This window comes from Phyllobates terribilis, unplaced genomic scaffold (assembly GCF_046119375.1).
Source record: "Phyllobates terribilis strain yellow unplaced genomic scaffold, ASM4611937v1 Scaffold_2__4_contigs__length_985480577, whole genome shotgun sequence".
Lineage (NCBI taxonomy): Eukaryota > Metazoa > Chordata > Amphibia > Anura > Dendrobatidae > Phyllobates > Phyllobates terribilis.
Window position 1 is genome coordinate 517,799,775 of NW_027362762.1, and position 72,089 is coordinate 517,871,863.

The 72,089-nt window shown below is 42.4% G+C and overlaps 1 protein-coding gene across 3 annotated transcripts; it reads left to right on the forward strand.

Moving 5' to 3' along the window:
- Window positions 1–2,398: 2,398 nt before the first annotated feature.
- Window positions 2,399–16,388, forward strand: CUNH1orf216 (chromosome unknown C1orf216 homolog). 3 transcript variants are annotated; one of them, XM_073670607.1, is made up of 4 exons: window positions 2,399–2,645; window positions 3,770–3,892; window positions 4,073–4,187; window positions 15,285–16,388. In XM_073670607.1, exons 3-4 carry the CDS (start codon window positions 4,101–4,103, stop codon window positions 16,155–16,157), a joined length of 960 nt encoding a protein of 319 aa, XP_073526708.1. In that variant the 5' UTR covers window positions 2,399–2,645; window positions 3,770–3,892; window positions 4,073–4,100; the 3' UTR covers window positions 16,158–16,388. The 3 variants fall into 3 exon arrangements, with proteins under 3 accessions (XP_073526708.1, XP_073526710.1, XP_073526709.1); XM_073670609.1 differs by lacking the exon at window positions 4,073–4,187 and having other exon boundaries at window positions 2,408–2,645; window positions 15,285–16,387; XM_073670608.1 differs by lacking the exons at window positions 3,770–3,892; window positions 4,073–4,187 and having other exon boundaries at window positions 2,415–2,645; window positions 15,285–16,387.
- The last annotated feature ends 55,701 nt before the right edge of the window (window positions 16,389–72,089 follow it).

The following is a 72,089-nucleotide window of genomic DNA, read 5'->3' on the forward strand; positions in this document are numbered from 1 at the left end:
TGTATGAGGTCCGACCCGAGGGGGACGATGAGGCACCAGGAAGAGTGCTACACCACAATACGCTTCGTCCCTGTATGTCTGATGGGGAGAGAGTAACGGAGTCTCCACAGGAACAAAGGAACCCCCCACCACCAGTACCCACGAATGATGAAAGAGAGGGGTGGGTAGTACCTGCTGTGCCAAGAGAGGCGACACTACTACCCCAATTGATCGGGGGGGCAGATCACGGGCTGAACCCGCGAGAGGAGTAACAGAAGGCCCAAATGTTTCAGAGACTAAGGGGGGCCTCGCAGAACTGAGCGTGCCAACGCTGGTGTCCCACCCACTAGGTGAGCATCAGCCAAAACTGTATAACGAAGCACATGATTCCTGAGGGGAAGAGATTGGAAGACACACCAGGTCAGAATAGAGATACTTGTATGTATTTATTGTAAATTCTTAGTGCCTTGTATGATAGAGTCTAATTGTATTGCAAAACATATTATTGCTCTCTAATAATCTGCTAACCTTGTTCAATTTTATATCCGAATAATTCAAATTGCTGTGTTAGAGTAATAAATAGTCTTTGGTTAAGTTACCGCTGTGTCCTTATCTTCAGCGCTGCATCCCAAGCACACATGGGAAAGACCTGTGTATCACCTTGAAAGGAATGGGGTTACGCCATCATTAACACAGTAGACACTTAGGAAAATCCAGAACAATGGGAATTTATCAAAGAGACACATAGGTCAATGTGAGAAACCCCAGAATTTTTTTTTTTTTAAGGTGTATATACTGTGTGGACACAATAAATGGCAGACCATTCGGATAAGAACACAGGAAGAAAGGAGAACCACCGAATGTCCAGTCCAATATTCATGAGACATAAACTATACATATATATAAAAGACCTTTATTGAAAAAATTGGTCATAGTGGTGCTACAAACACAGGAGAAACCGCAAAACACCAAAAATGTACATGCAACATCAATGAATAATATACCATGCAACATCAATGTAACAAATGTGACAAATAAATAATATACCGTCCAATTTAATTACAATAAATATTAAACAGTTGCAATGGACATACTCAATTTCGAACCCCACAATAAATTGATGTACCCAATTGGTAATAGGTGTGTCTTCATATGACAAATCATGTCTATTCCTATGGTCCGGATCTTCAACCTATGTTTTCTTTGAATTGCTGGAGCATTTCAGAGAAAAATATACCTGGTTACAATCGTGCAGCCAGGCTCTGATTCATGCTGCCCGTGATTGGGCAGCATGAATAGAGTGACAAGTTCCCTTTAAAGAAAGTTTTTCTATCCCTTGATTTAGAAAAGCATTGAAATGCAACATGGCAATAAAAACCTTTAACTCCACTACATCAAGAGAATTTTATTCCAGTTAAATGTGAATCGTCCACCCTGGTCTATCTCTAGATGTGTTGGCATTTGTAAATGAGATTCAGTTTTTTAGACTTTATCAACATGCAAAATATGCAGTCGTGGTGCAGATCATATACAGTACAAAGTGTACTATAGGCACTCCTGTTTGCCATCTCTTTCGATTGGAGGAAGTTACAAATACAACAGAATTAAAGACAACAGAGCCACAGAACTCCCAGCCACATAACAGAAAGGTGACATAAGAGATAGATACAATAGATACATGTTAAGTTAAAAAGGTATTCTCATCTATTTCGGGAATATCGATAGCTTATGCAATAAATGTCTAGTAGATGTCATCTATTTCAAGACTGATGCCCTGACGTGCCGCTGTGAATGAAGAAGTGTTCAGATTGTCCAATCATTTGTATGGGATTTCTGACCACTTTTCCTCTAAAAGCAGCTCACAATGAGGCACCGATCTCAGGATAGATGCTGGTCTCATTGGTGGGGTGTGCATCAAACATACATGTATGGCAGAACCCATGGAGATGCCATAAATATTCAAAATGGGAATACCCCTTTTAGTGTAGACACTGTAATAGATTATGGTTGCTCTTAGGTCTTGAAGCCTAAAAGGATCCTCTGCCCCATAGTACTAGAAATGGTATATAGTTGGGGAAGTCCTGTCACAGAATTTGCATTGGGTTCATGAGAGCCCCTTTGGTCTTTGAGAAAGCCTGCATCATGAAATACATGGATTATAATAGGCAGACTGTTCCTATCACTGTTGTATAATAACATTTCACACCTAATATGTATATATCTATGATCCTTCTACAATGTCTAAAATTAATATTGAGGTTATTACCAAAATGCCAGATTTGACCCCTGCTGTGCTGGTGGACTGAGGACAGAAGTATTGCTGGCCACTGGTCTCCTTGCACTTAGCACATTTGGGTGTTCCCCACTGCTTGGGGCTCCTCATTCCTCTGCATGTATATAGATTTAGTAGCAGCTCTTCTGTCCTCTCTATATAACCCACAGCAGTGCAGAGCACACAATAATGGGAGTATTATTAGGAAATGACGACTGCTGCTTGCAGAGGGGAAGTATTGGAGGCTGCAGAGGATGTTGTGTGCTGATTGTCTGGGCTCAGTGCTCATAGGAAGTGTGTAACCACTGACGTGTTCCTGCCCAGGAAAGCTCTGCCATCTCTGCTGCAGAGGAGGAGCAGCCCAGACCCAGAGCTGGGAGCACAGCCGCACACTGTAAGTAGTCTGCCCCTGCCAGCTGCTGCCACACATGGGGTGAGGGCACAGGGTGACAAGCTCCTGGAATACATTGCAGCCTTGCAGGGTGGGGGATGGGCAGTGGATCACTTATATAACAGCTGTAATCCGGTGGCTTTCCTATTTAGTAGCTTCATAGTTACAGCATGCACTTACTATATGCAATGACATCAGTGGGAAGAGAACACTATTCTAGTCTCCTGTGGACTTCCTGAGAAGTGTCCTCCTGTCCATCCCTGCGTGCTCATGAGATGGCTGCGATACCCTAGGATACTGCAGCTGGCGCTGTCCCTTCAGCACCATGCAATCAGTGCAGGAAGGAAGCAGTGCCAGCAGCCAGCACCAAGGCCTGTCACTGATCAGCTACAGACATGTCATAGACCAAGGCCACCAAAGTCAGGATCAGATGTGCAGTGGTGGAAAAAGGATGCAAAATAAGAATGTTTTCAAAAATAGAAGTGCACATTGTAATTATTGATAAACTGAGTGAATGAACAAAACAGAAATGTAAATGAAATCAATATTAGGCCTTCAAAACATCCTCAATTCTTCTAGGCACACTTGGACACAGTTTTTGAAGGAACACGTCAGGGAGGTTGTTTCAAACATCTTGGAGAACTAAACTCATATGTGTAGATGTAGGTGTGTGCAAATCCTTCTGCCTCTTCATGTAATCCCAAACACATCAGATGATCAAGGCTTTGTGGAAGCCATATCATCACTTCCAGGACTCCATGTTCTTTTCTATGCTGACGATAGTTCTTAATGACATTGTATGTTTGGGGTCGTTGTCCTGTTGCAGACAAAATTAATTTTGAAGCAACTAAACATCTCTCTGATGGTATTTCATAATGGATAAGTATCGGCCAATATTCCTCAGCATGGAGAACACCCAATAATGACCAAATTCCCAATTTAATTTGCTGAAAAGCAACCCAAAACTTGCAAAACCCAAACCTGTGAACAAACAATATTGTAGCGCTGCCCAGTCCTTCAGCGAACAAACTGCCTTCTGTAACAGCCAAATATTTCAAGTTTTGACTCATCAGTCTAGAGCATCTCTATAATTTTCTGATCCTCATTTCTTATGTTTTTGTGCATAGTTGAGTCGCTCTGCATTGCTTTCATGTCTGACCTCTCCGAACAGTAGATGTGTGTAGCTGGTTCACAACGGATGCTGCCAGTTCTTAGCTGATGGCACGGCGGGAAATCTTCTGATTTCGCAGGTAAATGCATGATGTGTTTTTCATCTGCTGCACTAACTTTCCTAGTCTGACCACTGCGTCTACAATCCTCAACATTTCCCATTTCTTGGTGTTCTCAATGCTGAGGAATACAGGCAGATACGTCTCCATCATTCAATAACATCAGAGAGACATCTGATTAACTCCAAATTCATTCTGCAGCAGGTCACCGACCCCAAACATACAGCCAATGTCATTAAGAAGTATCTTCAGCTTTAAAAAGGAGGCTGGAAGTGATGATGGAACAACCTCACTGCCGAGTTCCTTCAAAAACTGTGTAAGTGTACCTAGAAGAATTGATGCTGTTCTGAAGGAAAATTAGAGTCACAACAAATATTGGTTTTATTTAGATTTCTCTTTGAAAAAGTAAACTACTAACAACACTTCTATTTGTGAAAGCATTCTTGCTTTGCAGCATTATTTCAACGCCTACCTAACACTTTTGCACAGTACTGTATGTATGGGTTGTATGTACAAACATACAGTACTGTGTAAACGTTTTAGGCAGGTGTGGAGGAAAAAATGGCACAAAGTAACCCTTCTCATCAAAAGATGCTCTTTGGTTGGCCTGTACGTCTATGTGAGATTAGTGCAGTTCCATCTTTATTAAATTTTTGGATCACTTTTGTTACAGTATTCTGACTAATGAGTGAAGCTTTGCTGATCTTCTTGTAGCCTTCAACTTTCTTGAGTAAAGAAATGATTTCCTTTCTTAGGTCTTGTGACATTTCTTTTCCATGTGGTGCCATTGCTGACAACATGAAATGGGAAAGTGTTTTCTTTGTTAAAGGGAACCTGTCCTGTGAAAAACACTATTAACCTGTAGATATGGGGTTAATCTGCAGGTTAACAGTGTTATGAACCTGCCCGGTGCCAGCACTTAGAGACCTGCTGCCGAGAAGAAATGAAATTTATTTCTCCTGATAGCGTTTGGGTTTCAGTCACGGGGGCACAGGTTCAGTCACTCTGTGTATATAGTGGCGGCTGTAACCGCGCCCACTGACAGCAGATCAGCATTAGAGCTGGCTGTCAGTCAGTGCTGGGAGAGTGGTTACAGCTGCTGCTTTCTATACACAGAGCGGTGACTGAACCCGCTCCAGTGCCACCTCTGTGACTGAAACCCTAATGCTGCCAGGGGCAATAAAGTTAATTTCCTCCCGACAGGTATGTCTAAGTGCGGCCACCGGGCAGGTTCAGAAGGCTATTAACCTTCATATTAGCCCCATATCTGCAAGTTAATAGCGCTTTCTCACGTGACCGGTTCCCTTTAAGTAATGCCCTTTTATAGTCAACTGTCCGCTGGACATCTGTTTAATTAATATTTAGACTTACCTGTGGTTTGATTCTTGTTAATTAGAATTTTGTAGTCTAAACTTTAGCTTTGACCCTGAAACTTTCATAGGCGTGAGCTCATTTTTGTAACATGGTCTTGAATGAATTAGGAAAATTACTTTTTTGAGTGTGCAAAAATAGATTGGAAGCAGTACTCCAGTGCAAATAAGAGAAAAAAGTGGACTTTAATTACACAGATACATACAAGCATGAGAAAGGCTTCGAATGAGAAGCTGAAACATTGCATGTACAGTGGCTTGTGAAAGTATTCACCCCCCTTGGCATTTTTTGTGCTTTGCTACCTCAGAACCTGAATAAAGTCCACTTTTTTCACTGATTTCCATTGGAGTGCTGCTTCCAATCTATTTTTTTTCTATATTTGAAAGCTTCTTGTCTGGTTGCTTGCATAAGTATTGCACTCACAACATTCACATTAGGCCTGTGCTGTTATTTTTCCTTGTTATTATATATGCATATAAAGTATATGTACGCATATGTACACATATATATGTGTCCATGTATACATCTATTGTAGGGCTTTGTACTCACTGAGTCGCGTTAGAGGTAGGCACAGGTTTACACAGTGATGCAGTCCACAGGTTCAAACTTACTGGGGGTTTATTTAGTGTCCATAAACCCGTCAGGAAACAAAATATAACAGCCTCCTCTCGGCACAGAAAGGTATAACAAAACAAAACTCAAAATAACCAGCTCATACGGCACGGCTTCAGTCTTTTAAATGAAAAGTTCTTTGCTCTGCCTTCAGCAAGGTCTGAGCAGCACATGCAAGGTCTGCTCACCTTGCACAACACACAGACAGACTGAGACAGGCGAAGCTGTCTTAAATCAGGCGTTCCAAGACCTGGACTGGAGGTAAGTGTTCAGCTACTCGTAAAACCCGGCCCTTTAATCTGGGCCCATTAACTACCTCTCAGCACTATGTGTGCTGGAGCCTGCTTCTCTGTGTCCTACATCACCGAAGCTTGGCACCTCGGGGACACATACCTCCCGTCCACGACCTGTCCAGCTGCAACCTTACACTATATATATATTTATATTAGGGATTCTCTCAGGTAAGCATTAGGCAGCTATCACACAGGTATGGAGTTTCTTTGTCCAAGCTAGCAGATTTATCAAAGTGCATAAACTTCCAGCAGAACGGAAAACAAACAGCCTTTCTCTGGCATAAAGGAACAAAATAAATAGTCCATATACAGGCATATGCGGACTCACTCATTCACATAAATGTCCAGCTGTCTCTCAAGTTCTGTCCGAGAGATCAGCACCACATAGACCACGGGCTCTCACCCGTGCCGCAATCCTGGCACTTAACCTGGCTCACTTTAGTCTGCAGCAAACGGTACTCTGCAGCTCCCAGCAGAATCCACACCCTGCTCAGTTCTCCAGCACTTCGCACCAAGTGAACCTACTGCCTGCTTCTAGTAAAAAGCTATGCAGGTGCCTCTAATCAAACCCTACAGAGTTGGGATTTATCCCTGTCCTTTCTGGCTACAATACATATACAAACACACAGGTGGTGCAGAAGTAGGTATACCTTTTAGATAATAGTTGAAGTATAACCATGTTATCAAGCAACTGTGCATGGGTTTTTTAAATATAGTTAATCTTTCATAAACGCTCAAAAGAAAAACTCCATCTGGGTAAGGTCTGGTGACCATTGTGGCCATTCTAACGGCATTGTCTACCTATCTACTTATAATAGTAAAACAATAATATTAAGAGACGCTGTATGCCTACATTTACACCCCCTGTATATAAATACATACACATACAAACACTGTGTAACAGATAACATCAACACAAAGTCTATGTACGGGATCCACAGAACTGCAGCATATTATACCAGATATTCCTACTCTTTAGGGTTAAAGGATCATAAAGCAAAACATGGGAAATTGGCGTACTGTGCAAACAGTGTTAGACATTTTTCATTATAATTCATTGCCAGTTAGAAAACATTCATCAGTATTTCAAACTATACCCTTCAGGGCAAAATATTTGCTATATTTACCCACAAATCAATATGTCTGTGAAAACTATCACAATATAATTCTGTGTGATCTATAGCCCTGTGCTATAATATCTTGTGGCTGGGTCACTGGCAAAATTGGCCATGTGATGAGGACCAAATAATGTACAATGAAACCTCTTTGAGATGACACACAAAATTGTAATAAAATGCTCTTTTAGAGGAGTGATTTACTAACATAATATATTATAGAGTCATTGATTAATCTGATGTGAAAAATATGATCCATGTTATGGGTGGTCGACCGAAGGAGAGGTTTCACTGTGCTACATAGTCACATCAATGGAAAAGCAAGTGTGGTGCCCAACCAATTTAGTGATAAATAGCAGAGGGATAAAATTAATAAACTTTATTCAAAAAATGTTTAAAATCAGACCCAAAAAGTGCAGAGTGCACCACATGTATAAAAAATACCATGTAGTACTAAAATGGTATAATTGAATACCCAATAGGGCAAATTGTACCCAAACTAATGGGGCAACCACTAAACCCTATATAGGTGTGATCCTATATTAAAAATCAGGGGAGGTGCCTACCTCAAAAAGGTGAAGCAGTAGAGTCTTAACATAGATAAACTCCACCACCAGATCACACCAAAACTAGCATGATTCCAACCAAATAGTAGAACACAAGCAAAGTAAAATTCAATATGCAAGGTCTACTCTCTAAGTATGGCCATATGGAACCAACCAGCTTAGTACATTTTGGATCAGCCACACAAATGTAAATGTTTAAGGCAATCAATATTAGTTGTGGTTAGACTAAACACATAACCACACATAGATCATTCCAGCATATATTTGTAGTATAGAGGAGCACCATCAATATATAATCTACTTATCTGATCCTCTATTACTGGTGGTATAAAGAAGGCGGGCTCCCGACGCGTTTCCCTTTAGTTATCAGGGGAGTTTATTTGCCCAAACTTATGCCCCCATCCTCCTGGATGTGTTAGAGAGCTGATATGTTCATAGAAATGACCACAGAACAATTTATACATGTGCTGCACGCTAAAGCCGGTAGTGCGCTTCCGGGTATGACGCAATATCCTATGCGCGGCCCACACTGTCGCCAGACATGACACAAGATCCGGTCGGTGGACCTCAAGTGGAGCGCACAGCTTCTGCGCAGACGGTATTCAATAGGTTTCCTTCTTCATACCTTGCGCTAGCAGGGGGCGTGTTAACTAATACAGGCCTTCCACATTGACGCTCCGGACGCAGAGCTCCTTCCGATATATCTGCATCAATCTTAATGTGATCCAGCGAACTCAAATCACAATATGCATGAGGTCATATGGGATCACATACCACGGAGTAAAGTGCAGTACCTAGTCACAGTAATTAAATGGCTACACAGAAAAAACGCAAAGATCACTGAAGTCCAGAAAATGGAGATGACCTATGTATAATCTCACATCACAAGAAAATATGAAATACAATAGGGGCCCCTGAGCACGCATGAACCCGACCGAGGTAAAATATGGGCGGAAGGACAAGGTGAGAATGAAGGAATGGGAATAGATGAGGAACTAATGTGGCCCTAGAAAATGGCTGAACTAGGTACTAGCCCTGCCTAACGCGGAGGTTGGCACCCTATGGGGTAAACGAGATTGGCGCCCCCACCCAACGGCGGCTGACCCTCAACTAGCTAGTCCCTATTAAGCCCTCTTACTACAAAAAAGGAATGAAAGATAGTTGTTCATTAAGACCATGTGGTTGCAGTGTTTTTAACCAGAAGATCCATTTGCATTCACTCTGTAGGATCTTTTGGTCCCAGTTACCTCCTCTTGCAGAAGGTATAATCCTGTCAATGCCCATAAACTGAATGTATCTGGTATCTCCACTGTGTGCTCCATTAACGTGATTAGCAATTGGAGTATCACGCTTATTGATAATATCACGTATATGCTCTCTAATTCTTCTTCGGAACTCACATTTTGTCTTACCCACATATTCAATGCCACAAAGGCATGTGGCCTTATATATCACTCCAGTGGTGCGACAGTTAATGAAATGTCGTATGGTGTATTCCTTCCTAGTCACATTACCACAAAACGTCCTACCCTTTGTCAAAAATTCACAAGCACTACAGTTGCCACATCTATAGCAGCCCTTGGCTTGGTTCCCCAGCCATGATGGATCAGGGGTATCCTTAAAATGGCTGTGGACCAACCTATCTTTAAGTGACCTGCCCCTGCAATAGGTGATCTGAGGAAATGGACCTACCGCCTCTCTGATGTCTGCATCCATAAGTAAAATGGGCCAATGACGTTTTAAGATCTCCCTGACCCCAATAGCACCACTGGAGAAAGTAGTGATGAACCTGGAAACACCTGACTCTTCCTTAGTAGTTTTAGGGGTCAATAGAGCTTTACGATCTTTTGACAGAGAGTTCTTATAGGCTTCCGTAAGAATGTTTTTGGGATATCCTCGTTCAACAAACCATTCACGTAAATCACTGGCCTGTTTTTTAAAAACATTAAGGTCTGAACAGTTTCTACGTATCCTCAAATATTGCCCCCTCGGGATTCCCCTTTTAAATGGGCCTGGATGGCCGCTCTCCCACCTCAAAAGGGAATTAGTGGCGGTGGGTTTTCTATGGTTACTGGTACTCAATTCCCCATTATCCTTTTTCTGGATGCAGACATCGAGAAACGGCAGTGCACTGCGGTTACACTCGTACGTGAAGCGCAGACCAATATCATTCATGTTAAGTTGTGCAACAAAGTCACCAAAAAGAGACTCAGATCCTCTCCAAATGACAAATTTGTCGTCAATGTACCGAAGCCAAATGACGACTCCGTCACAAAGGGGGATAGCAGGTTCACAGAAGACCTTTGTTTCCTCCCACCAGCCCAGGAGCAAATTAGCATAAGAGGGAGCACAAGGGCTCCCCATTGCTGTGCCCCTGAGCTGGTGGAAGTACTTATTGTCAAAGAGAAAAAAAAAATTGTGAGACAAAATTCAAGGGAGCATAGAACAAAGGTATTATGTCTACTAAATTGACAGCTTCTCATACCTAGGTAGTGGTCCACCGCTTTAAGACCCATAGCATGTGGAATAGATGTGTATAATGCTTCCACATCAGTGCTACACAGTATCATATCGGGTTCCAGGCAGACACCATCCAATTTACTTAACAAATCTGTAGTGTCGCGAACATACGAGCTCAGGGACCCCACAAAAGGTTTAAGGATACTATCAAGATAAATACCCAAATTTTGTGTGAGACTATTTGTACCCGCCACAATGGGCCTACCCTTCAGGGGATTACACCCTTTGTGTATTTTGGGAAGACAATAATCGGATACTGCGGACACAGAAAATCTCTTTCTTTATTATCTATGACTCCAGTGGCAACTCCCTCATCAACTAATTGCCTCAACTCCTTCAGCAAACCTACTGTGGGATTAGTGGCAACAACTTCATAACTCATACGATCCTTAAGCAACATCATACACATTTCTTTATAGTCAACGGTATTCATGACTACTATGTTCCCACCCTTATCTGATTGTTTAATTGTGATCTTAGGATCGCTCTCGAGACCACAAAGACTTTGCATTTCTAGTTTGGTAAGATTCTTTCTAGAAGCAGAACTTATAGAGGGTAGGTCCATAATGTCTTTGGTGACCAGAACGAGGAATACATCAATGGATCCAGGATCCCCAGATTGTGGAGGCATACTCCTGCTTTTGTTTTTAAGGGTTGTAAAGGGGCCATTCCCATCAAGATTACAGTCACTATCACCCAGATGATAAAGGAATCTAACGTCTTGGAGCAAGTGCTCTGCGATACCCAATTCAGAGCAAGTTTTTCTATTTTCCCGATTAAAATGTTTCTTCCACCTTAACTTCCGAATAAAAAGATTAAGGTCCTTAATGGTTTCAAAGTGATTCAGGTCAGTTGTCGGGACAAAAGACAGTCCTTTACTTAGAACGCACATCTCTGTATAGTTAATGGGTCTAGAGGATAGGTTAATCACCTGAGACTCCTGCCGTGTGGAAGTAGCGCCGTAAGGTTGTAGAATGGGGTTTGGGAAGAGGATTATTACTAAGTGAGGAAGCTCCAATCTCTAAGGGCCGCTGTTGAGTTTCAAGCGGTTGTGCAATGGGTAGTTGTACTCTAAAAAAGCGTCTCTTTGAGGAGACCTCCTACAACCTCCTCTATTACTTTGGTTACCCCCTCTTCCTCTCCCTTTACCCTTGAGATATCTGGGCCGGACCTCTGAATCAGAGACCTCTGTCTCGGATGAAGAAATGTCGGTCTCAGGTCCTCTCAAATTATGTCCTATGGAAATAGAGTATGCTTTATTATCCCTGAATTCCTGAAGGTCTCTATTAAACAGTCTATGTTTACTTTCTTTCAGATGAAACTGAAATTTCTCTAGACCATTTTGGAGACCTGTCTCTTTATTCTGGAATTCAGGTTCCGATGAAAATTTTTTGGTAATATCAATTTGTTCTTTAAGAGATTCGTTCAGGTTATGTAAATTAACCCTTTCCTCCTCTAACAGAAGCTTCATAAGCCTCAAAGAGCTTTCTGTAGCCTCTTTTTCCCACTTGATCAGTAAATTTGGATTTTTATACCGATAACCTGGTGAAAGGGCAATCCTGAGATGGCGTGCTGCAATGCCGGACCTAATGTAATTATCCAGGCTCTGCTCCTCCCACCAGGATGTAATTTGATCTCTATAGGTTTTGGTGAGGTCTTTAAAGGCTGTGTTGAATGAGGGAGTATACCTTTTCTGGACAAAGGTACGGTCTGAAAAGACCTCCTTAGCTTCAGTGATCCTAACGTTAGTATCAATACTTGTTAACAGGAAACCTGCAATACTCAATTACGTAAATAGAAAAGCAAGTGTGGTGCCCAACCAATTTAGTGATAAATAGCAGAGGGATGACCTCATGCATATTGTAATTTGAGTTCGCTGGATCACATTAAGATTGATGCAGATATATCGGAAGGAGCTCTGCATCTGGAGCGTCAATGTGGAAGGCCTGTATTAGTTAACACACCACCTGCTAGCGCGAGGTATGAAGAAGGAAACCTATTGAATACCGTCTGCGCATGCGCAGAAGCTGTGCGTTCCACTTGCGGTCCACTGACCGGATCTTGCGTCATGTCTGGCGACAGTGTGGGCCGCGCATAGGATATTGCGTCATACCCGGATGCGAGCTACCGGCCTTAGCGTGCAGCACATGTATAAATTGTACTGTGGTCATTTCTGTGAACATATCAGCTCTCTAACACATCCAGGAGGATGGGGGCATAAGTTTGGGCAAATGAACTCCCCTGATGACTAAAGGGAAACGCGTCGGGAGCCCGCCTTCTTTATACCACCAGTAATAGAGGATCAGATAAGTAGATTATATATTGATGGTGCTCCTCTATACTACAAATATATGGTGGAATGATCTATGTGTGGTTATGTGTTTAGTCTAACCACAACTAATATTGATTGCCTTAAACATTTACATTTGTGTGGCTGATCCAAAATGTGCTAAGCTGGTTGGTTCCATTTGGCCATACTTAGAAAGTAGACCTTGCATATTGAATTTTACTTTGCTTGTGTTCTACTATTTGGTTGGAATCATGCTAATTTTGGTGTGATCTGGTGGTGGAGTTTATCTATGTTAAGACTCTACTGCTTCACCTTCTTGAGGTAGGCACCTCCCCTAATATAAGATCACACCTATATAGGGTTTAGTGGTTGCCCCATTAGTTTGGGTACAATTTGCCCTATTTGGTATTCAATTATACCATTTTAGTACTACATGGTATTTTTATACATGTGGTACACTCTGCACTTTTTGGATCTGATTTTAAAAATTTTTTGAATAAAGTTTATAGTCACATCAATGCCATCATCAGCTTTAAAGTCAACCATACTCATCTAAATGTTTAAAAACAACAGTATCACTGTGCTTGATTGGCCAGCAAACTCGCCTGACCTTAACCCCATATCTATGGGGTATTGTCAAGAGGAAGAAGAGAGACACCAGACCCAACAATGCAGACGAGCTGAAGGCTGCTATCAAAGCAACCTGGGCTTCCATAACACCTCAGCAGTGCCACAGGCTGATCGCCTCCATGCCACGCCACATTGATGCAGTAATTGATGCAAAAGGAGCCCCGACCAAGGATTGAGTGCATTTACTGAACATACATTTCAGTAGGCCAACATTTCGGATTTTAAAAACATTTTTCAAGCTATTGTTATAAAGTGTTCTAATTTACTGAGATAATGACTTGTGTTTTCATTGGCTGTAAGCCATAATCATCAACATTAACAGAAATAATCACTTGAAATAGATCATGCTGTGTGTAATGACTCTATATAATATATGAGATTCACTTTTTGTATTGAAGAACTGAAATAAATTAACTTTTTGATGATATTCTAATTTAGTGAGATGCAACTGTAGTACATGGCAGCACATTAGAGTGTCAAGCTCAGGAAATTTTGCCACAAACCTTTGGTGCTGATGCAAAGGAGTGTCAATTTAAATATATGAAGCTCTGTGGGAAAATTATTAATGAGTATTTCAATCAACCATGCAGGATTCAGCAACTGTGTGTTCTGTTAGCATAAAGCAATACTATGGTTTCCAATTTGTATACAAATATTCATCAGATCTGTCTCACAGCAAGAAAACAGAAAGTCACTGCAATCTAGAATTCCAAAAACATAGAGTCTAAAGAGTGTTTCTTGGGAAACATTATGTTTTCATATGTGTATATAGAATGTGACTCTTTGTTTAGGATTCTAGCATACAAATGATTTTAGAGAAAAGAAAAATGTATTTTTGAAAACAATAATACCCTTGTCTAAGGATTAGTGAACTCTTCATGTTGGGGGGTGTCAAAGACCCATGTGTCTGCAGAGACAAAGGTGCCTTCTGTTAATTTGATTAGAGCTTCTATTTCAGTATTTTACTATACATGTGACATGGACATAAAAGGATAAAATGTATCTTGTGCAAAATAACTATTTGATAGCCCAAAATAAACACAAAACATAGGAAGCCTTTCAACTTTAGTCAGGCGGAAAAATGTAGAAAAGTCAATCGTTTATTAACTTTGAACCCAATACAGATTTGATATCCCCTGATATACAATGATAACACTTTATTTCATGCTGTTTTCATGTAATTAATCATGCCCCAAAAGTCTCCGAAAATTCTTGATATTTATTTTTTTATGTGGATTGAGGGAAATCATGTAAGTAGTTAAACTGTTTGATAAAAACATCCTTTGTGGCAAGAGCGGATATTAAAGGGAACCCACCATTTGATTGATGCTGCCTGAATAAGGGGCAGCATGAATCAGTGCCTAGCAGTGCAATTGCAGCCAGAAATGTCCTTCTCTCAAACGCTGCATCGTTTCGGAAAAAACATAGTTTGAAAAGCTGGCCGGATATTATAAGAATTTGTATACATGAGAGACCTGTCAGTCAACTGAAGTGGGGCAGCAAGAAGCCAGCCAGTGGCAGCATCGGGCCTGTTGGGTATTTTCCTATAGTTGGCTGGCCTTTCAAACTGTGTTTTCTCTGAAATGCTGCAGCATTTCAAAGACATATCTGGCTGCAATAATGCAATCAGGCTGGGATTAATGCTGCCCTCGGTTCAAGCAGCATGACTCCTTTCCCTTAGTAAACTTTATTTACTATTCTAAGGCCAGTTTCATATGTGTGAGTTTCACAATCAGTGTACAACTGTGGTCTCCAGACTGGCTATGGATCTCCTGACCTGAACTCAGCCGCCTTATATATGCGTATGAGACAGTTGTTGCAATGGCTATTCCAGAAATTGTGGTTCCTACATAGACTGTGAAACTCGGATGTTTGAAGTCACTCTAAAGTAAACTATATTTACCGTTAGTAAATTACTGTACATAAATTATGTAATAATTTCTCATATATATATGAGCAGTGTATTTATTCAAATATAATGAGACGCTGATTTTTATGCACTTGGTCATTTAACAGATAAAAGAGAGAACAACGTGTGCCAAGATGTTTGCCATACAGAAGCCTGAAACCAGCCCTCACCAGTCTCCCTTTTATGGCACTAAACCTCTGGGTAACTTACCATTTCCTAGTGACAAAGAGCGAAAGCAAGACACTAACTTTAACATTTTGGAAGAGGCATATGATAAAAATGAAAACTGGAGACAGGAGAAGGGAGATGAAGGTAACTGGGAAGACAAATTAAATGAAGACAGTGATAAAATTCAGTTAGAAGATAATAGAACCAATCTGAAAAAGAATACAATGATGAAAATAAAAGCTGTCAAGTCTGAGGGCATCAGCTTGTCTTCATCCGAGGAAGAAGTTAGGAGCCCTCCAGAAGGAGCAGAAATAATGCAATTAGGAGGTGACACACCAGCTAATGAGACAACAAAGGAATGCAATGAATGGCCAGGATCTCCATTGGAAGACAATGGTTACGCTAGCAGTTCACTTAGCATTGACAGTCCTGACAGCATACGTGGCAGTACATGGGAGGACCGCAAATCACCTACTTTAACATCCACTCAACTGGAGGATCCTGAAATGGAGAACTCTGGAGATGAATCCTCATCAGATTCTGAATCCCTCACACTTACGCTGACAGAAGCTTTCCAAAGTCTAAAAGACAAGGAAAAGCTAAAGGAGCAAGAAAAGGAGAAGCATCATGCACAACTAACAATGTATAGGAGGCTAGCTCTTTTGAGATGGATCAGAAGTCTTCAACAACGGGTGAAGGATCAGCAGAACAGACTGCAGGAGAGCTTTGACACTATCCTAGACAACCGCAAGGAGATCTTAAGGTACATCCAGCATGGCTGCAATAAGTCACCAACTAAAGAAGCAGCATAAGAAAGCAAAAACCATACCTCTTACATATGTGTAAATTACTCATCCCAAGGCTTGAACTCTGAGAGTGGTTGTAATAACATATTGTGTAATGTGAAGCACAAGCCAAAAACAGAAACTATTGAAGGCTACTATCACAGCTTTTACATATCCAACCAAGTACTGGAAGAGTCACTTGTGTATTTATTCACTTTAATCATGTAAACGGAAAAAATAAAGTGGAAACAAATTGAAATGTTCACATTGCTTTAATTTGTACATGAAATGATATGTAATGACGCATTAGCACAAGCAGTGGGATAAATCCTAAATGAATTTTGTTACCAACATTCAGAAAAGCCTTTATTCCACTGTAGTAAATAAATATATTTTTATGTAAATGTATCCTGCTACAATAAGAAATCCAAAGTGTCTTTGAGTATACTATGTTAATACGTAAAAGGGGTTGTCTGGCCTTAAGCTACAAGTCTGAAGTCTCGTTATGTAACTTCAGACTTGTGAATCCTCACACTGCGTGCTGTGAGGATTCTCTGGTGCCAGCATCAAGAGTGGGCAGTCATGTAATATGCATACTTCCGGTCACATTCCAACTGCACTGTGTCCGGCCTTGCTCAATACACTTGCATTGAGCGAGGTCGCACCTATCTAGTCGACACGTGACCGCATATATGCAAATCGTATACTTGTGGTCACATGCCCACCGCTCCCGACGCCGGTTTCAGAGCGTGCAGTGAGCGCGTTGTGTGGATTCTCTATTCTGCAGTCACATCACAGAGTGACTGTAGACTTTTAGTCGAAGGCAGGGCAAATTCTTTCTGTGAGATAAAATATTTGCTGCTTTTACCTCATAGAAATAATCAGCTGCAATCCCCTGCTGTAATGTCTGTATACTCTTTTGCTTCCTCCCCTGCCCAGGAGCTGTGGTATGATCAGACCATGTTCTGTACACGGTCAGACACAGCCATAACACAGTACACAGCAGGGGCACATTTATAAGATTATCTCAGCACAGGAACATTTTTTTAACACATCCAGTTGTGGTACTTATTATTATTCCAAGATCTATTGATTAAAATGAACTTTGTTCGTGGTACATACCCCTTAATGTGTTCCTGCAACTATACTTTATGTACGTTTTTCTTTTCCTACGTATATGTGATGGGATTGCTAATTTGCCTCAGTGCAATACATGAAAAGGGGTTTTCTTTAGGTCAGTCTTAATATCAGATTAGCGGGAGTCTGACTCACAAAACCCATGCTGATCAAGTCAGTTTAACTGATATGTAATAACAGGCACAGCCAATTCTATAAGTATTGACATGTTGAGTTGTGCTTGTTATGGATAATGTGATGGACCATGATTAGCTTGTTGGCGAAGAGCTAAGGGTCAATTGCCCACCAATCAAATATTGAAGCCCTATCCTTGTTATCAGTCATCAGTTTTGTATCCCAGTAAAGTTTTAACTTCAGTGCATACCATTAATGATATCATTCAAGCAATTCAACATTACACAGAATGGAAAAGGTCATACAGACTTTTGGTCTTAAAGTTGCAAATAAAATTATGCAATCCCAATTACAAATTAAGTTTATTGGAAAATGTACAAGTACAAGCTTTCTGCTGTTTGCATTAAACCAATCTAACAAGAACAGATCATATTGCTCAACACAACTACTAATATAACAAGTGGTTTATCCAAATGTTATTCAATCCCTTATGACAAGTGTCTTTAGTACTTAGTACAGCACCTTTGGCTGTTATGACTTGCTGAAAACATGATGCATAGCCAGACACCAGCTTTTGGCAGCATTCATGAGAAATTGTAGCCCTTTCCACATGGGCAATAGCTTCCAGTCCTCTAACATTCTAGGGGTTATCAAGACAGTGGTCCGCAAAGTTAAGAAGAGATCACTGCCTTGCAAAAATAAGGAAAATTATACAAAGTGTAAGCAAAGGCATTGAATGTTCTTAGAGATAGAGTTGGAAATATAGTTTGAAAGTTCAAAATTAAATGAATAATGACTGCATTACCTGGACGTGACAGAAAAAAGAAGTTGTCACCGGTTGTCACCAGATTCCTGTGGAGTCAGGTAGTCAAGAACCCTCGAGTGACTGCGAAAGACCTACATCAAGATTTAGTAGCAGCAGTAACTGAGGTTTTAATTTTAAATAATATTGCACATACTAAACGCTGAAAGTCTCCATCCCTGGACTCCAAGACATACACTTTTGTTGACCTGAAAGCGCAAGAGAAGTCGACTGTGCTCAAAAAGATTAAAATAAGCCACAGAAGTTTTGGGATTCTGTTCTGTGGAGTGATAAAACAAAATTGGAACTCTCCACACCTATGGACTAGTTGTATGTCTGGAGGGGGAAGAATGAAGCTTATGCTAAATAGAACACACTGACTACAGTGAAGCATGGCGGCGGCTCAGAGAGCCATGGGACATTTTTGCTTCCTCTTGCTGGAAGCCTCCAGAATGCGGTTGACAAGATGGATTCAATCAACTATCAGGAAATCCTGGTAGAAAACATCGTGCCTTCTGTGAGGAGGCAGAAGCATGTGGGTTATTGGACCTACCAACAGGAAAATTATCTCAAACATACTCTAAAGTCCACCAAGGCTTGATTTCAGAATAAGCCCAGGAAGATTCTGGAGAGGTCATCACAATTGGCTTGGAAGAAGGCGGTTGCAGCAAACAAACCCCAAATTTTTAGTGAACTGGAGGCCATTGCCCGTGAGAAATTGGTTGAGATTCATCAGGAACTATTCCAGAAGTTGGTGTCTGACTATGCATCACATTTGCAGAAGATTATTAGAGCCAAAGTGTGCTCTACTAAGTACTAAATACACTTTTTAAGAATTCTGAGACTCCTGCAGTCATTAAAAGAAGCATTTTGTGTTGAATTTCCAGAAACTAATTATTATATAAGTTGTGTTGAGCTATTTAAATTATTCTTCTATTTTCATTGTTGTATCACAAATAGTAAATACATTTTACTAATAAACCTAACTTGTAATGGATTTTGAATAATTTTGATAGCAAATATATATATTGCAGTCTTATATTGTAGAATATATATCACATACCTCACAGTTGAGTCATTAACCCCTTAAGCCCCGAGGGTGGTTTGCACGTTAATGACCAGGCCAATTTTTACAATTCTGACCACTGTCAATTTATGAGGTAATTACTCTGGAACGCTTCAACGGATCCCCCTGATTCTGAGACTGTTTTTTCGTGACATATTGTACTTCATGATTGTGGTAAAATTTCTTCGATATCACTTGCGTTTATTTGTGAAAAAAATGGAAATTTGGCGAAAATTTTGAAAATTTTGCAATTTTCAAAATTTGAATTTTTATGCACTTAAATCAGAGAGATATGTCACACAAAAGAGTTAATAAATAACATTTCCCACAAGTCTACTTTACATCAGCACAATTTTGGAACCAAAATTTTTTTTTGTTAGGGAGCTATAAGGGTTAAAAGTTGACAAGCGATTTCTCATTTTTCCAACAAAATTTACAAAACCATTTTTTTAGGGACCATATCACATTTGAAGTTACTTTGAGAGGTCTTTATGACAGAAAATACCCAAAAGTGACACCATTCTAAAAACTGCACCCCTCAAGGTGCTCAAAACCACATTCAAGAACTTTATTAACCCTTCAGGTGCTTCACAGGAATTTTTTGAATGTGGAAGAAAAAAATGAACAATTAACTTTTTTCACAAAAATGTTACTTTAGACCCAATTTTTTTATTTTCACAGGGGTAACAAGAAAAAATGGACCCCAAAATTTGTTGTGCAATTTCCTCTGGGCACGCAGATACCCAATATTTGGGGAAAAAACACTGTTTGTGCACACGGCAGGGCTCGGAAGGGAAGGAGCGCCATTTGACTTTTTGATCGTAAAATTTGCTTGAATAATTAGCAGACGCCATGTTGTGTTTGGAGAGCCCCTTTGTGCCCAAACATTGGAGCTCCCCCACAAGTGACCCCATTTTGGAAACTAGACCCCCCAAGGCACCTATCTTGATGCATAGTGAGCACTTGGAACCCCCAGGTGCTTCACAAATTGATTCGTAAAAATGAAAAAGTGTTTTTTTTTTCACTTTTTCATTCTTACAAATCAATTTGTGAAGCACCTGGGGGTTCCAAGTGCTCACTATGCATCTAGATAGGTGCCTTGGGGGGTCTAGTTTCCAAAATGGGGTCACTTGTGGGGGAGCTCCAATGTTTGGGCACACAGGAACTCTCCAAATGCAACATGGTATCCGCTAACAAATTGAATGGAAAATCGGCTCAAATTGTTAGCGGACACCATGTTGCGTTTGGAGAGCCCCTGTGTGCCCAAACATTGGAGCTCCCCCACAAGTGACCCCATTTTGGAAACTAGACCCCCCAAGGCACCTATCTAGATGCATAGTGAGCACTTGGAACCCCCAGGTGCTTCACAAATTGATTCGTAAAAATTAAAAAGTAAAAAAAAAAAACACTTTTTCATTTTTATGAATTAATTTGTGAAGCACCTGGGGGTTCCAAGTGCTCACTATGCATCTAGATAGGTGCCTTGGGGGGTCTAGTTTCCAAAATGGGGTCACTTGTGGGGGAGCTCCAATGTTTGGGCACACAGGGGCTCTCCAAACGCAACATGGTGTCCGCTAACAATTTGAGCCGACAATTTGTTAGCGGACACCATGTTGCATTTGAAGAGTCCCTGTGTGCCCAAACATTGGAGCTCCCCCACAAGTGACCCCATTTTGGAAACTAGACCCCCCCAAGGCACCTATCTAGATGCATAGTGAGCACTTGGAACCCCCAGGTGCTTCACAAATTGATTCGTAAGAATGAAAAAGTGAAAAAAAAAAACACTTTTTCATTTTTATGAATCAATTTGTGAAGCACCTGGGGTTCCAAGTGCTCACTATGCATCTAGATAGGTGCCTTGGGGGGTCTAGTTTCCAAAATGGGGTCACTTGTGGGGGAGCTCCAATGTTTGGGCACACAGGGACTCTTCAAATGCAACATGGTGTCCGCTAACAAACTGTCGGCTCAAATTGTTAGCGGACACCATGTTGCGTTTGGAGAGCCCCTGTGTGCCCAAACATTGGAGGTCCCCCACAAGTGACCCCATTTTGGAAACTAGACCCCCCAAGGCACCTATCTAGATGCATAGTGAGCACTTGGAACCCCCAGGTGCTTCACAAATTGATTTATAAAACTGAAAAAGTGAAAAAAAAAACACTTTTTCATTTTTATGAATCAATTTGTGAAGCACCTGGGGGTTCCAAGTGCTCACTATGCATCTAGATAGGTGCCTTGGGGGGTCTAGTTTCCAAAATGGGGTCACTTGTGGGGGAGCTCCAATGTTTGGGCATGCAGGGGCTCTCCAAACGCAACATGGCGTCCGCTAACAATTTGAGACGATTTTCCATTCAATTTGTTAGCGGACACCATGTCGCGTTTGGAGAGCCCGTGATGTGCCTAAACAGTGGAGCTCCCCCACAAGTGACCCCATTTTGGAAACTATACCCCCCAAGGATTTTATTAAGGTGTATAGTGAACATTTTGAACCCAGAGGTACGACACAGAATTTGTTTACATTAGGTCATCATATTGAATAAGTTGTCATTAGTCTTGAGCGCAAGTGCTCGCTACTTGAGTTTGCATCGGGTACTCAGGTATGCACCATGTACAGCGTGTGCTCGAGTGACATGCTCGAGTCCCTGCTCCGCATGTTTCACGGTTATTAGACACCCAAAAAAAAACATGCGGGGATCGCTCGTGCATGGCAGGCAATCCCCGTAAAGTTTTTTTGGCCGCGAAGCATATGGGGCTGAGACTCGAGCATGTCACTCAAATACCCACGATACTCAATGCATACCAGAGCACCCGATGCAAACTCAAGTAGCGAGCACTTGCGCTCAACACTAGTCGCCATATCGTCATCTTTTTTTCTTACTTTTGAAAAAAATCCCAACCCCATCACAACCCTAACCCCAACCCTAACCCCAACCCTAACCCCAAACCCAGCCCTAACCCTAGCGCAACCCTAACCGTAGCACAACCCTAACCCTAGCATAACCCTAGCACAACCCTAACCCTAGCCCCAAACCCAGCCCTAACCCTAGCCCAATCCTAACCCAAGAGTTTATTTTTGACGCCGTTCCTTGTGCGGTATAAGTGATTAGACGACTTTATTCTTCGGGTCGGTGTGATTACAGCAATACCAGATTCATATCAGGTTTTTATGACTGACAGCTGTCACACACTAAAAGACGCATTTTTTGTAAAATCTAGTTTTTGCATCGCCATATTTTGAGAGCTATAATTTTTCCAGGTTTTGGCAGACAGTCATGTGATGGCTCGTTTTTTGCGGGATGACTTGACGTTGTTATTGGTGCCATTTTCAGGCACGTGACATTTTTTGATCGCTTTCTATTCCGATTTTTGGGAGGCAGAATAAACAAAAACCAACAATTCAGGAATTGTTTTTTTTGTTTTTTTTTATTCTGTTCCGCGTGTGGTAAAACTGATAAGGTAGCTTTATTCTTTGGGTCAGTACGTTTACAGCGGTACCACATTCATATCGTTTTTCTATGTTTTGCACTTTTACATAATAAAAGCAATTTTATAGAAAAAAATATTTTTTAGCATTGCTTTATTCTGAGAGCTATTACTTTTTTATTTTTCGGATGATGGTGCTGTATGGTGGCTTGTTTTTTGCGGGACGAGATGACGTTTTCAGCGGTACCATTTTTATTTATATTTGTCTTTTTGATCGCGTGTTATTCCATTTTTTGTTTGGCGGTATGGTGATAAAGCATTGTTTTCTGCTTCGTTTTTTTTTTTTTTTTTTTTTTACCGTGTTCACTGAAGGGGTTAACTAGTGGGACAGTTTTATAGGTCAGGTTGTTCCGGATGCGGCGATACCAAATATGTGTACTTTTATTGTTTTTTTTTGGTTTTTTTTATAATAATATTTATTGATGGGTACATTATATTTTTATTTTTGGTGGATTATTTTATTTATTTTTTTAAATATTTTTGCAATTTTTTTTTTTATTTTTTTTTTCAATTTCTGGAAGCTTATATAGTTTATTACTTTGTCCCACTCTGGGACTTTCACTTTTTTTTCTCTGATCGCCTGCATGGCACAGGAATTCAGCACCATCCCTGTGCCATGCAGGCTGTCAGCGCCGGACAGGGAGAAGATTGTTTGGAGATGCACTGCGCATGTCCAAACAATCTTCCTGCTGTCTGGTGACCTGGATGTTGTCATGACGACATCGGGTCATCATGGCAACACCCGGGAAGCCTTTGCAGACAGCGCTGGAAGCCGGAAGAGGAGGTGAGTATCTGCGATCACCTCCCCTTGCCCCCGCAATGCTGCGATCGACTTCGATCGACTTCGATCGCAGCATCGCGGGGGTTAATGTGCTGGGAGCGGTGCAGGACCGCTCCCTGCACATAGTATTGGGTGTCAGCTGTGACAATCAGCTAACACCCGGCGGCGATCGCGCCCGCACAGCCTGTGTGCGCGCGCGATCGCCATGACGTACTAATACAGATCTGGCTCTTAAGTCCCAGGGCACCGACGTGTATTAGTACGTCAGATGTTGTTAAGGGGTTAAAGGGGATATCCGGGACTTTATTAAAAAAAATGGCTAAGCACTAACAGACAGGTAATTGCAATATACCTGTCTGTTGTGCATGGCGCCGTTCTTCCCCGGCACAAAGTGGTCATAGACTGCTCCTGCTGTCTCTGCTGACGTCACGTCTACAGAGCGGATGCTTCTTTTCTGCTTCGCTCTGTTGTCAGGGCGGGACTTCTGACGTTATTCTGATTGACAGCTGGATCCCCGCTGCCTAACTGAGGGAGCTCAGAATGACGTCGGAAGTCATGCCCCGTCGGAGATACAGCGGAATCCCCGGCAGAAGCGGGCTGTGACCGCTCTGTGTCGGGGAACAACGGCATCGGGCACAACAGGCATGTAAACTTGTGCTCAAAAGTTTACACACCCGGGAGAATTTTTCCTTTCTTGTCCTTGTTTCAGAGAATATGAATAATAACAAAAAAACGTTTTCTCCACTCATGGTTATTGGTTGGATGAAGCCATTTATTTTCAAGCTACTGTGTTTTTTCTTTTTAAATCTTAATGACAATTGCCTGCCTGTTAGTGTGTTAGTGCCTAGCCATATTTTTTGTCTTTCTCTAAAGTCCTGGATATATCCTTTAACTATGTAACTATTTTTTCAACATGTTGGAAAATATTCCCTGCAAAATTGAGTAAAATGGATTTAACAGTTGGGTATGTTGACACGTGTCGGTATTTTATGGCTTGTTCACTGTAACGTTCAAAACTTTTTAGCAATGAGCGGTGTTTAGGGCATACTACAGTTCCTTAAAATCACAGAATGCCCTATCCATTATGTATTTGCAATTGTTGTTCCCTATTGAATGAGGCAAAAATATGGAGCACATGATGAAATCCCATATACTTTTTCATAGGGTTTTACACATACATTCATGTTTGTAAAATTGGGTAGATTTCCAGTCTCATGAAATGAGAATTATGGTGTCGGATACTTAATTTTTGCAAAGTGAAGTTGAACAGGCTCTGTTATTACAGCAGGCACTTTGTTGCTCCCTTAAAGTGGTACAGTATCTCAGCCTTCATAAATAACATTAGATGGTTAATAATAAAAAGAAATGCTGTATGTAATATTAATGTATAGCAGGGGTGGGCAATTCATTTTCTCAAGGAGCCACATGAGAAACTGGAACTGTTGTGAAGGGACGAACAAATAGGCTGAACTATTAGTTGTACTCACAATGTCGCCGCTTCAGCCAACGACGCATAGCTGAAGCAGAGGAGGGTGTGTAACTGCTTAACCCCTTCGCGACCTTGGGATTTTTCATTTTTGCAGTTTCGTTTTTTGCTCCCCTTGTTTCCAGAGCCATAGCGTTTTTATTTTTCGGTCAATATGGCCGTGTGAGGGCTTATTTCTTGCGGGACGAGTTGTACTTTTAAACGACATTACTGGTTTTACCATATCGTGTACGAGAAAACGGGAAAAAAAATCCAAGTGTGGTGAAATTGCAAAAAAAGTGCAATACCACAGATGTTTGTTTTTTGTTTTTTTTTACCACGTTCACTGAATGCTAAAACTGACCTGCCATTCTTATTCTCCAGGTCATTATGAGTTCTTAGACACCAAACATATATTATTTAAGTGGTGAAAAAAAAATCCAAAGTTTGATAAAAAAAAAAAAAATGGCGCCATTTTCCAAGACCCGTAGCGTCTCTATTTTTCGGGATCTGAGGCCGGGTGAGGGCTTATTTTTTGTGTGCCGAGCTGAAGTTTTTATTGATACCATTTTGGGGTAGATCCGATGTTTTGATCGTCCGTTATTGCATTTTATTGCAATGCTGCGGCAACCAAAAAACATAATTCTGGCATTTCAAATTTTTTTCTCGTTACGCCGTTTACCGATCGGATTAATTATTTTCTTATATTGATAGATCGGGCAATTATGAATATGGCGATACCAAATATGTGTATGTGGGTTTCTTTTTTTATTATTTTATTTTGAATGGGGCGAAAGGGGGGTGATTTAAACTTTTATATTTTTTACATTTCTTTAATATTTTTAAAAACATTTTTTTTTTCACTTTTTGCTTGCTTCTATAGTCTCCATAGGACTAGAAGCAGCACTTGTCTGATCACCTCTATGTAACAGAAATGCTCCTGTGCTATGAGCGCCGACCACTATCCATCTACTAGATGGATATTTTTCCCATGTGTGCTGTGTTGCTTTAGTTGATCTGCTCTTACTTGTAGGCCGGAAACCTCTGCTACATGTCTGTCCTCGGGACCGGGATTGGTAACACACAGACCAGGAGACCTTGGGTCCAGTTTAACAGGTTCGGTTTTACAGTGCAGTTCAGGTACATTCGGCTGCGGCACAGTATTGGGCCAAGCCCCCTCCGGTTGATGTTCCCACAAAACAGTACAATTCAAGGTCCCGCCTCCAGTCTGCCCAAACTGCCCCCACCCCAACAGCTTCTATTGGCACCAGGGATTCTTTGTCCAACAACCCAGCTTTCCTGAGACCCGCCACCGTTTCTTCTTGCTATTCCCCCACCAGCCTCTTCCTCTTAGGAGAGAATGAGACATGGACTCCAATGCCTCTTCCGGGCCGTAAGCCCCGGACTGTCCATAGATCTACACAAGACTCATTGTGCGCCCTCCTGCTGTTTGGAAGCTTGGTACCATTAGGGCCCATTGCAGCTTGTACATGAACTTGAACCTTGCACTAACACTTTCTGAGACTCTCTATTAGGAAGTGCTTCTCCAATTTGTTTGCTTTAACTCCTCCCTGTATGTGGGCTATTCCCAAACTATATAACTGTTTCTTACCCAGAGTGTACTAACTATATCCCTATCTCCTTAATGGTTCCCCTAATGGACAGCCCTCCCACTCCCTGGGGACGGCCTTGAGGTAAAACCTCCAGGAAACTGAACACAAACCAACCATAAGGATAAAATGCATTTTTATATAAATAAAACATATGCAAAACAAAGAACCCTTTCATCAAATTTAACCCAGTTGCAACGATGTCTTCTTGAGCACTGCTCATCCTGTTATATTTACAATGACTTTTACTCACTCTGCAGTGAGAACAGAGCAGGCTGTCATTATATGTCTCACACAGGAGTAGCTTGCCTGTTCTAGGCTTCTCCTGTGTGAGATGTAATGACAGACTGCCTGATCTCACTACAGAGTGAGTACAATTTGCTGTGAACACAACAGACATACAGTGTGGTTACTAACACCTAAGAACTCTCAACTCTGGATTTATACATTATGATTGTGTAATTAATATGCATGTGCATTATTCAACTTATAATAAATTATATTTGGCCTTAACATAGATCCATGCATATGGAATAAATAAGCCTTATATTTATTCTGTGTAACATGCATCTTTTCTCATGCACTAAAAAATTATTCTGGAAAAGAATAAGCTTCATTCTGATTCAGATTCCAACTTTTGACTGGAATAAAAGATATTTGAAATATTCAGTATATTTAAATGGATACTTGAGCAGTGCTGGGGTGAATCCTCTGTGTGCTGCAGTGGCTGTGCACAGAGTAACAAGCCCCAGCAGACATGTGCACACGTCTGCTGTAGAGTGTAGCTCAGAGGCGTCGAACTCAAGGCCCGCCATATCACTCTCTGTGGCCCATGAGGGCAGGACACAGAAGGACCTGCTCTCCACTTTCCCCAGAGAGCCAGTTGAAGCAGTGTTGAAGTCTCTGCCATAGCTCAAAATCTAAGATGGCACCCACCCCCTGTGCTGGCTAAGTACTGGTGCTTTCTACCTTGACACAGCCAGTGTTTAGCAGGGAGGGCAGAGTTAGCACAGGCAGCTGATGCGATCTAGAAATCTGACATGATATAACGAGTGGATAAAGAGGAGGTGGCGCCAACACAAGGAGTGGGTGCCATCTTTTGTGGTGAAAGCAGTGATAGCAGCCAGCTTGCACAATCGGTGAACTCAGTGATAAGAGTCAGCCTGCACAAACGGTGAAAGCCGTGATCGCATTTAGCCTGCACAATCGGTGAATGCAGTGATAGCAGTCAGCCTGCACAAACGGTGATCGCAGTGTTAGCAGTCAGCCTGCATAAACGGTGAATGGAGTGTTAGCAGTCAGCCTGCATAAACGGTGAATGCAGTGATTGCAGTTTTATGGTTAATTTTTTTTATATCTAGATTCATTATTTATTTAGGAAAACAATCTATTCTATGAAGCCTCTGCTTAAGACTTGAAACATGGAATGTCTGACTAAGATACTGGTTTCCTGTGAATTCCCTGACAAGAAGGTTTTACGTTGGGCGAAGGGAAGTGTGTTATCACTGATTGTCTATTTCGGTTTCCTGTTCAGTTGTATGTAAGAATTGTAGTTCTGCTTTTTGTCTAGCTAATAAAATGTGGTGAGTCTTAGTTGCCACACAGAAGACTCTACCCGCTGACAATGCATGTCGCATGTATTTTGTCTCTCTCCCTTCATCGATGAAGTATTTTAATTTGAATCTTACTGGCAATGTGAAGACCCTTTGCTGTCTATTCCAAAGTTCTCCTTAATAACAAAGAGGGTCTGCATAACAGTACATGGTGCCTGAAACCTGGGATTTTCACAACCGGACCTCCTCTGGACCTGTCAACATGGATCTCTCTGGGAATCACTGAATAAAATCTGCGGTAAGTAATCCCTTGTATTACCAATAATTCAGTGCTACCTAGATGGCTCCAGGACGGGTAATTGGTGGTCCTAACAAGACAATAATTTTTTTGAACCCTTGCCAGTGATTGAATTTGTTGTCTTATATGTTTCAATGTGTTTTTTTAGATGTATAATTGACGGTTGAATGATAATTGAATGAAGTGACGAGTAACCAACCTTGCCCAGCGTGTCGGGATTAGGCACCTCCGCAGTTCTGTATATTTCAGGAGTCGGAGGATTGTTTTATGTTGTTTGTTTTGTCTACATTATAAATGTCTGGTATGATATTGGAAACTATGAGGATCCTTGAATGTGGGACTGAATGATTTTTGATTGACCAATAAGGGACTGCAGTCTCTGCTTGATAAGGGATCCCTTTAGGTGTGTTCCTTCACATGTGGTGGAGAGGAAAATCGGTCCATAAGAGGATCAGGGAAGCGTGATTGCCTATAACAGAGGAATCCTTCACGGTAAGGTAGTACTCTGAGGGTATTGAATTCCCCTGTAAATTGATAAGGGCACCATCAAGAAAGGGGTAACTGAATGTAGCTTTTAGCCCTAATACAGCAGGGGGATTAATATCAGAGATTGTGCAGTGTGCATTGAGTGACTGACGTATTATTAAGTCGTTTTTGATGAATCAGAATCTTTGTCCTCAGTGTCTGTGTTCTGTTTTGTGTAAGCTCAAGAGAGGGAAAATCATAGTAGTTGAAGTTCTTGCTCATCCTGTATACCCAGACCGGGAAACATATAGTATAAAAAGTAACACTTATTGCAGATATAATTGTCACGCAGTGCATTTACAAGGTGTAGAAGGAAAACCTTTTAACTGGGTAGTAAAAACACACCACTACTCCCCCACCTGGGTGACTTCCTTTTTTTGTCCCAGAACTAACCCAGTTGATAGAGAAACTGCAGAGGCAGCTATTTAATAATTGCAGATTACCTCAGGAAATGTTATATGATCATGCAAAAATAATTGGAATAGTAGGTGGAGCAGTAGGCTTGGTATTGTTATTTGTTTGGTTGTGTGTAAGAATCTCCCTAGCTCACAGGGCTGGAAAATCGGTGTTAGTACTTCCTTAAAGATTTGTCTTCCGAGGCTCAGAGGACACTGGGACAGGATCAGATCCATCTTTCGAGGATCAGAGGAGACTGAGACGGGATCAAATTTAGAGTCTGAGAGGCTCTAGGTGCTGAAGGGAGTTCTGCAGTAACTCTGGCACAGTGATAGCAGTCATGGGGACTGGCAACAGTAAGAAATTGACTAACCTAAAGGGCGTGGCCCCAGTTCCAGCATATGAGATAGTGGAGAGACTGAAAGGGAAAGAAGCAGTAGAGGGATGTGAAATAATATTGAGGAAATTTGGTAGGGGAAAGTGAGGAAATCTGGAAGAGAAGGAATAGGAGAAATATATCTGCAATTGGGAAGGATGGTTGAATGATAAAAACAAACTAGAGCAGGCTAGGATGTGGTTAGAAGTAGCAAAACGTCTCTCAATGAGTGAACATAAATCAGAGGAAACCAGGCATGGAACTGTCTATGTAATCTATAATAGTTTGAAAAACTTTCAGACCCCTGTAGTCTCTGTACGTGATGAAAATTCTGCACCAGGGGTATGGCAGGTAAACAAAAGTATTTGCCTTCCACGCTGCATGTTCCCCATGATGGCTGCCTTTGCACATTCTCCGGTGCATAACTCAAAGGGTGTTATGCATGCAGTGGTGTTACAAAACTGGGGTGCCCGAATATGGCTGCAAAGTATGTTCAAGAATGTCTAGTTTGTGCAAAACATAACCCTGGTAGGCCTATTCAAGTCCCACGGAAATGCACACTAAAACCAGATTACCCATTTCAGAGACTGCAGATGGACTACATGCAGCTACCTAAGGTGGCTAATTATTACGCCCTGGTATGCATTGACCTTTTCTCTGGGTGGACAGAAGCTTGGGCGGTGACTAAAGCAAACACAAAAACAACTGCTAAAAAATTGATCAGTGAGGTGGTTTGTAGATATGGGGTGCCCGAAATTATAGAAAGTGACAGAGGAACCCACTTTACTGGAGAACTAATGAAACAAATCATGGTCACTCTTGGGATAGAACAGGCTTTCCATGTTCCCTATCATCCACAAAGTAGTGGGAAGGTAGAACGCCTCAATGGCACCTTGAAACTAAAAATCCAAAAGTGCATGGAAGAAACTCACTTGTCCTGGGTAGATTGTTTGCCCATAGCATTGTATTCAGTGAGGACCGCCCCAAGCGGGAGGGAGAAGCTGTCCCCATATGAAATACTGTTTGGTAGTGTCCCTAGGACAGGGTTGTATTTCCACAGCAGCTGCAGGCCTCCTATGTCTATGTCTCTCACTGAATAAATTCTGGAGTTGCATAAACATTTGACTGTTACTCATAATACTGTTCTTTCCTCTATCCCAGACCCCAGTTGCCTCAGCGGCACTCACATTTTGGTACCAGGAGACTGGGTTGTGGTAAAGAGACATATGAGGAGACCACTGGAGCCCAGATACAGTGAACCATTCCAAGTACCGTTAACCACTGCCACTTCTGTCAAGCTTCAAGACAAGGACACTTGGATCCACGTCAGCCATTGTAAAAAGGTTTTGAACCCCAGCAACAGCAAAGATGATGACCCTGTTTGTTTAGACTATGGTGATAGCAACCATACCCCTTGAGCCTAACTCTCCATGAAGTACTTAAAGAGAACTGGGATAACAAACTGATAAAGCATCACCAAGTCTTACTCCAAGACATGAACTCTAATGACCGTCCTAAGAATTGTTGGATATGCACCCATAGTCTAATATTCTCAAATATTATGCCTTATTTAGCTATTCCAGTGACTTTTAAAGAAATGTTTTACTTAAGTAACTACACTTTTCTTATTAGACTAAGAACAACAAAAAAAAGAAGGCTGTAGGTCTAACTATAGCTGCTTGGGTGACTGAGCCATGATTGTTGTTTAACAGGAGTGGTCCGCCTCTAAGTCAGACTGAAATGCCTTGGGCGACCAGTCGTGTCGACCTCTCCTGTTATCCGAACTTTACCTCTTGCAGCTGTATTCAAATAAAATCTAGAGGGTTTCCTTTCTTTACAGATGATTATTCAAAGTGTAATGGATCTGCTACCACTACTACACAGTGTATAGCGGTTGATGCCACTCTCAATCCTAAGCTTCATTGTGTAAATGTCACCTTGCAAAATCTAATATCAAGTTTTACCTCAAATGACACTCAGTATCAGGGAAAAATTATGGAAAAATTAAGCACCACCTTGTTATCTAAATGGATTGCTAGTCTGTTCAACAACACTGTTGTTGGAGCACCAGAGAGTTTATATATTGTATGTGGACATCAGGCTTACAAGTGGTTACGCAACAATTTCACAGGAGTTTGCACACTGGCCTTTCTGACACCTTCTACTTTTATAGTACCACACACAAGAGTAGATATTAAAGCAATCCCTCTACACACACTGTACAGACGAGCTGCAGACGACAAGCCAAGACCAAATGGTAAACCACATCTTGTAGAAATGGCGGTGGTTAACAAATTTTTTAGTGTCTTATTCATTTACCCATTCATAATGCAAATGTGGGATAAGTTGGTAGAAGCGACTGATTATCTAGATGACCAGATCTTCCAGGTTCTTGACATTCTCAATGCATCTAATATTGTACAGAAACAACTTATTGCAGATACTAACCAACACACCATAGTGCTAGATTACTTGACTGCTAGAGAGGGCGGGATGTGTCAGATAATAGGCCCTACCAGTTGCCACTACATAGACCCTGCAGGAAATTTCCAGGTAAAGACCAAGATAGAGATAGTGTTAGAACCTTGCTCTTAGGTTTTTTTTTCCTTTGCTGGTCACATGACCTTGTTGGCCTATTTAATCCTGCTCCGCCCTTCTGGCTTTGCTGGACTTCATTGTATAACTACTTTCTAGCTAGCCTGTGCTCTGTATCTAACTCTGTTAGTTTGCTTGGTCTACGGACCTCTATGTTCTATATATTTTGTTTGTTCGTCTGTCTGCTACTATTTCTGTTAGGAGGTGTCCCATATTCCTCCCAGTCCTTAGTACTTGTAGGGATTCCTTCCCCACATCTATAGGTCTCCGTACAGATTAGCTTAGGACTTTAGCAGGTCTGATCGCAGGATCAGGTTCCCTGTTACATCGTAGGGATTCAGCTGAGTTCTATCGTAGGGACAGATCTCCTCTCTTTCCTTAGCTCTGGTAGCAGAACATAACAGTAAGTCCAGCCCGCAAATTCTCTAAGGAAAGATTTTTCTGTTCCATCATGGTGTCGGTTCAGGATTTGGCTAAACACCTGCAGGGACTCTCTCTGGAAGTGGCCGAGCTCCGTCAGCACGTGAGTAACTGTCCTGGAGCACATTTCTTGGAGCCTAAGGTATGTTTGCCGGATTTATTTTTTGGTGAACACCGAGAATTTTTTTCATTTAAAAATGCTTGCTTATTGTATTTTCGTTTGAGACCCAAGTCCTCTGGGGATGAATCCCAGCGCATAGGGTTCATAATGTCACTTTTGCGCAAAGAGCCTCAGGAGTGGGCCTTTTCTTTGCAACCTAGTGATACATGCTTCAGATCAGTGGATAGTTTTTTTTCTGCTTTGGGACTATTATATGATGATCCTGACCGTGTTGCATCAGCTGAGACTGAGTTGAGACGTTTGAAACAGGGATCAGGTAATGTGGAAAAATATTGTACTCATTTCCGTCGTTGGTCTACTCAAACAGGGTGGAACGATTCTGCTCTGAAAAGTCTATTTCTTGCTGGGCCCAATGAAAGGGTTAAAGACCTGCTAATTGCTTATCCTACACCTGAAGATTTGCAACAGGCTATGCAATTAGCTATACGGGTGGATAGGAGACTGCGTGCAAGGGTTAATGAGAGCAAATCCTCTGCTATGTCAGTTTCTGGTTATGAGAATGTGTGTACTAACAGTGGTGAACCGATGGAGATTGGATCGGTGGCACCTTGCTCTCAAGAAAAAGACCGTAGATTTTCTGAAGGCTTGTGTTTCTATTGCGGAAAATCTGGTCATTTGATTAAAGGCTGTGAGCTTCGTATGAAGAAAGAAAAAAAAATGGTCAGTCATGCCCGTATTGCCTGTTTAAATTCCAAGGGTGTATTTTTAGCTGCTTCCACGATTGCTCAGGAAAAATTAATGGAATTTCGGGTGTTTGTTGATTGTGGGTCTACTCTGAATGTTATTGATGGGGGATTCTTGGAAAGACTCAATTTAAAACCCGAACCTTTATCATCCCCCATTGCTGTGGTTTCTGTGGATGGTTCCCCTTTGAAGAATATTACTCTCAAGATCTGTGAATTTCCTCTCACTATTAATGGTGTTCACCATGAGAAATTGGATTTGGTAGTTTTGAATAACTTGCCTTCTCCAGTAATATTGGGATTGCCCTGGTTAAAATTTCACAATCCTGTACTGGATTGGTCTACCAGTGAAATTAAATCCTGGAGCCATAAATGTTATGACAAGTGTTGTAACGGGCGTATTGCAGCTTTGGATAGGGGAGAATTGCCTGTTCCTATTCAGGATTTTTGGAGAGTTTTTTCTGAGAAGGAATCGCAGGTTTTGCCTCCCCATAGAGACTATGATTGTTCTATTGAATTTGTCCCTGGAGCGACTCTTCCTAAAAGTCGTTTATTTAACCTTACTATTCCTGAGAGGAAGGCTTTGGAGGAATACATACAGACAAGTTTGGCCGCCGGTCACATTAGGCCCTCTAAGTCTCCTGTGGCGGTTGGATTTTTTTTTGTAAAAAAAAAGGACGGCGGTTTACGTCCTTGTCTGGATTTTCGTGAGATTAACAAAATTACTGTACGCAATCCTTACCCACTGCCATTGATTCCTGATCTGTTTAACCAGTTAATGGGGGCCAAGTGGTTCTCTAAAATTGACCTTAAGGGGGCATACAATCTGTTGCGCATGAAGGAGGGTGACGAATGGAAGACTGCTTTTAACACTCCTGTGGGTCATTTTGAGAATCTCGTTATGCCTTTTGGTCTTACTAATGCTCCTGCATTTTTTCAGAATCTTATTAATGACATCCTTAGACCTTTGATCGGCAAAAATGTGGTTGTGTATTTGGATGACATTTTGATTTATTCGCCGGATCTGGAGTCTCATTGGCGGAGCGTACGTGAGGTATTACAGTTATTAATGGACAATTCGCTTTTTGCTAAGCTGGAGAAATGTGAGTTCGCTGTACAGAGAATTAGTTTTTTGGGTTACATTATCTCCAGCGAAGGTTTTGAGATGGACCCGGTTAAAGTTCAAGCTGTACAGGAATGGCCTAGGCCTATTGGTTTGAAATCGATACAGAGGTTTTTAGGTTTCGCCAATTATTACAGAAAATTCATAAAAAATTTTTCTAGTATTGTCAAACCTCTGACCGATCTCACCAGGAAAGGTGCTGATGCGGTTCAGTGGTCTTCTGAGGCCATTGAAGCTTTTGTGTATCTCAAGGAGAGGTTCACCTCTGCTTCCATCCTTATGCAGCCTGATGTGACTAAGCCGTTTTTGGTTGAGGTTGATGCTTCCTCTGTGGGGGTTGGCGCAGTATTGTCTCAGGATAACGGGGATGGATTACATCCCTGTGCCTTTTTTTCAAAAAATTTTTCGGAGACTGAACTGAATTACGATATTGGTAATCGGGAATTATTGGCTATTAAACTCGCATTTGAACACTGGCGCCACTTCTTGGAAGGTGCGGAATTTCCCGTTCAGGTTCTTACGGATCATAAAAATCTGATATATCTTGATGCTGCCAAGCGTCTGAATGCCCGTCAGGCTAGGTGGGCACTGTTTTTCTCGCGGTTTAATTTCTCCGTTACTTACATCCCTGGTACTAAGAATGTTAAGGCGGATGCCTTGTCTCGCAGTTTTTCTCCCATAGTCGGTGCTGAGAAAGAGGAGAACATTTTACAAGAAGGTGTTGTGATAGCTGCTTTGGACTCCGTTTTGGAAGATGAGATTCTTAAAGCACAGAAGAATGCCCCATCTAACACTCCTCATGGGAGGTTGTTTGTGCCTGGGACCTTTAGGAGAGATTTGTTTGTTGAGTGTCACGAATCTCGGTTGGCAGGTCATCCCGGAATCTCTGAGACCAAGAGACTGGTGGGTCGCAGTTTTTGGTGGCCTGGATGGCAGAAGGAAGTCATTAAGTGGGTGCGTCAATGTACTATATGTGCTAGATCTAAGTCCTCACATACTCCTGCTGCGGGGTTGCTTTGTCCTTTGGAGGTTCCCAGTGCTCCTTGGACACATTTGGCTATGGACTTTATAACTGACCTTCCCCCCTCTGAGGGTTTTACTGTCATCTGGGTGGTCGTGGACCGTTTTAGCAAGATGTGTCACTTGGTTCCCTTCATCAAACTGCCCTGCGCTAAAACTCTCGCTAAGGCCTTTGTCAAGGAAATTGTCAGACTTCATGGCGTTCCTACTGACATTGTTTCTGATAGGGGTCCTCAGTTCGTGGCTCGTTTTTGGCGTGCCTTTTGTGACAGGTTGGGAGTTCATTTGTCGTTCTCGTCCGGATATCATCCTGAATCTAATGGCCAGACAGAAAGGAAAAACCAGGATGTTGAGCAGTTCTTGCGTTGTTTTGTGGCAGACAATCAAGAGGGGTGGTCTGAGTTTCTGCCACTTGCTGAATTTGCTCTGAACAATCATACATCTTCTTCTGCTGGTTGTTCGCCTTTTTTTTGTTGTTCTGGGAGACATCCGTCGTTTGGGTCGTTCTCCAAGTTGGGATCTGCCGTGCCTGAGGAGGAGAATTTTTCCGGTGATTTGGAGAGAGTTTGGACGGATGTGCGTGGTAATCTTCAGGAGGCCAACAGAAAATCTAAAGACTACTTTGATAGGAAACGACAGGAGGTTTTGTTCGCTGTTGGTGACATGGTTTGGTTGTCCTCTAGGAATCTGCGGTTGAGGATTCCTTCTAAGAAATTGGGTCCCAAGTTTGTAGGGCCCTTTAAGGTGCTTCAGGTTGTCAACCAATCTGCTGTTAGGTTGGAGGTTCCTACCTCCTGGAGAATTAATCCGGTATTTCATGTCTCTCTGTTGAAAAAAGCTGTTGTATCGGATTGTGACGCCTCTGCCTCTGTTCCTCCGGTGGTGGAGGACGGGGAATATGAAATTTCTCGCATCCTTAACTCTAGACGGTATAGAGGTAGTTTGCAGTATCTTGTGGCCTGGAAAGGTTTCGGACCCGAGGATAACTCTTGGGTGAGGTCGGATGATGTTTCCGCGTCCAGACTTATCAGAGCGTTTCACAGGAGATTTCCTGATAAGCCTGGTCCTAGGGGATCCGGAGGATCCTCTTAGAAGGGGGGGTACTGTTATAACCTTGCTCTTAGGTTTTTTTTTCCTTTGCTGGTCACATGACCTTGTTGGCCTATTTAATCCTGCTCCGCCCTTCTGGCTTTGCTGGACTTCATTGTATAACTACTTTCTAGCTAGCCTGTGCTCTGTATCTAACTCTGTTAGTTTGCTTGGTCTACGGACCTCTATGTTCTATATATTTTGTTTGTTCGTCTGTCTGCTACTATTTCTGTTAGGAGGTGTCCCATATTCCTCCCAGTCCTTAGTACTTGTAGGGATTCCTTCCCCACATCTATAGGTCTCCGTACAGATTAGCTTAGGACTTTAGCAGGTCTGATCGCAGGATCAGGTTCCCTGTTACATCGTAGGGATTCAGCTGAGTTCTATCGTAGGGACAGATCTCCTCTCTTTCCTTAGCTCTGGTAGCAGAACATAACAGATAGTTAGAGAAATGAGGGATGAGTGGCTCCAAGAACATCATGTCAACAAAGATTCCTGGTGGAGCGACACTTTCTCATTTCTTAATCCTCTCAATTGGTTCAAGGGTATAGGTGGATGGCTAATGGGTATCCTACAAGGTATTCTACAAATAGGAATTTTGATATTACTAGTGTATATAGTTGCCAGGATTAGTATATTTGCTATTAAGAGACTATGCAAGAAAACACACAAGAGTAAGCATCACAGGCCTGCAAAATATAATACCACTTCTCCTATAAACATATATGATGAGATTTATAGGCAAGATATTTGTCGGTGAACGGGATTCGTCCCCTCCAGGCTTTTATAGCATGGGGAAGTAGCTGATGAATAAATTGTTTTGTAAAATAATAAAAAGGGAGGAGTTGTTATGGTTATTTTTTTATATCTAGATTTATTATTTATTTAGGAAAACAATCTATTCTATGAAGCCTCTGCTTAAGACTTGTATCATGGAATGTCTGACTAAGATACTGGTTTCCTGTGAATTCCCTGACAAGAAGGTTGTACGTTGGGCCAAGGGAAGTGTGTTATCACTGATTGTCTATTTCGGTTTTCTGTTCAGTTGTATGTAAGAATTGTAGTTCCACTTTTTGTCTAGCTAATAAAATGTGGTGAGTATTAGTTGCCACACAAAACACTACCTGCTGACAATGCATGTCGCATGTATTTTGTCTCTCTCCCTTCATCGATGAAGTATTTTAATTTGAATCTCACTGGCAATGTGAAGACGCTTTGCTGTCTATTCCGAAGTTCTCCTTAATAACAAAGAGGGTCTCCATAACAGCAGTCAGCCTGCATAAACGGTGAACACAGTGATCGCAGTCAGCCTGCATAAACGGTGAATGCAGTGATCGAGTTTAGTCTGCATAAACGGTGAACGCAGTATTAGCAGTCAGCCTGCACAAATGGTGAAAGCAGTGATTGCAATCAGCCTGCACAAACGGTGAACCCAGTGATAGCATTTAGCTTGCACAAATGGTGAATGCAGTGTTAGCAGTCAGCCTGCACAAATGGTGAAAGCAGTGTTAGCGGTCAGCCTGTACATTCGGTGAACGCAGTGTTAGCAGTCAGCCTGTACATTCGGTGAACACAGTGTTAGCAGTCAGCCTGCACAAATGGTGAAAGCAGTGTTAGCAGTCAGCCTGCACATTCGGTGAACGCAGTGTTAGCAGTCAGCCTGCACATTTGGTGTATGCAGTCATAGCAGTCAGCCTGCACAAACGGTGAACGCAGTCATAGCAGTCAGCCTGCACAAACGGTGAACGCAGTGTTAGCAGTCAGCCTGTACATTCAGTGAACGCAGTGATATTAGTGAGCCTGCACAAACGATGAACGCAGTGTTAGCAGTCAGCCTGTACATTCAGTGAAAGCAGTGTTAGCAGTCAGCCTGCACATTCGGTGAATGCAGTGATAGCAGTCAGCCTGCACAAACGACGAATGCAGTGATAGCAGTCAGCCTGCACAAACTGTGAATGCAGTGTTAGCAGTCAGTCTGCACAAATTTTGAAAGCAGTGTTAGTAGTCAGCCTGCACAAATGGTGAAAGCAGTGATTGCAATCAGCCTGCACAAACGGTGAACCCAGTGATAGCATTTAGCTTGCACAAATGGTGAATGCAGTGTTAGCAGTCAGCTTGCACAAATGGTGAAAGCAGTGTTAGCAGTCAGCCTGTACATTCGGTGAACGCAGTGATAGCAGTCAGCCTGCACAAACGGTGAAAGCAGGGATAGCAGTCAGCCTGTACATTCGGTGAACGCAGTGATAGTAGTCAGCCTGCACAAATGGTGAACGCAGTGTTAGCAGTCAGCCTGCACAAATGGTGAAAGCAGTGTTAGCAGTCAGCCTGCATATTCGGTGAACGCAGTGTTAGCAGTCAGCCTGCACATTTGGTGAATGCAGTGTTAGCAGTCAGCCTGCACAAATGGTGAAAGCAGTGTTAGCAGTCAGCCTGTACATTCGGTGAATGCAGTGATAGCAGTCAGCCTGCACAAATGGTGAACGCAGTGATAGCAGTCAGCCTGCACAAACTGTGAACGCAGTGTTAGCAGTCAGCCTGTACATTCGGTGAACGCAGCGATAGCCGTCAGCCTGCACAAACGGTGAACGCAGTGTTAGCAGTCAGCCTGCATAAACGGTGAATACAGTGATCGCGTTTAGCCTGCATAAACGGTGAACGTAGTACTAGCAGTCAGCCTGCACAAACAGTGAACCCAGTGATAGCATTTAGCTTGCACAAATGGTGAACGCAGTGTTAGCAGTCAGCCTGCACAAATGGTGAACGCAGTGTTAGCAGTCAGCCTGCACAAATGGTGAAAGCAGTGATAGCAGTCAGCCTGTACATTCGGTGAACACAGTGATAGCAGTCAGCCTGCACAAACAGTGAACGCAGTGATAGCAATCAGCCTGCACAAACTGTGAATGCAATGTAAGCAGTCAGCCTGCACATTCTGTGAACGCAGTGATAGCAGTCAGCCTGCACAAACTGTGAACGCAGTGTTAGCAGTCTGCCTGCACAAATGGTGAAAGCAGTGAATGGACAGCATGGTGGCTCAGTGGTTAGCACTGAAGCCTTGCCATGCTGGGGTCCTTGGTTCAAATCCCACCAAGGACAACATCTGCCAGGAGTATGTATGCTCTCCCTGTGTTTGCAAGGGAATATATATTGTGACCCCCAATGGGGCAGTGCTGATATTGTTTGTGATGTGCTGTTGAATTAATGGTGCTATATAAGTGAGTAAATTAAATAAATACCAGTCAGCCTGCACAAAAGGTGATTGAATGCAGCCAGCAACAACAGTGAACACATAGCTTCCATTTTCTGTAGGGCTGTTCTCCCAGCTTCTATTTATACTCACCTCTCCAATGTTGGGCTGTAGCTTCCTCTTCCTCCTTTTCCTCTTCCTCTTCCTTTTCCTCTTCCTTTTCCTCCTCTTCCTCTTTTCCTTTTCCTCTTTCTCTTCCTCTTTCTCTTCCTCCTCTTCCTCTTCCTCCTCTTACTTCTCTTCCTCTTTCTCTTCTTCCTCTTCCTCTTTCTCTTCCTCTTCCTCCTCTTCCTCTTTATCTTCTTCCTCTTTCTCTTCCTCCTCTTTCTCTTATTCCTCTTCCTCCTTCCTCCTCCTCTTCCTCTTTCTTTTTCTCTTCCTCCTTCCTCTTCCTCCTTCTCTTCTTCCTCTTCCTTTTCCTCTTCCTCTACCTTTTCCTCTTCCTTTTCCTCTTTCCCTTCCTCTTCCTTTTACTCCTCTTCCTCTACTTCCTCTTTCTCATTCTATTCCTTTTCCTCTTTCTCTTCCTCTTCCTTTTCCTCCTCTTCCTCTACTTCCTCCTCTTTCTCTTCCTCCTTCCTCCTCTTCCTCTTCCTTCCTCCTCTTCTTCCTTCTCTTCTTCCTCTTCCTTCTCCTCTTCCTCTTTTTCTACCTTTTCCTCTTCCTCTTCTTCCTCTTCCTCTTTCTCTTCCTCCTCTTCCTCTTCCTCCCCTTACTTCTCTTTCTCTTCTTCCTCTTCTTCTTTCTCTTCCTCTTCCTCCTCTTCCTCTTTCTCTTCTTCCTCTTTCTCTTCCTCCTCTTTCTCTTATTCCTCTTCCTCCTCCTCTTCCTCTTTCTTTTTCTCTTCCTCCTTCCTGTTCCTCCTTTTTCTCTTCCTTTTCCTCTTCCTCTTCCTTTTCCTCTTCCTCTTCCTTTTCTTCTTTCCCTTCCTCTTCCTTTTACTCCTCTTCCTCTACTTCCTCTTTCTCATCCTATTCCTTTTCCTCTTTCTCTTCCTCTTCCTCTTCCTTTTCCTCCTCTTCCTCTACTTCCTCCTCTCTTCCTCCTTCCTCCTCTTCCTTTTCCTCTTCCTCCTTCCTCCTCTTCTACCTTCTCTTCTTCCTCTTCCTTCTCCTCTTCCTCTTTCTCTTCCTCTTCCTCTTTTACTACCTTTTCCTCTTCCTCTTCTTCCTTTTCCTCTTCTTCCTTTTCCTCTTTCTCTTCCTCTACCTCCTCTTCCTCCTCTTCCTTTTCCTCTTCCTCTTTTCCTTTTCCTGTTTCTTTTCCTCTTCCTTTCCCTTTTCCTCTACTTCCTCTTTCTCTTCCTCTTTGGCCTCTTTCTCTTCCTTTTCCTCTTCCTTCTTCCTCCTTCTTTTCTTACTCTTCCTCTTCCTTTTCCTCTTTCTCTTCCTCTTCCTCTACTTCCTCTTCCTTTTCCTGTTTCTCTTCTTTTTTTTCTCTACTTCCTCTTTCTCTACCTCCTCTTGCTCTACTTCTTCCTCTTTCTCTACTTCCTCTTCCTCTACTTCCTTTTTCTTCCACTTCCTCTACTTCCTCTTACTCTACTTCCTCTTTCTCTACTTCCTCTTCCTCCTCTTTCTCTATTTCCTCTTCCTCTGCTTTCTCTACTTCCTCTTCCTCCTTTACTTCCTCTTCTTCCTCTTCCTTTTCCGCTTTCTCTTCCTCTACTTCCTCTTCCTCTTTCTCTTCCTCTGCTTCCTCTTTTAATTCCTCTTCCTCCTTTACTTCCTCTTCTTCCTCTTCCTCTTCCTCTACTTCCTCCTTTAATTCCTCTTCCTCCTTTACTTCCTCTTTCCCTACTTCCTCTTCCCCCTTTACTTCCTCTTCCTCCTTTATTTCCTCTTCCTCTTCCTTTCCTCTTTCTCTTCCTCTACTTCATTTTCCTCTTTCTCTTCCTCTACTTCCTCTTCCTCTTCCTTTTCCTCTACTTTCTCTTCCTTTTCCTCTTCCTCTACTTCCTCTTCCTTTTCCTCTTCCTCTACTTCCTCTTCCTTTTCCTGTTTCTCTTCCTCTACTTCATAGCCTTACATTAATTGTATGACTCAATATTGAGCACACGCAGCCATCTATAGACAGCAGGAGGCCGCACGTAGCCATCTATAGACAGCAGGAGGCCGCACGTAGCCATCTATACACAGCGGGAGGCCACACATAGCCATCAATACACAGCGGGAGGCCGCACGTAGCCATCTATACCCAGCGTGAGGCCGCACGGTGCTATCAATACACAGCAAGAGGCCGCACGTAGCCATCTATACACAGCGGGAGGCCGCACGTAGCCATCTATAGACAGCAGGAGGCCGCACGTAGCCATCTATACATTGCGGGAGGCCGCACGTAGCCATCTATATACAGCGGGAGGCCGCACGTAGCCATCTATACACAGCGGGAGGCTGCACGGCGCCATCTACACACAGCAGGAGGCCACATGTAGCCCTCTATACACAGCGGGAGGCCGCACGGTGCGCCCCCCCCCCCCAGAGACAGCGGGCGGCTGGACGTAGCCATTTATACACAGCAGGAGGCCGCACGTAGCCATCTATACACAGCAGGAGGCCACACGGCGCCATCTATACACAGCGGGAGGCCGGACGGCGCCCCCCCAGAGACAGCGGGAGGCCGCACGCAGTTACGCATGCACAAACATATACAGACATATATATACACGCATAAACACATTTGAAACACAAAAATACATATAAACAGACATCACACAATGATATCTGCCTGCACACACACACACACACACACTCTCACTCAATCACACACACTCACACACACTCTCACACACACACTCTCACACACACACCACCCCCTGCCTCCAGTCCTCCTGCTCCTCTCCAGTGCAGCAGTGCAGGCCGGGCGTGCACTGCGTGACGTCACAGCTAGGAGACATGGCCGCGTACAGGGCCGTGTCTCCTAGCTGTGACACGGCCGGGCCAGCACAGGGAAGTTAACAGCTGCAGTGCTGGCCCGGCCGAAGAAGAAGTAGGGGCCGTGCACCGCTGCTGGGGGAGCGGTCCGGGGGCCCCCCCGCCACTGTCTGCCGGTATGTGCCACGGCGCTGCATATATAATGAGGGCAATCTGGCCATAGACACCCAGATTGCCCTCATTATAATCCGCCTATGGTGGTACCCCTCACCCCCCAATCCTGGTATGTGTGGTACCCCTCACCCCCCAATCCTGGTATGTATGGCACCCCTCACCCCCCAATCCTGGCATGCATGGTCCCCTCTCCCCCCAATCCTGGTATGTATGGCACCCCTCACCCCCAATCCTGGTATGCATGGTGCCCTCACCCCCCAATCCTGGTATGCATGGTACCCCTCATCCTGGTATGCATGGTCCCCTCACCCCCCAATCCTGGTATGCATGGTCCCCTCACCCCCAATCCTGGTATGCATGGTCCCCTCACCCCCTATTCCTGGTATGTGTGGCCCCCTCATCCCTTTCACGCTGTACACACATACAAAAAAATAAACACTTATACTCACCTTTCTTCTCTGTGCTCCAGCGCTGCTGCGTCCTGTTCTGCAAATGTGTCTTCAGTAAAATGGCGCCGAATAGCGCTAAGCGCATGCGCTGGTTCCGACGCTTCACTCCTGCCCCGGCCTCCGGCGAAGAGAGGCGCCGCGGCAACACTCCTCCCGGTCAGGTAAGTATCTAAGTATGGCGCCGGAGATCGCGGTATGCGTTCAGTGTCTAAGCATACTGCGATCTCCGGCGTCATACACACTCCTCTTACCTGTAACAGCTGGATGCCTGCTTCTGTCTGGAGCCCAGACTGCGCGTCACGCATGCGCAGTCTATAAAGACTTCAGACAAAGACACGCATCCCCGGTTATATTATAGATAAGGGGGAAGAATAGTGATAGAGAACGGTTGTCTGAGTAGTGGACAAACCCTTTAAAACTTATTTTTTTAAATATTCTTACTTTTGCAGCATTTTATCAACACTTACCTAAAATTTTTTTCCAAAGTGCTGAATGTTGATGAACAATTGATTGAAGTTGTACATAGTCTTTACTCATCAGTGGTACTTTAGATTTCCTGCATAAAATAGATGGCCTGGACAATAAAAAAGGGTGGCTACTAAGAAGTATTGATGCGGTATTATTGTATTTGTCTACAACATAAGGACTGGGAAATAATGGCAGAGGAGCATTTTTTAACTGGATTACGTGCCAACCGCACTTTTATTTTACAGCTCTTGGAGTTTACCCTTACTAGTAAATTCTACTAGTTTAACAACAAGTTGTACAATAAGCTCAGGAGAACAGTTATCACTTACACTAATCTGTTTCTGGGCAAATGGGAAGATACTGTGGTCTTAATGGATAACCAAACCACGGAGCTGAGCTCCATAGTGATTTCTATGCGAGTGCGTCATATTTAGACAATATTTTCATCATATGAAAAGGAACTAGAGATGATTTTATCAAATTTGTTTAATCAGAATGTCATTGAATTGTGATTTACACATGAAATCAGACATGAAAATAGTATTCCTATGGAGCAGTATCTATGGGTTTGAACCAACTGCTTAAAGGGAATCTGACAGCAGGATTTCATAGAATAGTAGAGTTAGAAGGGACCTCCAGGTGTGGCACCCCAGGGGTCTGGTTGCCACAGTGGTAGAAATACCATGTCTGAGAGCGAGCATGGGTTTTCCTGGTCAGGAGCAATATTGCATGCCACACCTCCTGCCCCAGTCTAGGGAGGGGAGGAACCTGCTCTTTATAAACTGGATCTGGGGCGGGGTTAGTGAGTTAGTTCCAGAGAAGGGACAGAACAGCAGCAAGGAGCTCTGTAGGAGCCAGGAGCTGAAGACCAGGGACTGGAGCAGAGCTCGTCCTGGCAGCAAGACGCAGAGAACCGGACACTGGAGTCCGAGGCTGTGGGGATTATACACCCAGCAGCAGAAACCACACGGCAGGGGATTTCAGGTCCTCTGGCCATAGGAAGCCCGAAGGCTCAGCCACACGCAAGGGACCGGCACCGCCATCGAGGAGCGGAAGGCACCAAAGGCCCCAAGTCACCAGCCATACGGGTGAGCACCACACGGTACACTCAGGGACGTGTGCTACTACACGACTACAGCAGGGTAGCCAGGAAGAGTGCAGTCAGACGGGAAGGCCTATACCTCCACCTGCCAGGGGGACTCTTGTTCGCTCACAGACTGACCGGGCCTCTAATGTTAGCCAGTACTCCCGGCAGGGCCTTCTTCATTACCAATAGTAAAGACCCTGAACTGCACTGCACGGTCTCTGAGTCATTTCTGCTGCACCTATGCACCACAACCCTCACCATCTACAGATGCTGCCCTGAGGCTATACTCCTCCCGTGGGGAGTTATACTACCCTCTGCCGTGCACACTATATCAGCCTCAGCGGTCTGCCCCGCAGCGGCGGTTCTCAGTGACCGCAATCCACGGGTGGCGTAGTCGGACATTTAATATCATAAAAACCACATAAATAGACTGCCACTGGTTTGACCACCCTGAGCCACGGGACCGGGTCGCCGCCACGGAAGACTACAACCCCCAGTATTATACAGAGATCCGGCTCCGGGTATTTCCCTACACACACGGCCCAGGGGGCGCGTCACAGGGTCATTGTGTCCAACCCCCTAATCAATACAGGATTTACTAAACCATCTCTGAAGATGTCTGTCAAGCCTCTGTTTGAAGACTTCCATTGAAGGAGAACTCATCACCTCTCGTGTCAACGTGTTCCACTCTTTGATCCCCCTGTCAAATAGTTTTTTCTAATATCTAATCTGCATCTTTTTCCTTTCGGTTTTATTGCTTCTCGTTTTTCCATGTGCAAATGAGAATAAGGATGACCCCTCTACACAGTGACAGCCCTTCAGATATTTGTAGACAGCATCTCTTAGCCTTCTTTTTTGCAAGCTAAACATTCCCAGATATTTTAACCGTACCTAGTATTATATAGTTTGCAGTCCGCTCGTGGTAGCTCTTCTCCGAACTTGCTCCAGTTTTTCAATGTCTTTTTTAAATTGTGGTGCCCAGAACTGGACACAGTATTCCAGATGAGGCCTGACCAAGGAGGAGTAGAGAGGGATAATTATTTCACACAATCTAGACTCTATGTTTCTCTTAATACATCCCAAAATTGTTTTTGCATTTTTTGCTGAGGCATCATACTGTTGACTCTTGTGCAGTCTCTGATCTAATACACTGTGTGCAGAATTATTAAGCAAATGAGTAGTTTGATCACATGATACTTTTTATACATGTTGTCCTACTCCAAGCTGCATAGGCTTGAGAGCCAACTACCAATTAAGTAAATCTGGTGATGTGCATCTCTGTAATGAGGAGGGGTGTTGACTAATGACATCAACACCCTATATAAGGTGTGCTTAATTATTAGGCAAATTCCTTTCCTTTGGCAAAATGGGTCAGAAGAGAGATTTGACGGGCTCTGAAAAGTCCAAAATTGTGAGATGTCTTGCAGAGGGATGCAGCAGTCTTGAAATCTCCAAACTTTTGAAGCATGATCACCGAACAATCAAGCGTTTCATGGCAAATAGCTAACAGGGTCGCAAGAAGCGTGTTGGCCAAAAAAGGCGCAAAATAACTGCCCATCAATTGAGGAAAATCAAGCGTGAAGCTGACAAGATGCCAATCGCCACCAGTTTTGCCATATTTCAGAGCTGCAACGTTACTGGAGTATCAAAAAGCACAAGGTGCTCAGGGACATGGCCAAGGTAAGGAAGGCTGAAAAACGACCACATTTGAACAAGAAACATAAGATAAAACGTCAAGAATAGGCCAAGAAATATCTTAAGACTGATTTTTTAAAGGTTTTATGGACTGATGAAATGAGAGTGACTCTTGATGGGCCAGATGGATGGGCCAGAGGCTGGATCAGTAAAGGGCAGAGAGCTCCAATCCGACTCAGACGCCAGCAAGGTGAAGGTGGGGTACTGGTATGGGCTGGTATCATCAAAGATGAACTTGTGGGACCTTTTCGGGTTGAGGATGGAGTGAAGCTCAACTCCCAGACCTACTGCCAGTTTCTAGAAGACAACTTCTTCAAGCAGTGGTACAGGAAGAAGTCAGTATCGTTCAAGAAAAACATGATTTTCATGCAGGACAATGCTCCATCACATGCATCCAACTACTCCACAGTGTGGCTGGCCAGTAAAGGTCTAAAAGAAGATAAAATAATTACATAGCTCCCTTGTTCACCTGATCTGAACCCCATAGAGAACCTGTGGTCCATCATAAAATGTGAGATCTACAGGGAGGGAAAGCAGTACACCCCTCGGAACAGTGTCTGGGAAGCTGTGGTGGCTGCTGCATGCAATGTTGATTGAAAACAGATCAAGCAACTGACAGAATCTATGGATGGAAGGCTGTTGAGTGTCATCATAAAGAAAGGTGGCTATATTAATCACTAATTTTTTTGTTTTTTGTTTTTGCATGTCAGAAATGTTTATTTCTAAATTTTGTGCACTGATATTGGTTTACCTGGTGAAAATAAACAAGTGAGATGGGATTATATTTGGTTTTTATTAAGTTGCCCAATAATTCTGCACAGTAATAGTTACCTGCACAAACAGATATCCTCCTAAGATAGCCAAATCTAAAAAAAAAAACACTCCAACTTCCAGAAATATTGTTTGGATATTTATGAGTCTTTTAGGTTGATTGAGAACATAGTTGTTGATCAATAATAAAAATAAAATAAACTTGCCTAATAATTCTGCACACAGTGTAGTATACCCAAGTCTTTTTCACATGTGCTGTTGCTTAGTTCTATTCCTCCTATTCTGTAGATGTAATTTTCGTTATTCTTGCCCAGATGTAGAATTTTGCATTTCTCCCTGTTAAATACCATTCTATTAGTTGTTGCCCATTATTCAAGCTGATCTAGATCCATCTGAATCCTTTCTCTGTCTTTTCTAGTGCTAGCTATCCCTCCTAGATTTCATCATCTGCAAATTTGATTAGTTTACCTTCAGTTCCCTTATCTAGATAATTTATAAAATTGTTGAACAAATTCAGTTCCCTTATCTAGATCATTTATAAAATTGTTGAACAACACTGGGGTCAAGGCAGAGCCTTGTGGTACCACAACTGAAACACTTTTCCAATTGGATGTGCAACCATTTATTACCACTTTTTGAGTACGATCACTGAGCCAGTTATGAATCCACTTAGGATACTTGGTCATTTTTTCAATATGGATAGTTTGAGATACTTTATCAAATGCTTTGCTGAAATCGAGATAATACTATATCTACCGCATTTCCCTGATCCACCCAGTCAGTGATTCCATCAACGAAGGAAATTACATTAGTCTGGCATGACTTATTTGCTACAAACCGTATTCTTATCTAAGTACTTACATACATGGTGTTTAATAATTTGTTCAAAGATCTTTCCTGATATAGAAGTAAGGCTCACTGGCCTGTAATTTCCTGGCTCCATCTTCTTTCCTTTTTTTGAAGATAGGGATAACGTTTGCCCTTCTCCAATCTTCTGGGACTTCTCCTGCTCTCCGGGAATTTTCATAGATTCTGGATAGTGGTTCTGCAATTTCCTCTGCTATCTCTTTCAGTACCCTAGGATGTAATTCATCTGGACCAGGAGATTTAAATTAATTTAAATTAGCTAAGTGTTCCCTCACCAACTCTCTGTTTATAGATAGTGTGGATTCTTTCATTCCTGCGATAGCATAGTGAGGATCAGTTGATGTTACATTTGCTTTCTTAGAGAACACAGAAGCAAAATAGGAATTTAAGAGTTCAGCCTTCTCAACATCATTTTTGACCACTTCACCCTGTCAGCACATTCAACTTATTTAAACTGTTAATATGGGCATATAGGTTATAGATGGATGACAAAGTGATACCTATATGCCTCATATCAGATACCTCCTTGCTGAGAAATTTTCTTGTATCAGTTTATGTAAATCACCTCTAAAAGGTTATGGGCAGGACGTTGACCAGAAGATAACTCTCCCTCCCCCTTCATTTGCATATATCTCGTTCCCACCAGCATTACTCTGTTCCTGTGACATCAACAACTTTGAGAGGAGATCTTGCATGTGGGCACTATGCCCGCTGTCAAGAGCTTCAGAGCACTTGCTGCAGAGATCAGAGCAACAGGTGAACCAGGAGAGGTGAATATTTATTTATTTTTTAAATCATTGAGTACATTGTGGAGGCCATAATACTATTTGGAGGGCTATGTGGAAGCCATTATACTATTTGTAGGGCTATGTGAGGGCCATTTTATTATTTTGTGGGGTATGTGGGGGCAATTTTACTATTTAGAGGGCTATGTGGGGACAATTATACTGTAGGGGGTCTATGTGGGGGTCATTATACTGTTTGTAGGGCTGTGTGGGTGCCATTATACTGTTGGAAGGGCTTTGTAGGTGCCAATTAAACTGTTTGGAGGGCTGTGTGGGGGCCATTACACTGTTGGGAGGGCTTTATGGGAGCCAATTTAACTGTTTGTTGTGCTGTGTAGGGGCCACTATACTGTATGGAGGGCTATGTGGGGGCCAGTTATACAGTTTGGAGGGCTGTGTGGGGGAGCATAATACTGCTTGGAGGGACAGTGAGATTCATTATACTGTTTTCGGAACATTATACAGTGTGGGGGGCTGTATTGGGTTCATCATACTAGGTGGAGAGTTGTGTAGGGGCCATTATACTGTTTGGAGGGCTATGCAGGGAGCCGTTATACTGTTTGGAGGGATAGTGTGGGCCATTATACTATGAGGGGGCCATACGTTATGGAGGGTTGTGTGGGGGCCATTGTACCAAATGAATGGCCATTATACTGTTTGGAGGGATAGTGTGGGCCACTATACTATGAGGGGGCCATCATACTGTATGGAGGGTTGTGTGGGGGCCATTGTACTGAATGAATGGTCATCATAATGTATGGGGCCCTTTATACTGTACAGAGGGTTGTGTCAGGGCCATCATACTGTGTATGGGGGCCATCTAATGTGTTGAGGTCACTGTGGGGCTATCATCGGGGAGGGCTACTGTAGGATCATCATACTGTAGGTGCATAGGAATTTACTGTGGGGGTATACTGTGTTTTGGGGGCACTTTTGTTGGTATCATACTTTATGGGGACCATGAATGGTGTATCCTAGTGCATGGGAACACTAAGGGGATTCAATAGGAGCAAAATTACTTGTAAGGGTTAAGTTGTGAGATATGGTCTTCTGTGACCCCACCTAATGATTTTTTTTGTGTGTGTGTAAGGGGGGCAAATAGGATTTATGCTGTGGATTTCTGTGTATGCCCCTATAATAATTTATTATTATTTGGTGCCTACATAGATTATGTTTTTGTGTACTCTAACCTTCCAGGATACAAAGAAAACCAAATGTGAAGCCTTTTTGCAATAAAAATATAACTTCATCTTTTAAAAATGTCATAGTCATGCGATAAGATGGAAACAACCAAAAATATGTCACGAAATAAAAATATGATCCCTTTTTACAAAACTGGAAATAAAGCCCGGTTCTCCATGCATTTTCAATTACTTACTTTTCTTTTACATTTTTTACTTAATGCTGATAGAGTTAAAATAGAATTTTTAAGGCAATAGAGATTTGGAGAAACAACATGTTTGTTACATTAATTCCCAACCACAATAGGTGTTTAATCTGTCCTGTATTGATTGCAGTACGGCAATAAGATTTAGTAGCCATGTTGATTGCCACAGGGCTAATGTGTAGTTTCCTGAACAGAAGCTGCAAGGGGCTGAGGCTGCAGTGATAACCTTCTTCAGGCACAGGAGAATGGACTAGAAGCAGACTAGAACAGTGCCTATGCTGCCTCAGGCTCCGTGCCTGCATTTTATCCCACTGATAAGGGATACTGAAGGGCTGATGGCCTAGGGCAGAGGAGAAGCTTAAACCTCCCTTTATGTGTATGACTGTGTGCAGGCTGTGAGAATAGGAAGTAAAGGGTGTTACGCATATAGCCTCAGGTAACTTGGACAATGTACCTTTTTTCACTTCTACTTGTTTCTTTACTTCTTTTTCAGTGAAAATATATTTTTTCATTATTATCTACTCACTACATTGAAAACTATAATGGGAAATATTTTCGACCACAATAGGGACAATATTTAATACTCCTTTGTGTATTTAGAAAACTGCCTAATACTAAAAACATTTTATGATTGCATTTTGCAAATTCTAGTTCTAACATATTTTATTCATACCAGAGGTGACTGTTGCATCAAAATTCAAACATTTTTAACACGCTAATGTAAAAAACAGGATCATTAACCTCCATCAAGACTTCACTTGAAACACAGAAGTATATTTTTCTAGGTCTATTCTAGGTATAGTATAACTCTGGATCAATAGACTATTACATCAAAGGTACAGTGGCTTGCAAAAGTATTCACCCACCTTGGCTATTTTTCGTGTTTTGCTACCTCTAGTGATGGGCAGACCCGTGGATGTTCGGGTCCGGCGGGTTCGAATGAACATCTATTAAAAGTTCTGTTTGGGTACCAGAACAGTACCCGAACCCGAATCCGGACCCTGTTCATATGAATGGGGGCCCCGAACATCCATGGTATGCCAACCTGTCATCTTCGTGACAGAGCGGGAAACACAGGCTCTGATCGGCGGTAAGATTGTTACCACCGGTCAGAGCGCTTGTGACTGTGGACGATGGTAAAAAGTTGATATCAGTGAGAGAAGGCGCTGATGGAAGTAGTCATCAGCTGGTGCCTGTGCTCCAAGTAAGGAAAAAAATAAAATAAAATAAATATTGAATTAAAAATAAAAAACACAGTTAAATACTCACCTTAATGCCTAATCCCTGAAGTCCTTGTCCACTGTTAAAAATCAAAAATCAAAAAACACCATAATACTCATCTTAACACCTAATCTCCGATGCCCATGTAACCTGTAAAAGAGAACAAATAATAAACCACAATAATACTTACCTGTCCGCTGTAATCCATACTGTTCCACGACGATCCGGATCACTTGTAGAGCAGTCGCATCAGCTGATGTGACTGATCCACCCAGCAGCAAGCTACACACTGACAGGAGCATAATCGCTCCTGCAGTGTGTAGCACTGAGCTGCAGTGAGAAAGTTCACAGCAGTTCATCAGCTGATGAGCCCTGGTGATCTCACTTACGGCACCGCCGATGCGTGAGAAAATAAAAATAAAAACATAGTTTTACTCACCTTAACAGCTAATTCCTGAAGCTCTTGTTCCCTGTAAAATATCAAAAATAAAAAACCACCATAATACTCACTTTAACACCTAATTCCCGATGCCCATGTAACCTGTAAAAGAGAATTTTTTTTAAAACACCATAATACTCACTTGTCTGCCGTAATCTAGATCACTTGTAGAGTCGTCACATCAGGAGTTCATCAGCTGATGAGCACCGGTGATCTCATTACGGCACAGGGATTAGTAATGGAGGGACATGTATAAGACACCCCCATTACTAACCCCATAGTAAAAGTTTGTAAATAAAGACACAGCCTGAAAATAAAAAACTTATTTGAAATAAAAGTCCACACGGTTGTACAAATTTATTTAACCATAAAAGAAGTTATACTCACCTAACAAATTAATCTTCTGAAGCCATTGTTCCCTGCAAAAATCAGAAAATAAAAAAGCAAAGTTATATTCACCTAACATCTAATCCTCAAAGCCATTGTCCCTTGTAAAATAGAAAAAATAATAAACCACCATAATACTCACCTGTCCACCGTGAAGATAATTCATATTGTCCCACAACGATCCGGATTACTTGTATAGCAGTCACATCAGTAGTCACTGAGAACTTTCTCACGCAGCGGCGGTGCCGTGAGATCACCGTGGCTCATCAGCTGATGAACTCCTGATGTGACTTCTCTACAAGTGATCCGGATAGTTGTGGGACAGTATGGATTACGGCGGAAAGGTTTGTATTATAGTGTTTTATTATTTTTTTTCTGTTACAGGTGACATGGGCATCGGGGATTAGGTGTTGGTCATTATGGTGGTTTTTTATTTTTTACATTTTACAGGGGACAAGGGCTTCAGGGATTAGCCTTTAAGGTTTAAAAATTTTCTTACCCTTGCTACAATTGGCCGACACTTGCGACAATCTGCTGGCAATCTCCTCAGGAGCATCACCTTTCCTCTGTCTTCAACAGTTACACTCTTGTGTCACTTTCAGAACAGTTCAGCACACATTCACAATGTTGGTAACAACCTTTCTCATGCAGAAAAATATAGGATAAAAACCCTCGCATAGTCAACTCTCCTGACAACAATGTTCTGCATTCGCTTATTTGTCAGGCACACTCAAATTATTTTGCAGAAGTTTTATTTATAAATATCTCTTGCTGCCAATTTTAATTGCAAGAGTAGTCTGTGTCAATGCAGCCCCATATTCAGCAGGCTACAATACAGTGTGTATTATGGCAACTTTGTATCATAATCATAATTTACTTTTCAGCAATTTGTGCTACAGCAGCACTTAAGGAGGATTAAACCAAATGAACTAGATTTCACTTCCTATGAGCATTAATTAGCCCTGATTATCCATGATCCTGTAGGTTCATCGATTATTCTTGTCATAATTGCTCAGATTCTTATACTTGCCCATTTTTCCTGTTTCCAACACAACTTCAAAAACTGCCTGCGCATTTACTGCCTAATATGTCCTACCCCTTGACAGGGGCCATTGTGATTCACTTCAACTAATAGTAGTTTTCATGTTATCGTTGATCAATGTATAACTCCTCTTGCAAAAAACAAGTTCTTATACAGCTAATAGAAAAACTATAAAAGAAAATGTTTTTCTCGGAATGTGGTGGTAGAAAAATAAAATCACTACTTGCACAACCCCTTTTTCAATTAAGAAGTACCCTTGTAAAATAAAAAATATATATACTCACCTCCCACACCAGCGTTATCCCAGTGATGCAGGCGCTGGGTCTGCCAGTGTTCACAATGCATAATTATACCACGTGAGACCTGCAGCCAATCAGCGGCTACTATTGGGCTGCTGCACTCTTACTTCCCTCGGACAAATGTCTAACAAACGGAAGAAGTGAGAGAACAACAGCTCAATAGCAGCTGCTGATTGGCTGCAGGGCTCATGTGATAAAACAGTGTCATACAAACCCTGGTAGACCCAGTGGCAACATTGCTGGAACAATGTGCCAGTGCAAGAGGTGAGTATGTGTTTTTTTTATTTTACAAGGGGACTACTTCATAAAAAGTGGGCTGTCCAGGTAATGGAGAATTGCCTTCAAAGCAACTGTCCAGTAATGCGCTCAAAGTAAATAAATGTCAGAAGATATAGAGGATGATTATTGTTTTTTATTTCCCTTAGGCTTGCTCGTAAACTATTTTAATGGGTGGTCCAAAACTAAAATGTATTTTAACCCTACATCTCTCTTTAATATTAAAATCTAACCTTTTTTTCTAATATATGTTAATTAAAAAGTCACTATCATTCCCTCACTACTCTATCTAACTGCTACTACTTCCTGTTTGATGAATCATCGTTTGAGAACTGGGATACTCAAATGATTGTCATCAAGGGGCAGAGGCTGCGGACAGTGATGTCTGTTTCAGAGGCCGAGCTAGTCCCTGTTTTACTGATGATACGTTGGTTGTCAATTCTGATGGATGCTCAGTAGAATCTTGTCTCTGTGTAATATTCTTCTCAGTGCACATGACAATGCGCTCTCTTGCCGACTCTGATGAGAAGTGACAAGCCAGCAAGAGAGCGCACTGTCAGTGCGCATTGTAAGGTAGGGACGAGCGAGCAGAGAACATCGCTGCCCCTGCAGGTGACGTAACTGCCATGTATATACTGAGATAAATGAACCTTAGTAAGTGGGGACCTGGTGGGTAGTTTTAACTACCAAAATAAGCCATGTACTTAATGAGTAATTAAACTTTAATTTTATTTTTCAATAATTGTGCCCATTATATTACTCATTATGCTGTTTTAGCATTTACCCAAGTTAAAATATAGCTTCCGCTTCCTGTATTACATCCATGCTTTAATGATGTTCTTTATAATAATGCAATAAGTACAGATAAGTGTGTGTAGCAATTTGTCTGACATCTCAGTATCATCCAACTTACATTCTGTATAGTGAAATTACTAAGAGGCGGAAGTAATGCATTCTGCGTACCACATGCTGATTATTACCCCCATATTGTTTTGTGACTCTTTGCATGGTATATAAATGCATTTAAATGTCTATTGTCCAATCAGTGAATGCGGGTGCCGACAGGCAATGCAATTCTTCATAGGGAATCTTAAAAACGTATGTTGTACACTTAGCAAATTAAGTCACACAAAGGATATTTTAAGGCATGCCTTGTGTCTGTGAATGTTAAATGATCCAGGCAATGTCTTCTGACTAGGAATCTTTGAAGAAAGTTTGTCCTTTTCCCGTTTATTAGCAATTAGCAATGTATTTCATGGTCAATAGACCTATGGAATTTCTTTATTTTATGCAAAGCTATTGATTAGCTTGATCTCCATTAGTTTAGACTTTGACTATTTACTATCACTTTATATAAGGTTTATTAATCTGTCTATCTAAACTATATAAACTGTTTCATATTTCATTTCAAAACCTATTGCAAAAAGCGCTAAAGTGGAGTAGAGACTGTAGCGTAGCCATAACAGCCAGGGGCGGATAAAGACTAGCAAGGGCCCCAGGCAGATTAGAGGGTGTGGACCCTCCCTAGAACTCAAATTACGATTTAACGTCATCACATGATGTTTTTGAGAGGTCATGTGATGAGCTAACAGTTGCTCTAGTGCACATCTGCAGAAGTAAAAAGACAGAAAGAGTGGTGCGCGTAACACCACAGATATATTTTCCCATGTGTACAGCACAATACATATACATAGCCCTATACATAATTGAGTATACTATGTAATAAGGGATGGCGATATATATAATGAGAGGATACTGTATAACACAGGACCACGCTATACATAATAAAAGGGAATGCTATGTAATAAGGGACAGCACTATACAGTGAAGGAAATAATTATTTGATCCCTTGCTGTTTTTGTAAGTTTGCCCACTGACAAAGACATGAACAGCCTATAAGTTTAAGGGTAGGTTAATTTTAACATTGAGAGATAGAATATCCCCAAAAAAATCAAGAAAATCGCATTATATAAATTAGATAAATTTATTTGCATTTTGCAGTGAGAAATACGTATTTGATCCCCTACAAACCATTATGAGTTATGGCTCCTACAGATCAGTTAGATGCTCCTAATCAACTCGTTACCTGCATTAAAGACAGCAGTCTTACAAAGTCAGCTGTATAAAAAACTCCTGTCCACAGACTCAATTAATCAGTTGTGCAGATCATAGACCTGCACAAAGCTGGAATGGGCTACAAAACCAGAAGTAAGACGCTGGGTGACTATTGCAACTGTTGGTGCAATAGTAAGAAAATGGAAGAAATACAAAATGACTGTCAATCGACATTGATCTGAGGCACCATGCAAAATCTCATCTCGTGGGGTATTCTTGATCATGAGGAAAGGTGAAAGATCAGCCTAAAACTACACGGGGGGAACTTGTTAATGATCTCAAGGCAGCTGGGACCACAGTCACCAAGAAAACCATTGGTAACACATTATGCCTTAAAGGTTTAAAATCCTGCAGTGTCTGCAAGGTCCCCCAGCTCAAGAAGGCACATGTGCAGGCCCGTCTGAAGTTTGCCAATGAACACCTGGATGATTCTGTGAGTTATTGGGAGAAGGTGCTGTTGTCAGATGAGACAAAAATTGAGCTCTTTGGCATTAACGCAACTCGCCGTGTTTGGAGGAAGAGAAATGCTGCCTATGACCCAAAGATCACCGTCCCCACTGTCAAGCATGGAGGTGGAAACATTATGTTTTGGGGGTGTTTCTCTGCGAAGGGCACACGACTACTTCACTGCATCAAAGAGAGAATGGATGGAGCCATGTACCGTAAAATCCTGAGTGACAACCTCCTTTTCTCTGCCAGGACATGAAAAATTGGTCGTGGCTGGGTCTTCCAGCAAGACAATGACCCAAAACATACAGCCAAGGCAACAAAGGAGTGGCTCAAAAAGAAGCACATTAAGGTCATGGAGTGGCCTGGCCAGTCTCCAGACCTTAATCCCATAGAAAACTTATGGAGGGAGCTGAAGCTCCGAGTTGCCAAGTGACAGTCTCAGAATCTGAATGATTTAGAGATGATCTGCAAAGAGGAGTGGACCAAAATTCCTCCTGACATGTGCGCAACCCTCATCATCAACTACAAAAAACGTCTGACTGCTGTGCTTGCCAACAAGGGTTTAGCCACCAAGTATTAAGTGTTGTATGACAGCGGAATCAAATACTTATTTCTCACTGCAAAATGCAAATAAATTTATCTAATTTATACAATGTGATTTTCTTGATTTTTTTTGAATATTCTATCTCTCAATGTTAAAATTAACCTACCCTTAAAATTATAGGCTGCTCATGTCTTTGTCAGTGGGCAAACTTACAAAAACAGCAAGGGATCAAATACTTATTTTCTTGACTGTATATATACACTGCTCAAAAAATTAAAGGGAACACTTGAACAACTTAAACTCCAAGTAAATCAAACTTCTGTGAAATCAAACGGTCCACTTAAGAAGCAACACTGATTGACAATCAATTTCACATGCTGTTGTGCAAATGGAATAGACAATAGATGGAAATTGTTGGCAACCTCAATAAAGGAGTGGTTCTGCAGGTGGGGACCACATAGCACACCTCAGTACCAATGCTTTCTGGCTGATGTTTTGGTCACTTTTGAATGTTGGTTGTGCTTTCACATTCGTGGTAGCATAAGTCGGACTCTACAACCCACAGAAGTTGCTCAGGTAGTGCAGCTCATCCAGGATGGCACATCAATGCGAGCTGTAGCAAGAAGGTTTGCTGTGTCTGTCAGCGTAGTGTCCAGAGGCTGGAGGCGCTACAAGGAGACAGGCCAGTACACCAGGAGACATGGAGGGGGCCATAGGAGGGAAACAACCAAGCAGCAGGACTGCTACCTCTGCCCGACGTCCACAGATGGGAGTTGTGCTCACAGCCCAACACCGTGCAGGACGCTTGGCATTAGCCACAGAACACCAGGATTGGCAAAGTCGCCACTGGCGCCCTGTGCTCTTCACAGATGAAAGCAGGTTCACACTGAGCACATGTGACAGATGTGACAGAATCTGGAGACGCCGTGGAGAGCGACCTGCTGCCTGCAACATCCTTCAGCATGACCGGTTTGGCAGTGGGTCAGTAATGGTGTGGGGTGGTATTTCTTTGGAGGGCCGCACAGCCCTCCATGTGCTCTCCAGAGGTAGCCTGACTGCCATTAGGTACCGAGATGAGATCCTCAGACCCCTTGTGAGACCATATGCTGGTGCGGTTGGCCCTGGGTTCCTCCTAATGCAGGAAAATGCCAGACCTCATGTGGCTGGAGTGAGTCAGCAATTCCTGCAAGATGAAGGCATTGAAGCTATGGACTGGCCCTCCCGTTCCCCAGACCTGAATCCGATTGAGCACATCTGGGAAATCTTGTCTCACTCCATCCACCAACGTCACGTTGCACCACAGACTGTCCAGGAGTTGGCGAATGCTTTAGTTTAGGTCTGGGAGGAGATTCCACAGGAAACAAATGTGTACATATATGTGACCTTTTTTTTCAGGGTCGCAGTGATCAGTGTTGCAATCCCTGCAAAGACCGAGTGACGACATTAGGATGTCGACACAAAGGTTTGACAAGATGGAGAAGTAAATGGCTGTAATCAGACGAGACATTAGCGGTAAGTTACTGGATTTAAATATTTATTCTGTATAAGAATACCGTATAGAGGTACGTTTACTTGCCCCCCCACACCCATTTCCAATTGGCAGTCATTAACTATCCTGTTTACCCAGAGAGTACACCTGTGAAGTGAAAACCATTTCCGGTGACTACCTCTTGAAGCTCATCAAGAGAATGCCAAGAGTGTGCAAAGCCGTCATCAAAGCAAAAGGTGGCTACTTTGAAGAACCTAGAATATAAGACATATTTTCAGTTGTTTCACACTTTTTTTGTTAAGTATATAATTCCACATGTGTTAATTCATAGTTTTGATGCCTTCAGTGTGAATGTACAATTTTCATAGTCATGAAAATACAGAAAAATCTTTAAATGAGAAGGTGTGTCCAAACTTTTGGTCTGTACTGTATATTATCTTATATGTGAACAATGTGATTATGATTCATCAAGAGGAAACAGAAATTGCAAAGATGACTAAAATTCTGAATCAGCATTTTGAAACTAAAGACCTTGCAAATGTGACATACTATCTATTAATCCAGGTCCAAAGAAAAGAAAATGGTAGCTTTCTTCTAAACCAAAGTGCAAAATAAAAAATCAACTCAATTCTGAATCAGTTTGGAATGTCAGAATCCAAAGGTATATCAACTGCAATGGAATCATCCTACTTAAAGTTGGAAGGAGAAGATGATTAGTTACCAAACAATGAGAAATACAGACAGGTAGTGGGGGCACTTCTATACATAGCAACTATGAGGCTGAGTTCACACGATGCGTATTTAATGCGTTTCCGCTGCGTTTTTGCAGTTGCGTAAACGCCGCGGAAACGCATGAAAAACGCATGGTAGAAGGGCAGCAATGTTCCCCAATTGAAATCCGCTTGTGCTGTGCCCACGATGCGGATTTTTCCGCAGCGTAAACGCTGCGCTCAAAAATCCGCAGCATGTCAATTAATTTTGCGTAAACGCTGCGTTTTCGCCGCCATTGACTTGCATTAGAACGCGCCAATTCCGCAAGACTGCATCTGTACTTGCGTTATTGCCGCGTTCTAATGTGCGGATGGTACCCGAGTGTAGAGGAGAAGAGAGTCTCCTCCACACCCAGGTACCATTAAAAAAGCTGTAAAACAAGAATAAAATAAAAAATATATATATATACTTACCATCTGTCGGCCCGCGCAGCGCTCCTGCTTGGTTCCCGGCACTTGCAGTGAGTTGAAGGATCTGCGCTGACGTCAGAGTCATGTGACGGGTCACGTGACGCCTACGTCGGCAGGTCTTTCAATTCAAAGTTGCCGGCAGCCGGGAGAGCGGAGTGTAAAGCAGGACAGCGCGGGCCATCGGAGGTAAGTATATACACTCTCTCGGGTCACACTATATAAATCCATGCTGTTTGCATGGATTTATATAGTGTGACCAAGTTGTCACGCACTTTCCAGGTGATGCTAAAATCGCCTGGAAAGCGCTTGTCAATCTGCATGCGGAAACGCATGTGAATCCGCATGTGGATCCGCATGTATTCTGCAGGAAAAACGCATGCACAATCTGCATGCGTTTTTTCTGCCAGGGAGATGCAGAAATGATGCAGAAATTTTCTGCTTCATTTCTGCATCGTGTGCACATACCCTGACTCAACCAGATATCGCAGCAACAATTGAAATTCTCTGCAGGTATGTGGAAAAACTGTGCCAAAAGGACTGAAATGCCTTTAAGAGAGTTCTTCGATATTTGAAAGAGACTCAACACATAAATTTAAGGATATCTGTAACAGGACATCTAAAAATCACAAGCTATGTGGATGCAGACTGGGCTGGTGACTTAAGTGATTGTAAAGTGGCTATTCGTTCAAGCTTGGAGAAAGTTAAATTTTTTGGTCTAGCGGAAAAACATGTGTCTGTAGCCATGTTATCTACCGAAGCAAAGTATGTGTCCGCAGCCTACGCAAGTCAAGAGGTCTTTTGGTTAAACCAATTATTATTTTGGTTAAACCACGGTTGTCTTCATAAATTGGCTGATCTTGGTAAGCTATCAACTCAACCAACAGTGATTTATGAAGACAACCAAGGATGCATTAAACTTGCATGCAGTGAGAAGATCAATGTGAGAACCAAACACATTGACGTTAAACATCATCACCTGCATGATTTGATAGAACCTCTGTGGCCTACCTGCTAACACTTTCACACCTCTCCAGCCCATCCTTAACTATGATGCCCAACTAGTTCATCTCTCTCCTTGCTACTCCTCTGCTTCCCCCCTTTACAAATCCCTTCACTGGCTCCCAGCTCCCCAGCATATCCAGTTCAAACTACTAAAACTGACCTACAAAGCCATCCATAAACTTTCTCCTCTGTACATCTCTGAACTAATCTCCCGATATCTTCCCTCACATAATCTCCGGTCCTCCCAAGACCTCCTTCACTCTGACACACTTATTCGTTCATCACCCAAATGCCTCCAAGACTTCTCCCGAATATCCCCCACCTCTGTAATTCTGAGCCCCAACACGTCAGATTAGCTACCACATTCGGATGCTTCAGATGGAAACTGAAAACCCATCTCTTCAAGAAAGCTTACAACCTGCAATGACCACGCTGCCACCTCAACACCACCGGTACTACTGCAACCCCCCTAACCTACTGTCTCCTTCCCAATCATCCTGTAGAATGTAAGCCCACAAGGGCAGGGTACTCTTTCCTCTATACCAGTCTATCATTGTTAGTTTGTTAACTATAAGTGATATCTGTGCTTTGTATGTAACCCATTCTCATATACAGCACCATGGAATCAATGGTGCTATATAAATAAAAATAACATGGCATAATTGAGAACCCCATTCCTGTTATACTTCTGTAAAAGACAGCATTTAGCCAGCATTTATAGGAGAGTGTGATTTTCACAATACATAGCACAAGCGATCAGGCAATCGCAGCTTCTAGTCCCCTAAGGGGACTATTAAATAAATACGGTAAAAAAATGTTTTTAAAAATATAAAAAAACACAAAAGTTCAAATCCCTTTTGCCCCATTAAAAATAAAGCAATTATAAAAAATACACATATTTGATATCAATAACTGGAATCCCAAAAACATAATAGTGGCAAGTATTCGACTAACGTGAAGCGGGAGTCAATAACCACCAAAAATACCACTCCAAGAATATTGAATACCATAAACGACACAGGGAGTTTTAAGGTATAAAAGTATAACAAATCTTTATTAAATAGATAGTAATCACATGAAAGGACAGTACATAGAGTATAAAATATGTGTGTAGACTGGACAACCAATATCCTAGATCAGTCCTCAAGGGGAACACCCCCAGAATCACACACATATTGCATGGGTATATGCGGGAAAAGCAGTAACCAAATAGTTAAACATAGAAAGAGAGAGGATGGGAAGAAGTTGTAAACCAAGTGGATATATATCATATGCAGCCTAAACCATTATTGTGTGACGAACAACTATCAAACCCTCTGATTAACACTCACAACCAAGTGGTGTGGGACTAAAAGCTAAAGTAGATACTGCTTACCCAAAAAGTAACTGGGAGGCCGTAGATCAGGGAAAGATTGGATGCTTCCCGCTTCCCGAAGCTTGTTTGCATGGAGCATTCTTTGCTTTCTCAAGGGAAGTCATATATTTGATATCACTGCTTTTGTAAAAGATGGATCTATCAAAATGTAAAATAAATTAATCCGCTCCGTAAATGGTGTAATGAGAAAGAAATTGAAATGCCAGAATTATGTTTTTTTGGCCGCCACAACATTGCAATAAAACGTAATAAGAGGCGATCAAAACATTGTATCTACCCCAAATGGTATCAGTAAAAATGTCAGCTCAGGGCGCAAAAAATAAGCCCTCACACAGCCTCATATCCCGAAAATTAAAAGTTTTACCGGTCTTGGAATATGGAGACACAGGACAATTTTTTTTTTACAAATTTCCCCCAAAATTTTCACGACTTAAATAAACAAAAAACTATGCATGTTTGGTATCCGTGTAATCGTACTGAACTGGAGAATCATATTGCCAGTTCAGTTTTACTGCAGAGTGAACATGGGAAATAAAAAAATAAAAAAAACAATTGTGAAATTACAATTCTTTTGCAATTTCAACGCACTTGGAATTTTTTCTGCCTTTCCACTACATGACATAATAAAATGAGTGGTGTTGTTCAAAATTACAACTTGTCCTGGTTATATGGACAGAAAAATAAAAAAATGATAGCTCTTGGACGAAGGGCAGGAAATAACAAAAAACGGAAAATAGCCTTGGTATGAAGGGGTTAAATTCAATATATGAGCAGCTTTTTGCTAATTAATCTGAGAGCTGCATAATGTATAGGCAGAGATAGCAGTGTATAAACAGTGTTTTATCAGCAGGAGAATATCACTACAGGACTATGAGTCTCCTGCCAGGTAGTCCAGCTAATCTATGTAACCCAACCTCCAACACTGATTTCCAGCTTTCTGACCATGTACAATGAACATAGGTAGCTGTCAATCAGCTGTGGGCGGGGTTATACAGAGCTCAGCATTCATAGCGCTGCTACATCTACAGTATAAAAATTGTTTTTATTGTATCAAAACTGCACCAAGCAGTCTAGTAATTGATACATCATTGGAATTAGGCTCTCTTCCCCTACATCATGCTGCTCTCAGATTCCATAGCAACAACTTGCTGACAGATTCTCGTTAAGGTATTCAAAACCATATTCAGAACGTTTTTTTAATTAATTAAAGTTTAAGAAAAACATGAAAAAGTTTTTTTTTTACCAAAATGTTGCTTTAGCCCCAAATTTTTCATTTTCACAATGTTAACAGAAGAACATGGACTTTTGAGTTGTGTACATTCTCCTGAGTACGCTGTATAGGAAAGCCAGGTAGGACAGGATTAAATCCTAGCACCAGAGCTCCTGATTAAGTGCACCTGATTAGTTTTGACTAGAATCCAGGCATGTGTTCATTTGAGTCGCTGTCAGCTAGAGGAGCTGAGCAGTGTGAGATGTTGGAGCTGGTGAGTTACCAGTTAAGGTGAGCACACTGAGCCTAAAGCAGGATTCCTTACCCAGAGGCAGGGACACTATGAGCTGGTGGAAAAGGTGGAAGAGGTCAACTATAAAGTACATCAACCAGGGAAAAGGATGCCCTTTCCCATATACTATGGCAATCGCAACCTGCTAAAACCCTGAAAGGATAAGGTCCTGCTAGAAACGCCTTGCTGATTGGTCCAATCAGAAGCCAACGTTCCAGTTGTCAAAGTAGCAAGAAATTTGTCACCTTCCCAAAAACAACACTACTGGAAATTGGTACACAAAAATAGGGGCATGTTCTTGGAGTTACTAGGTCACTCTCATGTCATCAAGCATGAGCCTCCTGCTCAGGTCAATTTAAAGCCCTGTAGACACTGTGTTTTCGTAGACAGTGCCCAGCCCCCGGCTTTGGGAGTAGGGGGGACTATGTAGGACAGCCAGGTAGGACATGGTTAAATCCTAGCACTAGACGTCCTGATTAGGTGCACCTGGTTAGCTTTGACTAGAACCAGAGCATGTGTTCATTTGAGTCTCTTGTCAGTTAGGAGATTTGAGCAGTATGAGGTGAATAACCAGTGAAGGTGAGCACATTGAGCCTAAAGCAAGACCTGAATTGCTGTCTGGGTGAGACCCTGTTATTGCTTTGACTTAATTGAAAAAACACTGTGATTGTTGTTATTAGGTTTGAAAAAAGGCTGTTTTTATTTAAAAACGTGCAAGTTTATGGAGTTCAATAAACCTCACTCTGTTTTGACACAAGAAGAGCATGAACCCCTACAGCTGATAACACATATTGTTAGAAACTACTGCTTGAGCACATGGCAGGGCTCAGAAGAGAGGAGCAGTACTTGACATTTGGAGCACTTTTTTGACTGGAATAGATTGTGGATGTTATGTCACATTTGGAGTGCCCCTGAGATGCCAAAACAGCAGAAACTCCCACAAGTGACTCATTTTAGAGCTACATTGGAAAAGCCTTATGAATGTGTCCAATTGTGGTGATCAGTGAGGGCCCAGTGGTGTGACTCGCACCAATTTAACTATTATCACCTGTAAGGTGGATAGATGATAACTAGACTTGTGCAAAAAAGATTTGCAGAACTTTGGTCAGCATCCATGTTGGTATTCCATTTCAGCTGGACCAGTGCAGTGTTAACTACATTTGTCGGTACTTAAATGCTAGAATCCTGGGTTCCTTTTGTGATACCTATATCCCCGTGATGTCATGAGATGCACAGTATAATGTCACGTGAGACCTAGTGACTAGGCCTCATACAAGGTCATGATGTTGCAAGGGCCTAGTAATTCCAAGGGCACCTAGAATGCCAGCATTTGAGAGCCAATCAAGCAAGTTCACACTGGACCAGCTGCCGTGGAGTACCAACATGGACAATGGATCAGGGCCATATGAATCTTTTTGCTCAACTCAAGTGATCATTTTTATAGACTCCAACGGCTTTTTAATGGAAATATATTATCTTACAAGATGAAATTCAGTTACATTTGCAAAAACCTTGGGCCCCTTTTTGGCTATTAATCATTGTCAATGTAATATCAATCATATTAATGTCACATAATTGATTGCAGAACAAGCCTACAGGAGTGCCATATTGACACCACGATAATGACATTACAATTAATGGCAGCAAACATTTGACTATATTTTCTTTATCACATATTATATTTAAACATGCACGCACACTGTAGGTCATGGAAGCCCACACTGTCTGTAAAATTGACAGGTTGACCTAAAAAAACATTGTTTAAAAAGCAATACTAAAATACGTGTAAGAATAGGGTTGAGCGAGAATGTTCTGTCATGAGAATGCATGGACGTTTTAATTTGGACTAATAAGTAAATATTATAACATATGTTAATAAAAAACAATTTGTAAAATAATATTCTTACTAGTGTTCAGCGAGTATGTTCTATTAACCCTTTCGCCGAGTATGCTCGGGCCGAGCTTCGAGTATTTACAGCTGCTCGGTGATAAGGTTAAATCGCTCCTGTGTGCATGATTTGCAACTGTTTGACAGCTTTATTACATGGGAGGAATGTGCAAGAAATAGACATTCCTCACATGTAATAAAACTGTCAAACAGTTGCAAATCATGCACACGGGAGCGATTCAACCTTATCACCGAGCAGCTGTAAATACTCGAAGCTCGGCCCGAGCATACTCGGCGAAAGGGTTAATAGAACATACTCGCTCAACATTAGTAAGAATATTATTTTACAAATTGTTTTTTATTAACATATGTTATAATATTTACTTATTATACCAAATTAAAACGTCCATGCATTCTCATGCTCAGATCGCAACAACTGGCCTGACTGGCAATCTCCTGACTTGAGCTAGCTGCCTCATATATGCCTATGAGGCAATTATCTCAGACCAGGAGATCTGCCAATCAGGCTGGATATTGTGATCCGATTGTCCATGTTTCATGGATGTGCGAGGTCGGCCTTAACAGATACTGTTTGTTTCTTATTCCAATCTGAATTACATTTATAGAAAATTGTGTATTTTACCAGAGAAATATGGATTATCTTCATCTGCTGTTAAATGTACTCCACAAAAACATTAACTTACAGGATGTTATATACATGGCTCTGGTGATTATTTCACAAAAAGGACTTGCCATTGGAGTGGGACTTCTGGATGGAAGGTCTGGTGACTTTCTTTGTGTGTGTATTTCTCACTCATTACCCAACCTGTTAGGGTTTAACCCACTGCGGTAGTGGTGAAAGGACCATTGAATAGAAGGCCCCGTGGACGCAGATGAATCTGTCACTTCATGCTAGAAGCATAACATGAGTTGACAGCGCGACCTGCTACACACTCCGTCAGGCTAATGTCCTCTGCTAGAAACAGAATCAAGTCGGGGTGGGCAGCCATCAGTCATTCGGTGCACACGTTTCAGACATTTGCACAGACTTGGTCTACAGTATGTTGTTTTATATTCTTATTTATTACTTTTCTTACACAACTGACAATAGCATTTTAGGGTTAAAATATACTTAATTTAGTGCTGTCTTCTCGTAAAAAACCTAACGACCCTTCTGTTACCATTTATTCCACAAAGGGGCACACGATCAGAACTTGAAGTGGTGTCTATTTGTTTCAAGGTCCTGTGACTATAACAGTTTAACAATAACATCACATTGCAGTGAAACAAAATCTGTATCTCTTTATATTTTGCTATTTTTTTAATTATGCTAAAAATAAATTTGTTTGCGTTGAGCTATTCCGAGACCCATCACTTTAGTTTTTCCCATCGATGGAACTGTATGAGTGCTTGTTTTTTATGGGGTACACTGTAGTTTTTATTGGTACCATATTGGGAACATTTGACTTTTTTGATTGCTTTTTATTCCACTTTTTTGAGAGATGAGGTACTAAAATTGAACAATTGCAACACTACTTTTACAGATGCGACAACACCAATATGTTATTTTTTATTGCTTAGATTTATTTTATGTTACAGATCAAAAAAGGTGATTACATGTTCATGTTTTTGTAATGGGTTTTGTTTTTGAAACATTTTCAAAACATTTTTAGTCCTAGTAGGCGGCTTGAACCTGAAATCATTTGAGCCCTGATACAATCCCTAAATTGCAGTGTATTGCTCTATTTGCATTACTAGGAGAACAAACATGGCCGACACTGGGTCATCCATTAGGCGCTGGCTTTAGTGACAACATACTGGATCCCTGTAATAGCGCTGTGGGTGGTCGACACTGACCATGGTTTTTAGGTGGTGAAATTGTTAGCATTGGAGTTGTTTCTGATCCCCATACTTACAGGTGGGTGCCTGATTTATAATAAAATCAGCACCAGCAGTACACAACGGAGACACATACACACACACCCAACATGTGACGTATACTTGTTTGTCACATGTCTGAAAAGTAGCTTATCAACATTACTTGACCTGTGGTAGATAAAGGGGTATTCCGTCTCAGAATAGGGGCATTACTATGTGTTATATGGGCCCGCACCTATCTTGGGAATGGGTGCCTGTCTTGTGCCACTTTGAATAGGGAGACTGTGATGAAATCGCAGCTCTCACTTTATTCAGTTCTATGGAAGCTCTGAAAATATTATAGTACCAGCTCAGATGAATGTCTAAAACAAGCATATTCCTTTAATCTCTTATTGTGACCATTTTTAATTTAAAGGGAATCTGACAGCTGATACATGCTGCTAATCCACGAGCAGCTTGCTTCAGACACTGGCTGCATGATTTCAGCCAGGTAAACTTTGCCGCGATTAAGAGAAAAACATACTTTAAAAGCCTCAGAGGACCGGGATGCATGGGAGACTAGTCAGACAGGCGGACCTTGACAGTTTCTCCCCACTCGCACCCCTGGTGTGACAGGTCGCTTTCTATACATGCAAACAGAGACAGATCTGGTACTCAAGTGAAGCAGGAAAGTGGAAACCACCAGAGACTGAGCCACATGGGAGACTAGTCAGACAGGCAGGACCTTGGCAGTTTCTCCCTGCCCACACCCCTGGAGTGACAGGTCTCTCCCTATACACGCAAGCAGAGACAGATCTGTTACTCAAGTGGAGCAGGCGAGGAGAAGCCATAGTGACTGAGCTGCATGGGAGACTAATCAGGCAGACAGGACCTTGGCAGTTTCTCCCCACTCGCACCCCTGGTGTGACAGGTCGCTCCCTATACATGCAAGCAGAGACAGATCTGTTACTCAAGTGGAGCAGGCAAGTAGAAACCACCAGAGACTGAGCCACATGGGAGACAAGTCAGACAGGCAGGACCTTGGCAGTTTCTCCCCGCCCACACCCCTGGAGTGACAGGTCTCTCCCTATACACGCAAGCAGAGACAGATCTGTTACTCAAGTGGAGCAGGCGAGGAGAAGCCACAGTGACCGAGCTGCATGGGAGACTAGTCAGGCAGGCAGGACCTTGGCAGTTTCTCCCCACCCGCACCCCTGGAGTGACAGGTCTCTCCCTATACACGCAAGCAGAGACAGATCTGTTACTCAAGTGGAGCAGGCGAGGAGAGGCCACCAGGGACCGAGCTACATGGGAGACTAGTCAGGCAGGCAAGACCTTGGCAGTTTCTCCCTGCCCACACCCCTGGAGTGACAGGTCTCTCCCTATACACGCAAGCAGAGACAGATCTGTTACTCAAGTGGAGCAGGCGAGGAGAAGCCATAGTGACTGAGCTGCATGGGAGACTAATCAGGCAGACAGGACCTTGGCAGTTTCTCCCCACTCGCACCCCTGGTGTGAAAGGTCGCTCCCTATACATGCAAGCAGAGACAGATCTGTTACTCAAGTGGAGCAGGCAAGTAGAAACCACCAGAGACTGAGCCACATGGGAGACAAGTCAGACAGGCAGGACCTTGGCAGTTTCTCCCCGCCCACACCCCTGGAGTGACAGGTCTCTCCCTATACACGCAAGCAGAGACAGATCTGTTACTCAAGTGGAGCAGGCGAGGAGAAGCCACAGTGACCGAGCTGCATGGGAGACTAGTCAGGCAGGCAGGACCTTGGCAGTTTCTCCCCACCTGCACCCCTGGAGTGACAGGTCTCTCCCTATACACGCAAGCAGAGACAGATCTGTTACTCAAGTGGAGCAGGCGAGGAGAGGCCACCAGGGACCAAGCTACATGGGAGACTAGTCAGGCAGGCAAGACCTTGGCAGTTTCTCCCTGCTCACACCCCTGGAGTGACAGGTCTCTCCCTATACACGCAAGCAGAGACAGATCTGTTACTCAAGTGGAGCAGGCGAGGAGAAGCCACAGTGACCGAGCTGCATGGGAGACTAGTCAGGCAGGCAAGACCTTGGCAGTTTCTCCCTGCCCACACCCCTGGAGTGACAGGTCTCTCCCTATACACGCAAGCAGAGACAGATCTGTTAATCAAGTGGAGCAGGCGAGGAGAAGCCACAGTGACCGAGCTGCATGGGAGACTAGTCAGGCAGGCAAGACCTTGGCAGTTTCTCCCTGCCCACACCCCTGGAGTGACAGGTCTCTCCCTATACACGCAAGCAGAGACAGATCTGTTACTCAAGTGGAGCAGGCGAGGAGAAGCCACAGTGACCGAGCTGCATGGGAGACTAGTCAGGCAGGCAGGACCTTGGCAGGAGCTCCCCACCCGCACCCCTGGAGTGACAGGTCTCTCCCTATACACACAAGCAGAGACAGATCTGTTACTCAAGTGGAGCAGGCGAGGAGAAGCCACCAGGGACCGAGCTTCATGGGAGACTAGTCAGGCAGGCAAGACCTTGGCAGTTTCTCCCCGCCCACACCCCTGGAGTGATAGGTCTCTCCCTATACACGCAAGCAGAGACAGATCTGTTACTCAAGTGGTACAGGCAAGTAGAAGCCACAGTGACCAAGCTGCAAGGGAGACTAGCCGGTCAAGAGGGTCCTTTTAAAGTTTGTTTTTCTCTGAAGCACCGCAGCGTTTCAGAGTCAAACATACCTGGCTGAGATCATACAGCCAGTGCCTCATGCATGCTGACTGTGGATCGGGAAGCAGGTATCAGCTGTCAGGTTCTCTAAGACAATTGCTATTAAAAGAAGGCTGCTGTTTGCTTGCCATTTATAAGAGTAACAACCTCTGTAAGGAATAGCATTGAATGAGAAACATCAAGCAGACTTTCTATAGGAGACCGGAGATGCAGTTCAGTCTGCCGCAAACATGTCATGTCTAATTCATTGTATCAAAGAAGTGTTCTGCAGACTTGGGCAAACACGGATATCATTTTCCACAAAGTCAATGTTTTAATAAGGGAGCAGTGTGTTAAGTAGCAAGCTGCGAGCAGACGTGTTAGTCCATGTGAAGAAATAACAAGAGAGATGTACAGACACCATCAATGCTCTGTGTAATTAGATTAGCACACTTAGCACTTGGTAGAGGGAGGTGAGAGAGGGGGACAAGGATTTTTTTTTCACTCTTTCATTCACCATGATGAAGAGAGGTTTAAAGTCTTCTCCTTGGGATCTGACACAATGAGCCATTTTTGTGCATCAGTAGGAGTCTCCATATGTTGCAATGCTTGCTCTAATCTGAAAGCTAAGCTGCATTCTGTAGCATCTCTAGCTCCCTGACGGATAAAACCATATGAGCACTCATCTCTTACCAGATCCGCCAATAAAAATGACTTGGACAAAGACCTGCCCTGAATTCACCCCCTACAGATAACAGTTCAGTTCTGAGTAGTTTATCTTCACAATTTGTTAAATCTGTAATCTTGATAGCCATGAAACTAAATGTAACTGTTAAGCAGGTGTATAGGAGAACTTATAGTTAGCACATGTTTCTTCTTTTACAATTTCTGTGCCCGGAAGGCAGACTTGAAAAAAAGGGAGGGCTGCCAGCTGCAGAAATGAATAGCCACCCCACCCCCTTTATTTGAATGTGATTGACTCCCCTTTTTAATTCCGGGAGCAGCTAAATGGTACATGAATTTCGGCAGAGTCTACTAGAGGGTTTTAACAAAAATAAAACTGATTAGCAAGGAGCCTGATGCTGTTATAAGACTTAACCTCGCAGGATTTGGCTGTGGTTGTAGTGGCAGAAGTGGGATAAAGTAGTATGGTAGATTTCAGATCTGAAATATGCCTAAGGCAAAGCGGAATCTCCGCTCTATCTACAGAACTATCAGATTTATCACTTTGTTCTCAGTTTGAAACATAATGAAGAATTTAAAGCTAGAAGATTAGTATTGACTTTACATAATAGCGATTCTCTATATTCGGCTGGGAATCCTAAAGATAAATCTAAAAAGGTTTCATTTCCTAATAGGCCAAATTTTTTTTCCCCTTTTCCATTCTATTTTACAATTTACTGATTTATTATTAGTGGTAGAAGAAATGAGACATAACTAATATAAATATAAAATTGTAGCCACCCTACAATTTTATATTAACATTAGTTATGTCTGATATATTTAGTATGCATAATTTATACATTGATTTTTGGGAATATATACTCAATTTTTTTGGGATGTTAATGGTTTTGCCCCAACTGGAACACTTTTTGTATTAAGAGATTCACCAGAGGACATCAAAATGTGGGCTTTTCGCAGTGTAGCCAACTTGATTTTTTACCATTTCTGAAGAGTTTATAAAAAAATCACATA

Coding starts and splice junctions, on each gene's coding strand:
- CUNH1orf216 (XM_073670607.1), top strand. CDS start 4,101: ATGTCATTAAGAAGTATCTTCAGCTTTAAAAAGGAGGCTGGAAGTGAT. Junction 4,188..15,284: donor CGAGTTCCTTCAAAAACTGT/GTAAGTGTACCT, acceptor GTCATTTAACAG/ATAAAAGAGAGAACAACGTG.